The sequence below is a fragment of the Rhamphochromis longiceps genome, linkage group LG6, assembly GCF_057381845.1.
Source record: "Rhamphochromis longiceps isolate RC_006_pf linkage group LG6, R_longiceps_female_GT1.1, whole genome shotgun sequence".
Lineage (NCBI taxonomy): Eukaryota > Metazoa > Chordata > Actinopteri > Cichliformes > Cichlidae > Rhamphochromis > Rhamphochromis longiceps.
Genome location: NC_140562.1, coordinates 12,839,462 through 12,911,312, shown reverse-complemented (window position 1 = coordinate 12,911,312; position 71,851 = coordinate 12,839,462). Strand labels below are relative to the sequence as shown.

General features: G+C 41.0%; 4 protein-coding genes and 2 pseudogenes across 5 annotated transcripts; 3 read left to right on the top strand and 3 right to left on the bottom strand.

The window, feature by feature from the left end:
- Positions 1 to 8,898: 8,898 nt before the first annotated feature.
- On the bottom strand, positions 8,899 to 11,544 carry LOC146667590 (histone H1 pseudogene; annotated as a pseudogene).
- A 10,261-nt stretch (positions 11,545 to 21,805) lies between these two features.
- On the top strand, positions 21,806 to 29,030 carry LOC146667589 (thrombin-like enzyme halystase). The gene is made up of 7 exons (XM_085408785.1): positions 21,806 to 21,845; positions 23,369 to 23,552; positions 23,728 to 23,973; positions 25,854 to 25,915; positions 26,184 to 26,323; positions 26,417 to 26,479; positions 28,998 to 29,030. Exons 1-7 carry the CDS (start codon positions 21,806 to 21,808, stop codon positions 29,028 to 29,030), a joined length of 768 nt encoding a protein of 255 aa, XP_085264911.1.
- A 10,070-nt stretch (positions 29,031 to 39,100) lies between these two features.
- LOC146667588 (thrombin-like enzyme cerastocytin) lies at positions 39,101 to 41,169 on the top strand. The gene is made up of 5 exons (XM_085408483.1): positions 39,101 to 39,145; positions 39,496 to 39,997; positions 40,355 to 40,416; positions 40,681 to 40,823; positions 40,905 to 41,169. Exons 2-5 carry the CDS (start codon positions 39,825 to 39,827, stop codon positions 41,058 to 41,060), a joined length of 534 nt encoding a protein of 177 aa, XP_085264609.1. The 5' UTR covers positions 39,101 to 39,145; positions 39,496 to 39,824; the 3' UTR covers positions 41,061 to 41,169.
- A 5,560-nt stretch (positions 41,170 to 46,729) lies between these two features.
- Positions 46,730 to 48,960, bottom strand: LOC146667587 (ras-related C3 botulinum toxin substrate 2-like; annotated as a pseudogene). The gene is made up of 6 exons (XR_014912022.1): positions 48,951 to 48,960; positions 48,758 to 48,867; positions 48,564 to 48,626; positions 48,006 to 48,165; positions 47,566 to 47,699; positions 46,730 to 46,912 (listed from the first exon to the last, which is right to left on the bottom strand). The product of XR_014912022.1 is annotated as a ras-related C3 botulinum toxin substrate 2-like (transcript).
- Positions 48,961 to 59,804: 10,844 nt separating this feature from the next.
- Positions 59,805 to 65,864, bottom strand: LOC146667586 (uncharacterized). The gene is made up of 2 exons (XM_085408611.1): positions 65,813 to 65,864; positions 59,805 to 60,943 (listed from the first exon to the last, which is right to left on the bottom strand). Exons 1-2 carry the CDS (start codon positions 65,862 to 65,864, stop codon positions 59,805 to 59,807), a joined length of 1,191 nt encoding a protein of 396 aa, XP_085264737.1.
- Positions 65,865 to 68,867: 3,003 nt separating this feature from the next.
- LOC146667585 (uncharacterized) lies at positions 68,868 to 69,948 on the top strand. Its single transcript, XM_085408482.1, has 2 exons — positions 68,868 to 69,257; positions 69,466 to 69,948. Exons 1-2 carry the CDS (start codon positions 68,912 to 68,914, stop codon positions 69,924 to 69,926), a joined length of 807 nt encoding a protein of 268 aa, XP_085264608.1. The 5' UTR covers positions 68,868 to 68,911; the 3' UTR covers positions 69,927 to 69,948.
- The last annotated feature ends 1,903 nt before the right edge of the window (positions 69,949 to 71,851 follow it).

Genomic DNA, 71,851 nt, shown 5'->3' with positions numbered 1-71,851 from the left:
GAGCACAAATCTTCATCTGTAAAAAAACAACTAAAGATGTCAGATAATTGTAGTAAGATAAGATAACCTTTATTAGTCCCACACGTGGGAAGTTAAATGTACCAATTTCCACTTAGAAGCAGCGGAGAAGAAGCCACAAATGTGATGGAAAGACCGATGTAATGCCTCTATCACCCCTGTCCTTGCCGACCTGCATTGGCTTCCCGTTAAGTATCGCATTCAATTCAAAATCCTGCTGCTCACCTTCCGAATTATTAACGATATAGCTCCAAGCTACCTCATTGAGCTCCTTAGACATACACCCCTACGGTGTAATTTTACATGTAGTTGTTTTTTTACTGTGTAATAATATTCAGCATTGCTATCAATACATTATTCAAATAATGCTTCTCTGTGCAAAATGGGATTAAAAACATAAACTGTGGGATAGTGTTATTCCGTGATTTGAACCGGGGGAACAAATCGTGGCAGGATCAGCCTGATATTTTTTGTATCGCACTCTAACTTTACTGTATAAAGAGCTAACATCTCCAAAATGTCAGGAGTAGTTAGTCATTACAAGTGTTTGTGAACTAAAAATCAAGAATGTGGGACACTGTTTGTCCGTGATTTGAACAGCCCAGCGCTGCTCCCGACGAAGGGAAAACCAATTCTGCAGGGGAGACCTACCTCAGCACTTGTGCAGGTGAAACCAAAGGGAAGATATGCTTCACCATATTTTCTCATCTTTGGCTTAGAATAAAGTTGGTTTGGAAACATATTCAGCGATGCTTCATCTCCTGCTTTGCGTTTGTGTAGGCGCCCCGTGCTAGCAGTGTCCAAGGATTTTGTTTTTTTCCCTTTGTGGCGGGGCGTGGCCTGCGGTGCCGTGCAGAGGAGGCGGACGCACCTGCACGGCATCCGCAATCACGCCCCGCCGAATTAAATATTGTACTGGGTCCTGTGGTTGGGTTGTTGGTGTTACGTTGAGCTGGAAGCGGGAGAGCTGCAGCTCTGAGTGCGAATGTACAGCAACCGTGTAGGGATTAATAAAAGCAGCAAAATGCCACTGGGTCTGCCGTGGTCGTTTACAGTGGTGCCGAAACCCAGGACGGGAGGCACGGCAGATCCAGGAGTGGGCCAGCAGAGGGAGGAGCTGGCGAGAATGGTGGCCGAGCTGGCGGCCACGCAGCAGGAGCAGGCGGCGGTGTGGCGCCGCAGGCAGGAAGAGCTGCAGGACCAGACCGAACGCCACCTGCAGAGGATGGAGAATCTGGCGGCGCTGATCCGGTCCTGCCCGACACCACCGCCACCCCCACCGGCGCTTCCCAAAGGCGCTGGAGTGGAGGAGATCCAGTCCGTGCAGGCGCCCGTGCCGGCCCCCGGGTTGCGACCAACTAGCACGCAGCCTGCCACAGCGCCTGTCCCCACACCTCGCGTGGGAGCCGCTGGGGCTCTGCAGGGCCCGGTGCCCGTTCCTGCGCCCCGGAAGAAGGCGGCGGAGCGGGCAGCGGTGGAGGCGGCGCCCGAGGAGCCGCTCCAGCCGGGAGAGACAGCGGCGATGGCGGCACCCGAGGAGCCGCTCCAGCCGGGAGAGACAGCGGCGATGGCGGCGCCCGAGGAGCCGCTCCAGCCGGGAGAGACAACAGTGGAGGCGGCGCCCGAGGAGCCGCTCCAGCCGGTAGAGGGAGCGCCGGAGGCGCAGCGAGGGGAGCTGCTCCCACCGGGAGGGGCGGAGAAGCCGCGGGATAAGTCGGTGGTGCCCGTGCTAGGGGAGTCCGCGCCACCGAAGCCCGAGGTTAGCGGGGTGAGCAGAGCGGCCTCACCTCCACCAGAGGCCGGTGCCTGCCGGACATCTGCCCAGCCGCCTGCGAGCTGGGGCGCACGACCGTACCAACAGCGCTGCGTCCACCTGCCACGCGGCCGACCTCCGGACCAGCTTCGCCGACGCTGCTGGGTTCGCAGGCGGCCACCTGAACTCACAACTCCCCGTCGCTTGGCCAGGGCCCGGGGGCGCCGACGGTCCGGGCTGATCCCCTCTCCCGCTCGCGGTGGGGGGGAGTACGTTCGGCCGGATGGTTCCCCGGCCTCAGTCGGGCGATGGGGGTATGTGGCGGGGCGTGGCCTGCGGTGCCGTGCAGAGGAGGCGGACGCACCTGCACGGCATCCGCAATCACGCCCCGCCGAATTAAATATTGTACTGGGTCCTGTGGTTGGGTTGTTGGTGTTACGTTGAGCTGGAAGCGGGAGAGCTGCAGCTCTGAGTGCGAATGTACAGCAACCGTGTAGGGATTAATAAAAGCAGCAAAATGCCACTGGGTCTGCCGTGGTCGTTTACACCCTTTTTCATACCCCCCCCCCCCCGCAGCCTGCAATGGCTCTGCACCCCCCCACACACACACACTTTGGGAAGCTCTGGCCTAGCCCCATCTTATCTCTCTGAGCTGCTGCAGCCTTATACACCCACCCGCTCTCTCAGGTCAGCTGATCAGCTGCTCCTAAATGCATCTGACTGAGCGTAAACTTAGAGGAGATCGTGCTTTTGCTGTAGCAGCTCCGAAACTGTGGAACGATCTGCCTTTAGAGATAAGACAGGCCCCTTCTCTGCCTGTTTTTAAATCACTCCTGAAAACCCATCTATTCACCCTGGCCTTTCACTCCTTGTGAGATGTTGGTTTTTAGTTTTAGTTTTACTTCAGTTGTTTTAGTTGATTCAATGCTGTTTTATCTTGTTTTTAAATATAGGGCTGTTTTAATTTTTATGTATTATGTTTTATTTTTTACTGTTTTGTTTTATTCCATTGTTCTTAACTTATTTACTGTACAGCACTTTCATCCTGTGCCGGGTATTTTAAAGTGCTTTATAAATAAAGACAGATTGGATTGGACCGAAATAAGAAACAAACTTATTTGATGCTCAGGATGTGGCCCCATTATCACACTGTAATTAATTAAGTAATGCTGAATTCTCTCGCAGCTGCTCTATTCCCATGTTGTTGCAGTATATTAATGACTTACCTCATTTTGTGGATGGATTATCTCAGTTATTCTCCTGACTGAAGTTTGATCTGTTTACAGCATCCTGCCATGCGATTGCATTTGTCCCTGACCACCAGAAACCCTCATGCTAACTTTTACAGCTTCACTGTTTCTATGCTAACAAAGCTGTGTCGCTAGCAATCATGTAGCACATCATTATATACCAGCTAGTCAGACTTCAGTAACCCTACAAACGTCACTGCTGTTTAGTGTTCTGTCTTCATTTCCCATATGGAAAAGAAATAGGAAAAACTTATAAAAGACTTGCATCAGATTTGGCCTACTTTATATAGTGAGTCATATAAGGCTTATATGATTAACTCATGAAAGTGGCCACTTTCTCATTACTTTCATATATTGTTTTAGTAAGTATCCAAAACATACCAGTTTCATTTGTAGAATTTTTCAAGGGATCTTATATCTATTTTCACTCTTGTGTGCTTTTCATACAAGTTTCACACAAGACAGATACAAAATTTATAAGATTTATACATATATTTTCCATATGGGTTATGTTGGAAGTGATAGCAGAGCTGTACGTTTTATTTTTTTCAGAAATCTCTCAGTCAGAACATGGTATATCATGTTTAGGTAGAAACTAGCACGCTAACTTCCTGCTAACTTCTAACTCCGTTAAATTTCATAAATTCTGTTTTCATGGATGCCTGAATGTTAAACTTAATTGTTACACCTAAGCAGCAACACAGATCATTTAATAAAGATATTAAAGCTATTGCTATTGCAGAAGCTTGGTATTGAATCTGCCCTGGGCCATTTTGTTTACAGCGAGCTTGAGAACATGTGCTGTTTGACTTGCAGATTGAAGAAGGTGATATCAGGGGAGGAAGGATACCAAGAACTAAAGTACAGACACATTACGCAGAAGTAAGAAGACGTTTTTAGAAAGAGGAAATATTCTGCAGTTATTCAGAGGTCATTTACATAAAATGGACAGATGTCTAGTTTACCACTAAAAGAATGTCAGAACAGAGGAAAGAGGAGCTGATGTCTGAAGATATCCAGAGGAGAATAAATACATCAGGAAAAATGCCATGGAGTTTGTTATGATGACATGACATTTTAAAACTTTGTATGACCTTTATTGACATATTGACAATACTCACCACACCTGTAAGAATCACTGTTTTTTTTAGTTATGATGCTTTTGTCCATTTGTGACCAATAAATGATCATGTAGATCTTGACAATCTCAGTGGAAGCAAAGAAAATTTTAATGCATTGTAAACATCAGCCCACTCTACATCCCTACAAGGTTTTATCAGAATTCAATCAAAACTTTTCCAGCTATCGTGTTTATAGGCAGAATGACACAGATGCTATGCTACCAAAAACATCACCTCATTGGCAGAGGTTATAGAGGGCATGATGTCAGCTTGATATAAGCGATCATTACATGATTACATTACATGTTTCTTCATCTTCATCATCTTCTTCACCAAATCACTCAGAGTCGTAAACATTTCACACAGCAGACATTTTGATTTTTTCAGCTCTTGCTGAAATCCCTCACCTAAAAGACTAGACGGGCATGGACTGTAACAGGAAGGTAGCAGCAGACAAAACCACCCTTTAACCTTCAATGACTCAGTTGTTGTAGCTTATTAAATAAGGAAGGCACAACAAAACAGTAAACAGCTTTAATCAATAAACAGATTTACTGAATGATGAGAATCCACACTGAATTACTGAAACCAACGGTTTCTCAAAACAGCAGGATTTACTGCTAACATCATCATCTCATTAAGAGCATCCTTTAACTTAAAGATCCAGTTTCATTTTTAATGTACCTGCAGTCATCTTGAAGTTATATAGAAAATTTCTTCCAAAAAATGAAAAATAAATCTATAGTTTTCTACAATGAATCACTAGCTAGTTAGCAAGCACTGTTACTGTTAGCTAAAATGGTCGTTCGCTCTGTTTTTTGCCGCTGCTCCTAATGAGTAACAAGGTATTTGTGTGTCACAGTGAATCACAATAACCTTTGTTTTATTTCAATGAAGATGTTTTACAGAGAATGTGCTGTTTTGACTCTTCATCCTGACTTGCAGATCGAACAAACAGATTTCACATGAAGAAAAAGAAGAACAAAGAACAAAGAGTCACTCTCACAGAAGAAGTTGGCATTGAGCAGATGTTTGTTCTCATTGCAGAAGATTTTGCTGAGTCATCACCCAAATGTACTCAAATATTTACACATGCCAACAAATAATGAGAAATGCAATAAAAGGTTGTCAGTAAGTTCACCAATTGTATTGATAACTTCCACTGCCATGTTATAACTAAACCAGAGTGGACACTAGTATAGATCACCTGGTTCAGCATGTGATCCATATGCTGTAAAGCTATTGCTATTGCAGAAGCTTGGTATTGAATCTGCCCTGGGCCATTTTGTTTACAGCGAGCTTGAGAACATGTGCTGTTTGACTTGCAGATTGAAGAAGGTGATATCAGGGGAGGAAGAATACCAAGAACTAAAGTACAGACACATTACGCAGAAGTAAGAAGACTGTTAGGTTTGTAGCATAAACCTATTCGCTGGAACGTTAAGACAATATAATTACACTGCAAGCAAGACACAAGTAGGCAAAGTTCTTCATGTTACTCGTGCACGGGAGAGAACCGGACAACCGCTTGACTCCAGTTGGTCTCGTCCGTCCTCCTGTAACACTGCCCTTTTATTGAGGTTACATGAATATGCATAGGTTCATTAACATACGACGTCTACATACACAAAGAGTACCGTGTGTGTGTGTGTGTGTGTGTGTGTGTGTGTGTGTGTGTGTGTGTGTGTGTGTGTGTGTGTGTGGACTGCTGATCAAAGGGTCAAACATCCTTGGTCAGGAAGAGGGTAGCCTCCCCCTCACCCTAGATGGTTCATCCTAGATAACACGGTGAGGAAGTCCTGCAGTTCATCTAAACAAAGAGCACTTAGACTAGAACAGACGCAACTACGTTAATCCTACCATAAAACAATAAGACACGGTATGACCTCTCATGCTCCCAAAGTGCTGTCTAATACACACAAAGTTTGCAGACTATCAAGGATCAAAACCTCTACCAATCTACAACTAATTACAAAACTCTAAGCATATATAAGTAAATATTTCTAAGCATAAATGACAATCAACAATACAAATCTAACATTTCCCCCCTTTTTGACCTTTATGCTTAAAAAGTTCCCAGGTATGAATACCTCATGTCTGACAGTTTCAATGCAAACATTTTTATACTCAGCATATGTCAAATCACCCTAAATTACTGAAAAGGTACACAGTTTAATAAATGTATTAGCAGTTACCCCATTCATTGAGCTCATCTCATGGCAAACTACATCTTACGAGCAACCAAAGAAATTGTTAATTTAATAGTGAAACTAAAAAAGTAACATTTTCAAAAACATCTCAGCTTGGTGGTGCTTCCTCCGGGTGTGCACATCACATGTCTCTCTGCAGAGTGGTTTAAGCTCTGCAGGGCGTCATGAATGTCTCTTCCAGTTGTTTCCATCACTGTCCATAGGACCAGAGTCCAAATGTATGTAGAATAGACATTCAAACATACCAGTTGGTTTTGTTGTTCGTCAACATGGGTCTCAACTATTTCCAAGCTGCAGACCTCTCAGCACTCTAGTTTTATGGCCTCTTACCAGCCCCCATCACCTGACTTCAGACCTTCGTCTTGTGAGGGGGATATTTATGACTCCTTAATTGTCCACGCTCTGCAGAGAAACACCTCTGTGGAAAGGGTGCAGGGTTCAGTTGTCTTACTGCTGTTATGATCCCAGCAGCCTTCAGAGTGTCATCGTATGCACAGTATAGTGGCACAGCATTAGGTGATGTTCATAGGAAACTGCTGTCATCACCACCATAGCTTCTGGTTCCTGTGCTTTCATAGAATCATGATGTCATCCCCGAACTCCTTCTGCGCTGTCGATGGAGCTTGGCACGCTCCCCTCATCCCACGAGTTTTCATGTTCCAACGCTGCTGAAGGTTTAAGGCAGAGCACGTCGTACACCTTAGTTGTCTTCCTCAGCGTCAATATTGAATCTTTCATTTTATTTAAAATCTTGCTGTGGGAAGTCTCCTCTTGATTCCCTGGAAGCTTAGTAGCACAGCTCTCTGTGTGATGTCTGCTGTGCTGAAGATGATCTCTGATCCTCCTGAAGCCTCTCTCCTGGCCTCAGCTCCCATCTTGTGGACGATCCTCTCCTCTATTTTGCAGGCAGTTTCATGGTCCTTGCTGTGGCTCCAAGGTCTGATCTCATGATGGGCCCCAACCAGCTTGATCTTTGACCTCAACCACTGCCTGGCTGTCAGCTATGCCTGGAATGGTTCACGCTTCTCACTGGGCCTCTGAAGATTTCTCAGGAGATTACTGCTGCACCTGTATTCCCTTGCTAAGAAGAAAAACTTCTATTTGGAGAGCATGTCAACAATCATCAAACCACATTCTTTAGTTCAGTGAACTTCACTTATAGGCCATCAAAGCCTCATCTGAACATGGATGCACCACTTGCATAGGTTTAATATTTGTAAATAAAACGGCTAATCACACAAATCACTGCAACAATAATAGTAAACATTGTTTAATGTTAATCCTTGCACTCCACCTCTTGACGCATGGACATTCCCATGCGTCAACTCACCAAACCTGGATCCCTGTCTTAAAGAAAAAGATTAGCTAGATCATGTCCCAGGCAACATCAGGGCATCTCCTCTGGAGTAGCTCCGTAACCCTGCAATAAAAGATGTTAGCGTGTGTTGCATATTAAGTTTGCTTAACACCTGGCTCTCCCAGGAGCCTGCATACACACCATCATGGCCTGGAAAACAAAATCTGGAAGTAAAATCAAACTTCATACCTGTAAACAATTGTATCATAAGAGTAATAAGCATTCAACATCAGCAAGACAAGTGTCATGTGCAGGTTTTCTCAAATCAGTAACTACAACTATTACCCTAATTCACCTCAGACATGGATTATCCCATGTACTCTGTTAACATTAATGTAATCAGTGACTTCTCTTAAGCAAAGTCACTCCACTCATATATTATTATTATTATGGGTTCAAAAGTGGCCAGCAAATGAGCCCATAATAAACTATTCCATAAATACCGTAATCTCTTATTTGTTTTACCCATGTCACTTGTCCGCTTCAGCTGAATCTACTACAGCATTCTCAAAGAAACAAACATTAGCAATACACATTGACTGTGGTCAGACGGAGGTCAGACACAGGTCAACGGATTCTAGAGGTGCCATAAAACACCATTAAGTTAACACTCGCTGTGGAAACAGTAACACTGGTCCCATCACAGTATGTCTCAAACTATATTAATTTCTCCATCAACATATGCCTGTAACTACAGTTTTCTTCACACATAAACCCAGAAATCTCGTAGTAGAGAAACATTAGCCAGTATTCCTATAAATCACATGATCAAACACATGAAGAACCATAATGCTGTAAAAACGAAAATGCAAATGTTAGCGCTTGCGCAGGCGTATGCATACTTTGTCACAGATATCTCTGTGAGCACACAAGCTAGTGAATGACACACACATAGTAAATTCACAGACACAGAAAATGGCATTTAAAATGTTAAATCATCACGCAACCTCAAGTGTTGCTGTCATCTTTCTGCTCCTGTAAAGGGAAGCACACACAGACTCATCTGCACCCCTGCCAGGCGGGGGTCAACTTCACACAGTCGTGTTACATCAGTAAAGTCTTGTCAGCTTTTGTCAGCTTTTACCAGTCAGTCAGTTTGTTTTCCTTTCACTCACTCATTCATGCATTCATTCTTTCTTTCTTTGCTGATAGTGGAACCTATCGTCGCATTTAGTTTCCACTCTCAGCAAAATGACGTCATTTCAAAAAGAAAAAGAAGAACTTTAGTTTGGATTACATCGCTGAATCCTTTTGGACTGGGACTGTCATTTAATAATTGTCCCAAATAAGTGGCTTTCTCCAGAGTCCATTTAAATGTGGAGAACTCACTTGGCACAATTTTCTCGACGACGTGTAGCGCTTTTAATTCCTGACGTGCAGATCTGCTTAAAGAACAGAGATTATCAAACAAAACTTTCAGTGCACTGTGAAAGTATCAAAATAAAAAGGCCTTGTTAAGTCATGACACAAGCTCCTCATCTCAGGAGGGTAAATCATACCATTAGCATGGTTTATCATACCATCATACTAATCGGCAGGCTCAACTTCACAACAAAAGAAAAATCATCAGCTAGATTCACTCCAAATCAACCATCAGCTGCACAACACACAACATAATCCTAATGTCTTATTAGCTATGAGTTTAATTACCAGGTCTGTGCTCTTCACTCATTTAGGCCACAGATCTATTTTATTCAATTTTCCTTTTCCCTTCATCATAAAACATGTGACATGCTGTCATGCACTTCACAAAACAGTCTGTTCTGACGTATTCAGAGTTGTGTATCTAAATACAGGATTCACTCGCACATCAAAGCAGGAAACTCAGTGTTTTAGAGTCTCTACTCAACACACAACAACTCCAACACATCTCATTCACTCATACTAGAATTCAGTCACCTTTCATTAATCTAAAACCAATCAACTAATTTGCATATCAGCTATTAACCCACCAAGTTGACAGGACGACAGAAAAGCATGTTCAAAATAGTATCACAAAAGACAATTTCCCTCATACAGTAAATTACATGTGCTGCCTCAATCAAGCAGGAAGCTTCTCCCAATTTACCATTTTAACACTAAATTTATTGTCTGATCACTGGTTGGTCAAACCAGGATCTTTTTTCCCACAAAAGTTAAACTGTTGTCCTGCAACCTGGAGAGTCAATTTTTTGCATTGGATAAATTCAGTATTTAATAACAAGTGTCTGCTAAATTGACACTATTTTAACACTGATGAAAGATAACAAGCTAATTTTCATTGCATGGGTTTGTGTTATTAGGCAGGTCTAATGCATGTCTGTGGAGCTGCATCTCCAGTAGAGCATGTTCTTAAAGCTGCCTTTCCTACACATTTCTCTGCTATTATTTAATCATTTCTTAACTAATGTGCTATGAGTCTTCATGAGTCATTTTGTGTTTGGAATTGTTAGTAGGGTTAATGCATGTTCTGCTTGTGTGTGTGTGATTTTGTATATGTTTCTATTTTCGCAATGTTTCAGACTCCGTCTCAATTTTCCAACTTAAGCAGTCAGTTTTCTTTTCCCCAGGTTTGCTAACCCAAATTTTGATTTCCCACATTAAATAATTCCTATGTGTTCTCACCTAGTCTTCTCACTCTGTTGTCCTCTCACTCTTTTGTCCTCTCCCTCTTCAACAGTCCCGGCAGTTCTCCTTCAGCTTTGTCCTGTCTAGTAGCTGAAGTGCTGCTGCTGCCTTCTTGGGCGACTTCTTAGCAGCTGCTGCCGGTTTCTTGGCTTTGGCCGCGGCGGGCTTCTTGGCTTTGCTCTCAGTAGCCTTGTTCATCTTGAAGGATCCGGAGGTCCTGGTGCCCTTGGTCTGCACCAGAGTGCCCTTCGCCACCAGGCTCTTGATGGCGGTCTTGACACGGGCCTTGTTCTTGTCCACATCGTAGCCTCCGGCAGCCAGAGCCTTCTTGAGAGCGGCCACAGACAGGCCGTTGCGCTCCTTGGAAGCGGCCACGGCTTTCACAATCAGCTCGCCCACGCTGAGGCCGACCTTCTTGGGCTTGGAAGTCATCGTCTTCTTCTTCTTGGCCTGAACCTCGGCGCAGGGCGCAGGGCGTGTTTATGATGGAGCCTTTCCCACCACAGCGCTGGCACGTTGAACGCATCATGAAGGGTCCATTTCTTTCATGTCGCTAGCCGCATGTGGCTTGCCCGAGTCACTCAGTCCTTTTTGAGCATTTCAACATGCTGCCGCCGCAGACCCTGGCCTCAGATCCAGCAAGTTTAGCGCGCTGATCTCCAAAAAAGTCCCGAAGGCCAGAAAGACGTCAAATAAGTGTCTCGTGCTGAGAACTCAAACAAAAACTCCTCTTCACGCTGCCATCTTGCTCGCCCCTCCGTGAAATTCAACCAATCAGACAGGAAGATGGGTTTGCTTTCTTCTTCTGCTGCTGTTTATCCACATTGCTGCTGCTTTGCTGGGACTTTTTGTGCTCAGGACTTGCTGCTGTCTCTTTATCATGTTATTGCTTTGGAGCTGCATTCCTTATCTTCAGGGAGGAGTGAGCTCGCTTGTGAGGTTGAGAAACACATGGCACTGTAAATAAGTCAGCCAGAAACTTGGCCTGCATGTTTCCAATGATGTTAAACTATAACTTTCTTCCGACTGTTGCATGTGGAAAATTGATACAGGTCTGCTTTTCACCTGAAAGTGACAAACTAAAACATGTTCATTATTATCATCACTGCTTAATCAACACACATCTCTCTCTCTCTCTCTCTGTCTGTGTTTGTGTGAACAATCCTTTCTTAAAAGCAGAAAATGACATTGTAGTTGTTTTTCGGCTGATCAACACAAAACCTTTTTTCCTATGATTATTTTTCATCTACAATATAAATTCTCTCTCTTTTTCACTCTTCTTTTTTTTTTTTTTTTAAATAGCTGGTGACCTGCAAAATCACCGCTCTCACTCACAATCAGAGGCAATCACTTTTGCACAGTGCACAAAAACACTGTGATGTCAGACACATTCACACTCACTTTGTCATCTGCAAAAATAAATCACATGGCTGATGATATGTGCCATGGTGATCCATAAATATGATCACCAGTTTATTTAACTATTTTTCAACCCAACAAAACAAATAATCAAAAACATGATGCTGATGTTATGAACACTCTACACACAAGTCAAGATGCAGGAAAACTGCTCACGGAAACGCTGCACACTCCCTGTTTCCCCCTCTTTGAGTAGTTCCCAGACAGCTCTTGATCTGATAACGTGTAGCTTGCTCATCAGCTCAGAAAAAAAAACTGCAACGCAACATCACACAGTAGTTGCTCTGCCCACAGCGGCAAAGTCTTACACTTTCATATTCAACTCAGCTTCTCCATCATGTACTTTTAGATGTTTCATACAGGGTTGAGCATATTAGTTGTTTTCACAGATGTGCTCTATATCTCAACAATGGCTCATAATAAGACGACAGTCTTCCACACAGGTCAAGTGCCTCTATGCACTTCATTAGTTTAAATATTTATCTATATCACTTCACCTCACATGTCATCGTACTGAATTTAAGCAACCACAAGCTTAATGTAGATTACTTTTAACAACTATCCACCTAAATTAAATCTATGGTCTGGCACACAGGCTGTTGTCGATCAGGGCAAGCTAAAGAATAAACATTGTGTCAGCAAGGGGTGGGGGGAAAGCCATTCACCAGAGCATATCTTAAGTGCTGCTGATGTGGGCTGGCCTTCTCCACAGCTCTCCAAGGCTGGTGTGTTTTCTGAAAACTTCTAACATTTGAATCTCTTCCATTTATAAGCCTGCGATTAACCGCACGGCTCAGGTCCGCGTGACCGCGCTCGCGTGAACCCGCGCAGCTGTGGAGCCGTCGCTCCCTCTCTTTTTTACATAAATACTTTGTGCTGCCAGGAGCAAAGTCCAGCACAAACGTCTGTCTCCCTCCGACTCACTCTTGGTTGCTTAGAAACCCATGATAACAACAACAGTCGGTGTCACAGACCACATGTTCTGCTCCGCACACACTCACACACAACAACAACAACAACGACGACAATGACAACAACACAAAATAGGCCTACTGTCCAGCACAATCTGGACCCCGCGGAACTTCTCAACACCCCACTGAGCGGTGGAGAACTCACTACAGTACCCCACACAGCGGTCTGTATTTCGCCCCACTAAGACGGCGAACCAAAAAAAGTTCGAACTGCGCAACTCTGCGACTTAATGCTTCTGTACAAAAAACCCCACTGAGCGGCCTTGTACATCGCCCCACTTAGACGGCGAATTTTAGCCCCACTGAGCGGCCACGGACAACGCCCCACTGAGCGGCGAAGACGTACAGTTATAGAGTTGGACTCTAAACTTACTCGGTGTTGCTTAGCGTGTAATATCAGCCTCGAATCCCGCCAATCGCCATTCATCGAGGAGAAAAGACATACAGCGAATCCACAGGAACTTCCTGGCTGACGTCAGTCTTTCAGCGTGTCCCTCCTCCCCTCGGTGAACGCGATTCCAGGGCTCTGGCATCGAAGGACCAATTAATGTTAGGTTTGTAGCATAAACCTATTCGCTGGAACGTTAAGACAATATAATTACACTGCAAGCAAGACACAAGTAGGCAAAGTTCTTCATGTTACTCGTGCACGGGAGAGAACCGGACAACCGCTTGACTCCAGTTGGTCTCGTCCGTCCTCCTGTAACACTGCCCTTTTATTGAGGTTACATGAATATGCATAGGTTCATTAACATACGACGTCTACATACACAAAGAGTACCGTGTGTGTGTGTGTGTGTGTGTGTGTGTGTGTGTGTGTGTGTGTGTGTGTGTGTGTGTGGACTGCTGATCAAAGGGTCAAACATCCTTGGTCAGGAAGAGGGTAGCCTCCCCCTCACCCTAGATGGTTCATCCTAGATAACACGGTGAGGAAGTCCTGCAGTTCATCTAAACAAAGAGCACTTAGACTAGAACAGACGCAACTACGTTAATCCTACCATAAAACAATAAGACACGGTATGACCTCTCATGCTCCCAAAGTGCTGTCTAATACACACAAAGTTTGCAGACTATCAAGGATCAAAACCTCTACCAATCTACAACTAATTACAAAACTCTAAGCATATATAAGTAAATATTTCTAAGCATAAATGACAATCAACAATACAAATCTAACAAAGACGTTTTTAGAAAGAGGAAATATTCTGCAGTTATTCAGAGGTCATTTACATCAAATGGACAGATGTCTAGTTTACCACTAAAAGAATGTCAGAACAGAGGAAAGAGGAGCTGATGTCTGAAGATATCCAGAGGAGAATAAATACATCAGGAAATTTGTTAAAGGAGTTTGTTAAAATGACGGTGAGCTGTAGGAACGTGTTCCCAATCTTTTGCTACTCCTCAGCCTCGTGTTTTCAGTAAAACCAAACAGCAACAATCAGAGGCTGACTTAGCCTCCCATGAAACCAAACTATGAGAACTTTGAGAGGACGACGGTTCACCAATGTGAGGCAGCAACGTTTTTCAGAGACTGTTCCATGTGAAGTCCAGCTGTGGACATAAAACGAAATGACTGATTGAGCGTTATTAGTTTAAGCTCCAACATATGCTAGCAGGGACAACAAGAAAACCACAGTTGTTGTTATGGGCACCAAAAGCACACAGCATGCAGCTAACATGCAGCTAGTGCACATGGTGTTTGTCAGCAGCAGAGCTCTCGTACAGAACTCGTTTGTTCCACTGTTACTTTTAATAAAAAGAAAAGACGCACTAAGCCAGAGGTTGCAAACAGAATATAATGGCTAATGTGCCTGGTTGGTCATTAAACAGGACATATCACACTTGTTGTTTCTGTAAACTGATTGTTTATTATGAATGTTTATTTTTTTCATTTACTTGCTAATTTCTTTATTTATCCAAACAATGTAAGAACACACATTTTGCCATGGTTCTGGGTCATTTTCACCCAGCTTTCTGAGTTTCTATTCTCTGTTTAGTTCCCTGTTTATTGGGTTTGCTTGTGTCTCTGTCCTCTACGTCCCTCTCTGTGTGTTCTTGTGGATTTCCTTGTGTCTTGCTTTCCATCTTCTGTTCCCGTGTTCCCCTCAGTGGGTTTCATCCATGTTTCTCCAGCTCGTCCTGTCTCTTTCATCCTCTCTCTCTCGTGTCCCCTCGCTCCCTCTCGTCTGCCTCTCCTCCACTCCTGTGTCAAGCTCGTGTGTCAGTCTTGCGTTCCATTGTCTCCTGTTTTATTTTGACAGTCTTGCGTCCCATATTCAGTGTGTCCAGTTTGCTTCCTCCTCCTTCCCATTACGCTCATTTATCCCAGCTGTGTTTCCTTTTCCCTCATCACCCTCGTGTGTATTTGTGTGTAGCTATCATTCAGTGATTGTCAGGTCATCTCTTATGTTCACGCCATGTCTCCAGGTTTCCTCGTATCCACACCTTTATCACTCTTTATCAGCCCAAAAAAACGGCTCACCTTCTGATCGAACTCACTCACACCTCAGTGTCTGCATTTGGGTCGTCCTCCTCTCACCACGTGACACATTTACAGAAGCAGCTGGTGTGATTATTAGCTATGTGCACACCATAAATCTTGTTTTTGTATATCACAAAAGGTCTAAACTCATCTATGTTTCAGGAAAGTTTCAGCAAAACAATATTTCAATATCACAAAATCCATCAATTTTAGGAGTATTTCAAGAACTTTTGGTGGTGTGCATGTTTCCTGAGGGGAAAAAAAAGTTTTTCTAATCGACTGAATGTGTGCCCATGTTAGAGTGAAGATGTGTCGGAAGGAGGGTCACTCTTTCAAGGGTGCCAGTGTTCACATTTTGGACAGAGAAGGCAGATAGTTTGAAAAAAGGAGTGAAACAAGCCTTTTTTGTCCACTGTGAATGACCATCTTAGAACAGAGGAGGTGGCCTAAAACACCAGCTGTCTGCCACTTATAATCCAGTTTTGAGATCCCTACCCAGGCACCTTAACACCCACTCACATCTTGTCTCAGTTGACCTCAGCAAGTCACATGATAGGGTGAGGCAAGGTCTCATAATGGTTTCACCCAAAACCTCTCTGCTGATAATGAACCACACCCTTTTTCACATCTTAAAATCTGGGACTCTCCACCATTTGTGTCATACGGCCCGAAGGCCACCTTGAGAAGTGCAGACACCAATGCAGGAACAGCGATCAGATTCACAAATCCTTACTGAACACACTATTTACAACACTAAGAATGTGTGGGAAATGAATGGGGTGAGGTAGACTGAACACTGGGACTGAAGAGAAGTAACGGACTTGTCACGGAGCTGGAGCAGAGAATGGCTAGAAAGCAGGGAAAACAGGATTAGTGGTGGAGTCCCAGAGTCTGGGACATGTTTGAGAGTAAGAGGTTGCTTCTTTGCAGTGGAGGATGTTCTCCGGCTAGAGGAGGGAATCGCAAACAGAGTGAGTAGCTGGCTGTGCAGTGAGTTTGTCTGTCCTGAGGCTGAGAACTTCCAGAGCTGACTGGAGAGCAGGAGGGCAGGCAGCTGAGGTGAAGAGAATCCTAAATTCAGACAGCGAGGCTAGACGGTTGATGTGGTGTTGTGCTGGAGGCAGCAGACTACTGTCGGGGCGAGTGGTAAAACCAGGACTGTGAACACAAGGAGATGAGTTAAGACAAATGCACATGAACCCAAAGAAAACACCTGAGGTATGTGGCCTGATACCACCATTAGTAGCTGACAGACTCTCAAAGGAGAGAAGACAACACCTGGGTTTATATGCAGCCTACTGATTGCAGCTGATGAGACACAGGTGAAACAGATTCTCCTGGGATCTGCCTCCAGGTGCATCCTGGGAAAACACAGCCAGCCTTGAAGGCACACCCACCACTCACTCAGATCATGACAATTTGGTCTAGAACTGAAGAAGTTTCTCGGATGAGACGTGAGATGTCCTAAGAAAATTCCAGTTGCTTTTCTTTCCAAGCTCCTTGGACTTCTAAAGACTTCAACTTTATTTATTTAGTCCAGCCAACATGTTGAGTGCCCCATTTTCTTTCCTAATGTCCTGTGGGTTTAGAAATATTTCCTGTGTGCAACATTTAGAGTTTGGCACATTTATATTTGTGTCTGATAACAACAGCAGACTCTGCCTTGCAGCTAATGTGCAGCACAGCTGATTCTTTCTAGAGTTTTTATTTATTTATTTGTTTCATTTTTTATTGGAGTCCCCTTCAGTCACAGTCTTGCTGTGAAACATTAACACATAAATGAATGTGCATTTAAAAATAAAATACATATTATTTATGTATTTATCTATTATGTATTTATTTAATATTTATGGGAAAAGTAGTTTATAATGTAATACTGTAATTTACCTGCACCTTCCATACTTTACACTTTCACTCTGACAGATCTACTGCCTGGAGCGAGGCCTGTGATCCCAGAGGAGCTATGAAGGAAACAGAGTTTAGGAGCTGGAGATGTTCCAGCAGTGATCATGGGTAACACGCGGTGTTTGTACAATAATATGAACACACTTGGTTAGCTGATTGATTTGTTTGTTTTTAGTTGCAGTAATTTATAAACTATTGTAATTAAATTGACCTATTTGATATCTTACATCTACTTTATTTATAACCTGTTTTCATGGTAAATTTGTTTTGCTCTTTTATCATTTTTATGAATGGAGTTACTGTGAGTATAATATGGCTTTTTTGACAAGAATGTGTGTAAGAAATAAAAATTTGTAATGTAATGTTAATTAAATCATTTAAATGATTATGTAAATTAACATCATGACATACAAACACCCCAAAACATGGTGATAGCAACTTTATTTATACCCAAGCATCAGACAGAGAAAGGCAAAAGGGAATGCAATCATTTAAGTATGTATGAAGTTGAACTGTGTGTGATGCTGCTTATCCATCTATACAGGGACAGCTCCTAACCACCCAGTTTATTTATTTGGTTGGTTGGTTGGATGGATGGATGGATGGATGGATGGATAAGTTTCAGTCAGACAGTTTCTGATCAGTCTGTTGGAGGAGGGATGATGTCAGGACAGAGATGAGCTAGAATGAAAACAGGGGGAAGAGGAGGGGAAACATGCTATTTTGTACACTGTTGTAGACACTATTGAAAACAGTGTCCTGTCTTGTTCTGTTGCCTTGACCTCACACACGTGTGGCTCCATAAAAGTGTTTTCAGTGAGTAAAGTTATAAAAAGAAATTGTGAATGAATCCCACACACATAGAGACTGTTGAGGAAGTGATCCTGAGCTGCTGCTGTGAGGGTTTTTTTTGTTTTGTTTTGGGTTTTTTTGTATTGTTTTTATTTTTTGGGAGAAATGTGCTGCTGGATCCTGTTCTTGATCCCAAGCAGATAACATTTCATATTCAATGTGTTGTACGCACAGGTGGCATATAAATCTCCCTAATCCCAACCTAATTCTAGCAAAAATTAAGTACTCTTAATATTTTAAAAAGAAGGCGAGTGACGGAAGAGAAGGCGTGTGACAGGTAAGTGACGGAAGTGACGGGAGAAGGTAAGCGAATTATGCGGTAGGTGACGTCAGACGCCGGAGATTTGGCGGAAAAAAGTAAATGGTAGCATAGAATTTAAAAAATGCTTTAAAACTTCAAGTAATCCAAATACACTAATCAATTGTCATTTAACTAACCACATTTGTCCAACTATCTCCAACACCCTGGAGGACAATGAGGAGAGTTTAGACGCTCTCCAAGATTTCATCGACCGGTGCTTCCACAACCTACTCTCAGAAAAATGATGATGTCTTCATGGTGTTTTGAATGAATAGAAATGTGACACATGAGAAAGCGTGTCTTTGACTGTTCCTGTATAACTTATTTTCAGACTAGTTGACAAATTATACTCCGGTCATTTGATGTTACCAAGATAGATGTTCTTTTGTAATATAATAAATTTTATTTGTACATTACATTTATCCACCATCATACATTAAGCCAAGAAGAGGTCATTATACTAACAAGTGGTTCATCAACGCTGGGCACGTGGTTAAAGTTTGTAATCCAGCCAGGGTGTAAATATCACTCAGCAGCCAGTCGTAGGGCTGAAGCAGGTAGCATCAACACATAAATCTACCCAGCTTAAATCACGACCACCTCTGACCGAAAAGCTGTAGATTTTTCTTGTTTGCACAAATTAATTCAGATTCACATTAATTCATTTCACAGCTCCAACAAAATGAGGAAGAGGAGGGAGAAAAACAATTAGATTGAATTACAATTGGGTGGAAGTCGAGGACAAGGAGAAGGAAACAGGAAAGTCGTCTGCATAGAGGAAAACTGTAATAGCAGGCTTGTACAAAGTGAGGCTTTGTGCTCACATTTGCTGCAAACACTCGTTTTACCCTGTTTTGATGCAGAATTCAGTTGAAATCAGGCAAGAACTGGACTTGTTTTTTATAATGAACTTTTGCTTAACTATGTAATATCAGTTTGCTACTTCAGTATAACATCACCGTCACTCTTAATGCCTTAATTTGAATGTTTCCAAGAAAAAAGGTTAAAAATATTTAACCAACTGAAAAACCTACAGGCAGACGTTGTTTTATTATAAGAGACTCACTGGCCTGTCACAGGTTTGAATGAACTTAAAACACCTGAGTTTCCTAATGTGTTTTCAGCCTGTTATCATTCTAGACAAAGAGGAGTAGCAATTTTAATACAGAAAAATATTAATTTCACAACATTCGACACAGTTATAGATCCAGAGGGCAGATCCACAATCTTTAAACTATCTATACTTAATCAAAAGCTATGTATTGTAAGTTTATATGGTCCAAAGGTTGATGACCCCTCATTCTTCCACAGATTTTTTAGTGCACTTTCTGAACACCTAGATTGCACACTTGTTCTTGGGGGCGACCTCAAACTGGGGTTAAATGAAGAAATCGATAGGCTCAATACAGCAGGAACTCAGTGCAATTGGCAATCCACAAATATAATCAAACAGTATATAAGCAACCTTGGTCTTTTCGATGCATGGCATTCCCTTCACCCCAACAGTAAGGAATATACTTTCTTTTCACATGTCCATCACTCCTACTCTCGCCTGGATTATCTCCTAGTCAGCAGCTCACTGCTGAGTGACATTTCAGACACTGAGATTCACCCTATACAGGGCTCGCAAAATTCCCTTCTACTGCAACGAGCCGGTCTGCTTGCCTCCACCCCAGAGAGAAGGGTTACATCTCCTGGGTCTAGGTACGGTTTGCCCCTCTGGGGGCAGGGTACCGGGACCTGGGATATAGAGTATGTTTGTGGAGTGTGAATGTGTGTACATTTGTGTCTGTCTCCACGTCAGGTGAGCACCGAGTATTTGTTTGTGTATATGGGGGTGGAAAGGCACGTTTGTGTCTGCGTGCGCCTGTTCATCTGTGTCTATATGTCAGGTTGGGTCTTAGACTCCACCCGTCTGGGAACATCTCAGGCTCTCCGAGGTATAGAGACTTATCTCCCCTCACCACACTCCCTGCCGGTGACTGATGCCCTCAGACATTGGTGTGTTGGTGGCTCTTGGTGTCTGGGGCTGGGTGCTCATATATGTACCGCCTCACTCTTGGTGGCCGATTGGTGGGGTCTGGCGCCTGTGGCCCGGCTGGGCCCCTTCCGGGGTGTGGGTTGCCCTCAGGCCTCTGGCCTCTGGGCCTGAGGCTTGGTCCTCTCTGGCACAGCCGGCTGCCGGCAGAGCCTGCAGGCACATCACTGCAACCCCCTCTGGCCTCTGCTCTGTGGCTGCTGGGTGACCTCTCGTTTGGGCCGTGACTTCTCAGAATAGAACCAAGGGGGGAGCAGATATAAAGAAAAGAGGAGGGTGCCTAGAACTGAGCCCTGTGGTACACCACACAAGAGAGCAGCGGAGGATGACACATGGTCACAGAGACTGACACAAAAAGTTTGCCCCACCAAGTAGGACATGAACCACTCCAGCGCAGTTCCTAATGCCCACCCAGTGCTCCAAACAACAGAGTAAAATGGCATGATCCAGTGTATCAAACGTAGTTGTCAAATCTAAAAGCACAAGAACAACATAGTTCCCAGCGTCAGTAGCTAAAAATATGTCATTAAAGCTTATTCAGTGCTATGAAAGGGTTTAAAACAAGATTGAAAAACCTCTAAAACATTTTGCTTTCCCTGGAAGGTCATTCATTGGCTGTAAACTATCTTTTTAAGAATTTTGGAAAGAAAAGGTTTGGAGATGGGCCTGTAATTTGCTAGAGTCATTGGATCAAGAGCAGGTTTTTTAATCAGGGGTTTGACTACAGCATGTTTAAATTTTTCCAGGGACTATACCTGACATCAAACTGTGGTTTACCAGCTCGAGAACCAAAGGTCCAACTGTAGGTAACACCGCTTTTAAGACTCGAGGAGGGACAGCATCATTTGGAGACCCTGCAGGCTTAGAACGACCAACAGTCTCCTTTAAAGAGGACAGAGTGGCTCAAACCTGTCAAAGACAGCAGAGCAGGGGTCATGAGCACAAGGACAGATTTGGGCCCTGGTGGAGGAGACCTTCTCACTACAAAAGTGTAAAAAATTTTCACAGGCTTCAGACGAGGGCTCCATACAGTCAGTACGTGGTGCACAAAGAACAGGATTAGTGGTTTTAAATAAAACACGCAGCTTGTGGCAGTTTGACAGAATAATGTCAGATACGCCCAGCTCGACAGCACTCACGTGTGACAGCTCGGGTCGTGTCGTTCAGCCAGGGCTCAGATTTAGTTTTAGGGTGCCTGGTTTTTAATGGAGCCACGATGTCCAAAGCAGTCTGGCAGGTGGAATGAAACCATGAGCTTAGTTTCCCAGTCTGGCTGTATAAAAACTCCAGGTTAATTACCTTCTTTTTTCCGGGAAGAAAAGCAAGGTAATTAACGAGGAGCAACACATTAATTTTTTTAAAAAACAAGACATATTCAATATTTGCATGAAGAACGTTCCAGCCAATGGAGTGTTGTTGATAAAGTTCTTCTCTGTGATTGGTGACTCCATGACCACCAGTACAGTGAGAAGAGGTTTAAAAAGTCCCAGCACAGCATTCACTGCAAGCTGAATGACAGCAATGGCTCATCTGAAGTTCCTCCTTCTCCTTTTGTGGGTTGGTGAGTCAACAACAGCACTTATTTCGTATGTGTGTGTGTTTGTTTTTAAAAAACTGTTCCTCGGGTAATCAGATATCTGCGTTAACCAAGTTTTGCTGTCATGGTTCCAGGTTTCTGTGAGTTTTTTGTTTGTTTTTTTAATTATTAGAGATTTTTTTTCATTCAGGAGACTTTTTACAGCTTTTCTTTTAAAAGCTCGTTGTCTGGTCCCAGTGCTGCTATCAGGGACTCTGAGCTGTGTGAAAGAAATAGCACGTTGTGCCTCACCACCGTAGTATTGCAAACCATGCCAATCCTTAAAGTATAACACTGCACAGACATGGATCATTACTCTGCTTAGATGAGTAGATTTATTGATAATGACTGATATGAAATGTAAGAGATGTGAAAGCCTTTTTTTTACATTTAAATGTTTTTAATGATAACTTTATTAGATGTTTTGTTTTGTGTTTATTTTTTGTGGGGTTTTGTGGGGATTTTTCTTTTGGTTTTGTTTGGTTGTTTGTTTTTTTACGTACCTCACACCAAATACGAATATAAAGAAATATGTGTGAACTTTTCAAATTTAAATCTAAATTCAAATTCTCATCTATATGGTGGTGCAAAAGAATGTTTTACTGCTTAAACAATTTAATTTAATTATTGACAAATATCACTTAAGTAATCCCTTTAATATCAATTTTCAAACATTGTCTAGCAATGTGAAATACATCTCTGTCTTGAGACCTAGTGGAACTCAAATGGGTTTTAATCTGTTTTAAATGAAAGGTCTCCCCACCTGCAACAGTCACAGTGTGCAAAATGCTGCTTCTTCAGATATCAGTGGCTCAGTGTCTGGAGTGTAGGTATGAGTAGATTGGACTGAGGCAGCTAAGCCTGAGCCAGAGGTTTAATGTCTTTATCCTGGCAGCAGGTCAGGGTAAGTGATTTAGTATTTATATGTACAAACCGGACGCCAGCATCGATTACACGGTGGCTACAAAAAGAACAAAATATTTTCTGCTAGAAGTAGAAAGAAGTGAGCTAACTAATACTGGGAAAGTCAAACTTTATTTTATTTGGGCTTTGCTACGAGTTTAATTTCCACCTGTCTCTCTTTTCTTTTTTGAAACCCAGAATTCACTTTTAACCAGAGTTGGCAAAAGTACAGACATTCTGTACTTAAATAGAAATACAAATACTACTTTTAAAAAAATACTGCAGTATAAGTTGAAGTACTGATTCAACTCTTTACTCAAGTAAAAGTAGAAAGGTACCGGCTCTGAAATGTACTCATGTAAAAAGTATCTTTTTCTATGTGCAAAGCTAAACGAACTGTATGTAATAACATAACATCAGTTGATGGGAATACAAAATTTAGGCTAACTTTTTTTCATTCTAATTATACTTAGCTTGAATCTGAAGAGTAGGGAGTAAAAGTAAAAAGTAGTCAGAAAAAAAGAACTACTTAGGTAAAGTACCTCAAAATTGTACATAAGTAAAGTAAAAAAAACAACAATTTATTGTACTGTACTGTATTTCAGGTGTCACAGTAAGCACCGTGGTGGATTTGCGCAAGAGAACCTATGGTGGTCACGACTGTCAAAATGAGCGTCACTATCACGTGAAAGTTATTTCACAAAAGGATGGAATAAAGGGCTACTGTGGCGGCTCACTGATCCATCCACGGTGGGTTTTGACTGCAGCTCACTGCCAGGAGAGAGGATGGTGAGAAATCTACAGTTTTTACATAAAGAAAATTCATTAACAAATTGTCCTGCAATGTGTCTTAAAATACTGAAGCAAAAATAATTACCAATAATTTTTCATAGCAACAATAAGATAATAACAACATTCATCATTCTCATATTTTAATAGTACAGTCACTATTTCTCTTGTGCAGGACTCTGAGTGAGATTGTTGGAGTTCATCCAGGTCCAGGACAGGTCCAGAAAGTGGCAAAGAAAATGCCCTATAAACAAGGCATCTTTGACACACTGAAGACAGCTTTCTTCAGTTTCTTTAAGACAAACATATGGAAGACAAATATCTTTAATAGAAAGCATGACATCATGCTACTGGAACTTTCTGAGCCACTGACTGGGATTCAGCCTGTAGCCTTACCTGACTGTAACAACCCTCCTAAAATGTGAGTTTTCATGAAATTACTGTGTATTCATCCTTGAGATGCTGATATAAGATGTTTCAGGTTCTTATGTTAATGTTTTGATTTTTTTCTACCCAATGATTACCTGTGCCAGATGACTGTTTTTTTTATTTGTTTTTTAATTAAATGTCACAATTTCATATTGGTAATTCTTTAACTTTGTATTGCAGTAGTCAGAATTCCACATACTGTTTTTAACCCAATCACACAACTTCAATAACATTTCTGTATTTTTAGCATATTATTATGAAGTACTGGGTTGGCAGCCTTTTCAGAATTTAGTCTCCCTCTTCTGGGCGACTGGCTTCAGAGTGGTGGACAGTGAAGCACGGTTAATCTGTTAGTGATGCACACTGAGCCTAATTTCTAAGTTTTCAGTGTTTCAGGTGGCTCTCTTGTTACCTGGTAAGATCACCATGGAAATATGCTCCTGTTGAGATTATGTTCAGAGTTTTTGTGTAAAATGAACAGGAAGCATCAAATTTTCATTAGTTATTTAATTTATAGTATGCTTTAAACATGACATAGATTGTCTGCTGAACTAATAAGTTTTATATAAGCAACTTGTTAAGACATACATTACTAACACCATCAGTTTAGGAGCAAACAGGTTTGGTTTGAATCTGCTCTGCTTCACACTGCTGGAAATACAGCTAATAGAACACAGATTAGAAAATGTATCAGTTACATTTGTAAACTATTTATCAGCTGTTCAATCTATAAAATTTCAATTTGATCTGGAGCCAAAATAAAGTGACTTCCTGACCTTCTTTATTAAGCTATGGGCATTGAAAACAGTGAGTGACCTGTTTTAAATGTACGCCGTTTAAAGTTTCAGATCTCCAATTTGTGGCTGTCATGTTAGATTAAAAACAGCAGCACCGATAGCACAGTGATGATCAAATCATAATGTTTCTGCAACTTTTCTTTGATTTGCAACACCAGTGTTGTATTTTGCTGTTATATATTTTTATATTATTTATAGCACACACACACACACAACCATCTCTAGGGTATACAGAAAGTGGCATGAAAAAGTATAATATCCACTGAGTCGCAGTTTTCTGGATGAAAATGCTTCGTCGGTGCCAGATATCAGAATGGCCAGCCTGCTTTGAGTTGATGGGAAGGCAACATCTTGAACACTTAAAATAAAATCGCAGGAAGGTTAAGAGCCTCTGTAACCACATGTATCTTTGTTTTGTTTTTTTTAAACACCATCTAATATGCTTAACACAACTTAACACATTAGACATAAAGACATAACTCAAAGCAACATCGTAGCAAGATCTGCAACATCTCTTCAACTTTTATTTTGAGTGTATTTTTACATTTTGAGTAGATGTTTGCTGGGTTTCTGCTGACGTCAACCCATTTTTGCGATCATACTAATTTGCCCTGTCTAACTAATGCTGACAGTCTATGGCTGAGAGGATTGCGCCTAATTCATGGATTCTGCATTGCTTGAGAACTGTTTGCTCATCAAGATGACCAAATCCCAAGACTGTAAAAAAACAGCTCTCAATTTGTTCATTCTTGTGTTATAAGCAGACCTTGACTAAAAAATAGTATCTAGTATCTTGTAGCCCATACAAATGGAGCCAAGCCATGAGGCAGTAGCAGGTAAATGACAGTGTGTTGTTAATGCAGCAGAAAGTGTCAGAATTTTCCTTGTGAATCAAACATGTTTATAAGCTTCTTAGTAAAGCTGTGTGGAAGCGACTTGATGACCAGAAAAAAAACATAGTATAGATCATTTTGAGAATAAAGTTGAAATTTTGAGATTTATTAATTTATTTGATGTTTAAAACACATGGATGGACCTGAAAGTAATTGATTATTATTTATTGGTCTGTTTCTAGAGGAGACGTCGTTCAGGTTGCAGGACTTGGTGGGTATAGGGTAAATGCGACAGGCCACACACGTAAGAAAGTTTTTTGATGAATTATTTCACAGTTTATGCTAGACTTTATTTTGGTTTCTGTGTCTGTTTTACAGTTACATTCACGTTTTATTTGACTACTGTAATATAAACAAAGATTTTATATTTTATAGTAGATATACTGTATGCCAGGTTCCTTGTTTAAAAATCATTTGGAAACATCCAGAAAAAAGACAAAACATCAATTTCCTCAAGATTTTAGTTTTTGAAAGGTTATGAATGACTTTTGTTCTTTGGCTTTTTTCTCCAGTCCCTGGCCAACCACCTCATCTCCAGTGTGCAAACATGCATGTTGCTGACTGTGAGCCTACCAGATACTCTCAGTGTACTGCATATGTGCCATATAACAACAGGCTGTGTCTGGAAGAACCTAATGTAGATACACGTAAGGTAAGTTGACTGCTAACATCACTGTATATCATCTCTGTATGTTTTAGATCTTTTGGAAGAAACTTGAACACAAACTATATTTTTCTCTCTCAGGGTGATTCTGGTGGTGGAGTGATTTACAACAACATGATTTATGGTGTAATCAGTGGCAGTGGTGTACGTGTCTGTACTGAACCAGCTGTTACTGTGAATGTTTGTTCTTACATGAAATGGATAAACCAGACAATTTATCCAAAAAGTAATGGAAAATAACTGAATGAAAATAACATCCAGAATAAACAATCATCTCTACATGAAACTTGTGTGCTGTGTGTTGTTTCTGCTCTAGAATATCTTCATGTTAACTGCAAATTGTGAACCTTTTTGTTTGGTCTAAATTATTGTGTTAGATTTGCAGCTTGTGTGTGTTTGAATGTGGTGTCAGGTGTGTAGCAGCTCATGCTGTTGTTCAGAAACTCTCAGACTCACACTGTGAAGATGTAGAAAGGCTTTCTGATCAGACATGCCACCAACCAGCTGCAGGGCCTGAACATGATAAACTTCATAAATCTGAGTTGATTGTTGAGGCTGAAAATGTTTACGTGGAGGCTGTTGGCTCATTGGTGGCAGATAAACTTTTCTTTTAATCACTTCACTATACAGGGCATTAAAATAAATACAGTAACTATCAAAATACGTTTTGTTGATAAAATGCATTTTTTGAAACTGTCCATTGTTTTGTCCCAACTCTAATCACACAACCCCCACCCCCAAAACAGAACATAAATAAAATAAAATTATAGTACATATGAACATATGTATTTTATATCTCATAATACATTGTTTCCATCTTATCTTCAGTCCTGCATTTTTATACTTCTAAGACCAAAGTGAAAACTAATCTTTTAATATTCACAAAGCTCATGGACACTATTACTCAAACCAGATGTCGCTGTTACACAAAACTATTTCACTCTAATGCTTCTCGCGTAAACACTGTCATAACTATTCTCATAACCAATAAACTGAGAATGTGTTTCACCTCATCAAAGCTCTATAACATATAGTTTTTAAAAAAATATTTATATTGCTTATTGTCACTGGAGGTTTTTATTTTTAGACCTGTAGAACATTAAAAGAAAATTAATATGAGAATAGATTTCAGGATTTCATCATGATTCATTTTCCATATTAGGCAGCACGTTCAAATTTCCTGTGAAGTAGTGAAAACATTTCAAAGTAGATATCATTAAATGCTAATTAAAACAACGTCTTTTAAATTGCATCAATATTTTCCTACTGAGCAGTAAAAGCACACAGAGCTCTTTTAACGTGAAGCAGCAAAGTGATGTTTAAATATTGTTTATTATTACAATAAGAGACTAAATTAACTCGTTTTGAACTCCTCAGTTTTCTCTTCCAATGCTGCTGTTTGTTTCCTCCTCCACTTGTATTTTTCTTAACGTCAGGGAATGTGCATAGCGCCCTCTGCTGTGTGTTTGAGAGCACTGCACTGCATGGTCATTAAATTAAACTGCCCGGAGGTATAACATGAGCAAAGGAAGCTCATGAAGTGAAGACGTTTCTTGGATAAGAAGTTAAACATCATCCAGAACCTTAAAGAAGTAAAGTCGCTTTCTTTCCAGGCTCCTTAGACAACCATGACCTGGATGACTGAGAACCTACAAACACACATGAGCAGCAGTTTATTTAATGTGGAGGTGAGCAGTGCACAAACCAACAACCAACAAGTTTTATTGAACCCTACTTCAGCCAATCAGCTGTCTGTGTGTGTGTGTGTGTGTGTGTGTGTGTGTGTGTGTGTGTGTGTGTGTGTGTGTGTGTGTGTGTGTGTGTGATTATATTGTATGATATTTTAATCGTGCTCTGTTACAATGTTACTGTTTTGGTTGTGCTGCATGAAAGACGTTGAGTGTGTATTAGGGAAGGTTAGTTACCGGAGCTGGAGATGAGTTATTCAGGCAAACTCTCGACAGCATTAACTGTCCTGTTAATGTAAAACCTTAATAAACCACGGTGAAGCAAAATGTCTTGTGCTTAAGACTCTTTTTTTTTTTTGGTCCCGTTTGGATCTTTAGCCATCAGAATTGTTGTCTTAAGGCCAAGAAAGATGCCAAGCGGATCTATTTTACCGAGTGGATCATCATGGCCTTGCCATATTGGTCCATTTGATTGACCTTTATTATAATTATGTATTTATTTTATTTTATTTTCGGTTGCTACAAACGGGACAGACATGACTGAGGGATAGGACAGGGAGAAAGAATGAAAGAAAGAGAGGGAGAGAAAGAAAAACAGAGGGGAGAAGAGACGGTGAGAAAGGGGGGAAGAAAGAAAAACAAACAAAACACCTGGATCACCTGTATGGAGAGAAAAAAAAACAGAAGAGAAAACAAACAAAACACAAAAAATGATAAATACAGCACCATCACAATAAACTAGCTAGCAGTAGATAACAGTAGATACTAAATATTAAACGCTATTGTGCAGCACGCAAGATAGACAGCGCACAATGTGCTTTGAGGCAGCAGCCAAGAAAGGTGTAGTCCGCTCAGATGTAGTGTTGCTGTGTGCTGTTCTAAAGTGCATGCTTTACTAGCTGACTCTACTTTTCCAAGCGATATTTAGAATAGATAACACTCTAATCGAATTTTTAAGTTGTTCCATTCTCCAGGAGAGCATGGTCCTGCTTCCTATCAGAGAGTAGCACGGCTCCTCCCGAAAACCCTGTGCTTAAGACGCTACATGAAAGTTACAGTGAAAATTAGAGTATATATGTTCAGTGCAGATAGGCATATAGTGTATATAGTTAGATAGTTATACATATCATACAAAAATCCACCACAAACTATTAACTATTTTTCTTCCTCACTCCCTTTCCTCTTCATCCACTTGCTCTCTCAACCAAACCTGTTTTATTCTCTCTTCATTCATTTTCCTCAGTGAGGAAATGAAAGATGATATCTTCTAGAAGTATTGAACAGACTGTTAGTGAACACAGGCTTGTAATTGTTACTTTTTATTGGCATTAATCACAACAGAGAACAGAGTAAACTTCAGACTAGTTGCGATCAGGTTCTAAACCTGCAACATAAAGTAGAGGCCAACACAGCAGTTTACAACAATAAGAGTTTCAGTTCAAGAAAATAACTGAAGATAAAATCTTGGGGATGAAGCACCAAACAGACTTGAACTGCCTTTAGTGACTTTTTACTTGATACATGACCTGAAATATTGATTTTTATATCTCAAACATGATTTCACATCGTCATCGACTTGTCTGAACTTTTCTCAGCTGACCTGATCCAAAACACTGAAAACATCATAAGTTCATAAATTCAAACAATGTTTTGGAGTATAACTAACAAAATAGTAAGAGTGCTTTAAAAAAGTGCTGAACTTTTTAGCTCACAATGTCACACAACATCATTGGTCAAAATGATTTATTCTTATGATCCTAAACAGAACAATCAGAGATAAAAAGACAAATGGATACACCACTACGAAAAGTCAATAAGAAATTCAACATCAATATTTAACCAGTTCATTTAACCCTTTAAAACCGGTCAGAGCGGGCACGCTCCGTTTTGCGTAACTATTTTAAAATCCTGGTAGCACTGCAACCACGTGAGCTAGCGTGGTAGCGTGGTAGCGCAATAATTGTTTTTGCATATGAAACCGGAGGAGTTGTACTTACATCTTATGGCATCAGCTTGTCCTAGGTCACAGTTTCCTTCCACATAAAGCTTTGCAAAAACTGCATAAAAAGCACTTGCAGCAAAAAAACCCATAATATTCCAGAAACAGGCTTTGCCGATCCGATCAGCTGTTCATAACACTTCCTACGTCCATCAGCACAAACTATCGCATGTCCGTCATGTCCTGCCCGAAACCGGAAGTGACGTCATTGTCGCGGAAATGTAGTTTTTTTTTACCACCAAGGCCTCATGAGCCTATACTGGTGTTTTTAAAAGTTATGTTTGACTTTATGACTTTCTGTGTCGTTTCTGGGAGGCTTAGGACTCATATTGCACTGCTGGAAATAGTTTATTTTGATGCATATGCTGCTTTTTTGCAAATTTGCACTATAATATTTATTTTCGTTTTTCCTGCAGTGTATAGAAATTGGTGTATTTCAAAAATAAAACTATGAAGACACTCAAAATAAATTTCCTGTGGTGGGAAACTTGTTTGTGCAACTTTTTTGTATTTACAGTTTTGAGGGATAAGCCTCTTAAATTTCTCTAACTAGAAATATATGTTAAAAAACAAAAACGATTTTCAATTTTTTTGTAGTTTATTGCAATTTTTTGCAATTTATGTAATTACTATGCACTTAATGCATGCATATTATTAACATTTAGGCTGTAATGGTTGTATTGATGTATAGCAACTTGAAATGCTCCCAAAAATGGCACTACAACATGTAAAAATATAATATAAGCTCTGGCAGACTTGGTTCTGTGGTAGGTCTTAAAGGGTTAAACACTTCATTCTGCCCAGACTGAAGGGGACACTTAGGCTACGTTCACACTGCAGGTCTTAATGCTCAATTCCGATTTTTTGATCAAATCCAATTTTTTTGTCTGCGTGTTCACACTACAAATAAAATGCGACAGCAAACGCGCTCTAGTGTGAATGCTAAAAGCGGCCCGCATGCGCAAAAGAAGACGTCACACACAACGCACTCTGGTTATACCCTGAGCAAACAATATTGTTTGACTGATGGCCGTTAATATAAAGACTTCCGACTTTACGTTTCCCAATTTTTGCTTTAAGTTATTTTGTTATTTACATAATAATGTAGATAACCTAATAATTATCCTTATTGCTGTTTTAGAGGAGCGGTGCTTCAAAGGATAGTTGCAGATTTCTGTCAGAATCTACAGATTATACAGTACAAATAAAATGTTCACGTTTCTCCAACGTTGTCTTCCCAACAGTTTCACTAACATCTACACTGGATGGCCAGGAAGCGTTCGCAATGTCTTATCGGGCGCTTCTCCGACGCTGATAATTGGCGTCTGTCTTGTGTCAGTGACGTAAAAGACGGATTTAATGCGAAATGACCATTCACACAGCAGTCGCTTTCTGAAACATCGGATATGTATCGGATTCAGTACCACATACGAAAGTGACCCAGATCGGATTTGAAAATATCGGATTTGTGCCGTTCACACTGTCATACCATGATCGGATATGGGTCGCATAGGGTCAAAAAAATCGGATTTGATGCGCTTTCGCCTGCAGTGTGAACGTAGCCTTATTTCCTGTCTGCTAATTTTCACCAGTCCAGCTGAGGGAGACATTGTTGAACAATATGACTGAGGACACATCATCACTGTAACATCAGCACATTCAGTTTGTGTTAAAGCTTGTTTTTCCTGAAGAAACATGCACACCATCTTTCAAGTATTATGGCATCGGAAAAGATCACAAAATCTTGAGATGCTCCAAAAAGATGCAGACAAAAACACAACAATGTTTGTCATATTCTCTAAGGTCTCCCAGGCTTGAAATGGATTCTTGTATAACAGCATTTTAGTGCAAATATGGTTAAATGAACAGATATTGTGATAAAGCTTAGAAATAGAAAATGGTGCTAAATAATGCAAAGTTTAATGAGAAACACAAACTGTAAACTAATAATGGAAGCTGTGATTCATCCCAGAGTGTGACAGAGAGCAGAGACACTCTACATATTAGAAAACACAGAATTTGACCATCTGGAATGCAGGTGACAAAAAAAGGCATCAAAACTTGAAGGCTGGTGTCCTGAAATAACATAATACTAATACTACTAAAACTACTACTACTAATAATAATACATTTTATTTAAGAAAGCGCCTTTCAAAACACTCAAGGACACTGCACACAAGCAATAACAACAACAAACATAACAATTTACAAAATAATAACAACAAGTTATTAGAAAAGTTAAGTAAAAAATAAAAAAATTAAAGTAGCGGGATGGAAAAATTGATGTGGAACAGGCTAATGTGAATAGGTGAGTTTTGAGTCTGGACTTAAAAAGAGGGAGGGAAGTGATGTCATTAGCAAGACTATAGAACTTGACTGCACGCTGAGGTGTTCAGGTCAGGTTCAATACCAGGGGTGGGCAACTCCAGGCCTCGAGGGCCGGTGTCCCTGCAGGTTTTAGATGTGTCCTCGAACCAACACAGCTGATTTAAATGGCTAAATTAGCTCCTCAACATGTCCTGTAGTTCTCCAGAGGCCTGGTAATGAACTAATCATGTGATTCAGGTGTGTTGACCCAAGGTGAGATCTAAAACCCACAGGACACCGGCCCTCGAGGCCTGGAATTGCCCACCCCTGTTCTATACAGTCTTGCTAATGACCTTCTAATTGTATTCAGATGTGTTGCAGCAGGGGCACATGTAAAAGTTTCAGAACACCGGCCCTCGAGGATTCGAGTTGGACACCCCTGATCTAGATCCACTGAGTAAACACAGCACTGCAAACACAGAAATTTCAAATACAAGATACTTTTACTCAAATGTTTGACTCTCACTTCTCCTCCACCTTGTGCTGTTTAGTCTTAAATGTCTGACTGTGCTGAGAATATGTGTCAGCTATAGTCAGTGTTTTACATGAAGTTTATGATGTGGTGATGAGGAAAAAGGTGGATCTATCTCTAAGTTCGATCTCTTAGGAATAACTCAAGTGCTTTGAATATATTATATGATTTGAAAACAAATAATTGACATTAGAGCCCAGGGCCCTGTTTCAGGAAGCCGGTTTAGTGGAAAAACTGAGTAAGTATACCCTGAGTTAACGAAAACTCTGGGTTTTCGGTTTCACAAAGCGAGTTCAGCTGCAGCCTGAGTGAGTCACTATGACGACACACTCCGTGAAGCTAACCTGCCCCCTAGCAGGTTTACTACAACTAACCCTGACTGTCTCCGCCCCTTTGTCGGAAACCTGACAGTAGGAAGTGTCGGACATGGCGTGCCACTTCCTTGAAGAGCCAGTAGATGTTGAAGCCCAAATTCTCCGCAGAGCTCTCCGCCGGGAGAGAGTGATCAGAGCGCGTTTGGACATTTTATCATTTCCTGATGATTTTCTGTGCGAACGTTACCGTTTCTCAGCACAATCTATAATTTATTTGGATAACATCCTCAGGCCATATATTACGCATGTGACACATCGCGGACATGCTCTCAGTTCATTGCATATTATTTGTATTGCACTTCGGTTTCTTGCAAACGGGAGCTTTCTGTATAATATTGGTGACGCTGAGCACGTTTCCAAGGCTACCGTCTGTCGGGCAGTCAGGAATGTTACAGTTGCACTGAAACGTCTCCTGTACTCGTCTGTGGTGTTCCCCGGTCATAGACCCACAAGATTTATCAAAGAGGGATGCCACAAAATTGCAGGTATCAGGATGACCAAAACTTAATGTATGATGTGGTGATACTTGGACTACTACTTAAATTGCACATTTATTTTCAGGGTTCCCAGGCCTGATTGGCTGTACAGATGGCACTCACATTCCAATCATTGCTCCTTCAGTAAATGAAGGAGACTATGTGAACAGGAAGTCTTTCCACAGCATTAATGTACAGGTACATAGTTCCCTGTAGCATGTCAAACTAACAAATTATTTCATTATAGTAATGGATGCTAATTTGTGTTCTCTGCACTGTGAAGATCATATGTGATGCTGCCAACATTATCACAAATGTGGAAGCCAAGTGGCCAGGCTCTGTCCATGACTCACAAATATTCCGTGAATGTACACTGAGCACAAAATTTGGACATGGTGAGTTGAGAATACTTTAAAATATATAAAGACCAATTGCTTCAGGGACATTTGAACTGAAGTGTACCCTTCTGTCTTAGGAGAGTTCACTGGCTACTTGCTTGGTGATAGGGGGTATCCATGTTTACCCTATTTGCTTACCCCTTACCCTGACCCTGAACCGGGCCCACAGCAGCGATATAATCTGGCTAATTGCAGGACAAGAGCCAGAATTGAAATGACTATCGGAATGCTTAAGGCCCGGTTCCAGTGCCTGCAAAGACTCAGGGTCACCCCAGAAAGGGCATGTGACATTATTGTGGCATGTGTGATTCTTCACAACATTGCCACAATTAGAGGAGAACACTGTCCTTCTGAACCAAACATCAGCAGTGATCCAAACCATGAACATCCTGACCCTCCCACGGACATACAAGATGGAAGCGCAGTCAGAGACACCATATGTCACAATCATTTCCTTTGACCCATCACCTCAACATGTTGAAAGAAGAATAAACAGATTTTTTGTTCAACTGGCTTTATTGGTCGCCTGTATTTCCTGTACACAAAGTATTAAAAGATGTAAACCTCATAAAGTGTCTCTGTTGCTTCCTCCTCTGTAACAGCTGTCAATGTTTCTTCATTATTTTCCTGTAGTAAAGAAATTAACAACATTGCTGTTCTACTGTAAACTCATATAATCTGTGGAGTATTACTCACAACTGCATGTTGGTCTGGCTCAACAGGAGGCTGCACCAGATGCAGTACACCATCACCATCAACTGATAGAATATGAGGTTTATACAGGTCACTTATAACTTACAAGGGACCAAATGGCAATTAACAAACATACCAATCACCTTACACTTCATTGTCATTATGCTCTCAAAGACAACCAAGACTGAGGGAAGGCAAAATCAGTAGGAAAATAACTTCACTACAAAATAATCCATTATGGTAAAGAGTTTATCAAATGAATGAGTAGCACTGCAAAGGTGACTGTGAAGAAAGGATGTATGCACATCATGTATTATTTTGAATTTACCCCCTATGTAGGCACTTGTGTCTTGCGGGGTTATTGACTCAGAGGATGTCCCCGCAGAGATGCCTTCGGCCACAGGGCGCCCACTGTTTTGGCTGAGGGCCAACTGCTCAGCCTCTGTGAGTGGTGGTGGTGGAGGACCCCCACCTGTTTTTCGGGCCTCCGCTTTTTTTCTGTTGGCTATAACGGGCCACATTTGAGCATACAGAGTAAGCAAATATGTACTTGTAATGTGCTCAGATAATTTCAATAAGTGCTTACAGAAAGAAAATTAATGTAGCCTCTAACTGCAATTGATTTACATGGGACAAACTGACCAAGCACTATGGCTCATAATACAATTACACCTTACCTGTTTGGACTATATTTTTATATTTCATTTTTACTTGCTGCCAGGCACGTTTGGGGCCTGTTGGGTTGCACCTGCGCTCACATCACATCACAAAATAAAATGTATAAAATAACAAATAAAATAACATATGATAAAATAACGTGTTAAATGGGTGGAAATCCCTAGATCAATGTTTAGATTAACACTCACGCATTGACTCTGTCGGCTATGTTTTGCCATGCATGCTCACTTTCTTTTGCAGCTGAGGCTGTGTTACTTTTTTCCGCGGAATTTGCATGTTATCGGCATATGCTGCCATCAGAATTTCGGCCTCAAGCGCTGTGAAATACATTGACCGCGCCTTCTTTCCCTCCGTCTCCATGGTGACTCGCTTAATCTGTGCTCCGCTTATCAGGGCTTTATGTATCCTCGTCCGCGCGCTTCACTTGGGGTTAAAGCAACTCCGCGTTGACTGAACTAATTGTTATCAGCCTTTCTGAAACGGAATATTCCGAGTTGGACAGTTCGGGGTTACTCAACCGTGAGTGTCGTTTTTCACTCTGAGTTTTCCAAACCGGCTTCCTGAAACAGGGCCCAGGTTTCCTGTCCACCATCACATTAGCTGAGTAGTTGGAAAATCTGTGGGGAACAGAGAAGATCAGCCATCAGTCAGTCAGAAGTTTCTGTTTTTTGAAGAAAAAAAAATCAGTTGATTTCGACTACAGACACTCCATCACACTAATGCAGGGACCCATTATGAGACATCAGTCCTCTGAGATCTGAGAGGAGACGGTTTGTATCAAGTAAACCAAACTGACAACTGACCACAGAGCATATAATTAAACTCATTTTGTTGCTCTGTTGGGCATTTATAAAGAGACCATGCCTGGTAAGATAACACAACATTTATACAGCACTGCCCCTGTGTGGTCACACTGAAACACAACAGCTTCTCATTTTCTTTACTAATCACTGCTGAAAGTGTAATTTTAATCATCCCTTCACCAAAAACAAAACAGTAAGATAAAAATAATGAAACTAATCAAATGAATTAACTCTTGATGATCTTATTATTAGTTTCTATTATCCACCTACTTTCTTACTGCCTCATCTCACATCCACCCTCTCTACTCAGCATCCTCCAGTTTTTATTTGTCTGTCCTTCCAGAACAATCAGTCAATATAATCTGTCATCACCAATAAAATCCTGAAAGTTTATATAAGAAGAACTTACAAAATACCTTTGTAGTATTTTGCAAGACAATCCAGGGATCAGAGTCAAGCTTTTAAAAATGGGTTAAATAAAATTATGTGGCCACATGTTTGTAGTCAAAGTAAATCATTGTGTTTGTGTGCAAAATCCCAGTCATAAAAAGAGCAGCTTATAATAACGTGTTTAAAACTAAAATAATGTAAATTTAATCAAACACAGATTGAGGGAGTATAAGTTAACACAATGCCAGTGTCACGGTCCTCAGTGGCTGACCGTGTGGAGAGCGTTTGGAGGACCCAGGTGTGGACACAGATGAGCAGACAAAATTAACTTCAAACAAAAGGCGAGCCTTTATTTGAGGCTGGAGTACATGAACTAAACTAAACGAGAGCTGAAGAGGACAACAACTAAACAGGAACCTAAACTGGAAAGAAACTAAGAACAGTGAGACTATAAACAAGACTGTGCCAGAACATGAAGGAACTATGAAATATATGAATAAGCAACATGAGTCATGACCTGCACAGAGACGTGGAACCTGACATGAAATAGTGGGTGGAACACAGACGACGCAACACAGACTGAATGAAACACAGAGACTGAATACATATAAGGGATGATCAAGGGAAGTGGCCACACATGGGAGCACAGCTGACACACATGAACCTGAAGACCGGACAGGAGAAGTGAAACTAAATACACTGACATTGGACACAGACTTTCAAAGTAAAACAGGAGACATGGAGATTAGACATGACGTGAACTTAACATAATCACACAGACATGATGCATGACAGGTAGACGCACGAACCAGGGAGACTGAGTACAGGAGGAGATGACATAAACAACTAAGAAACAAAGGACTAAACAGCAACCTAGAAATTAACTAGATGAACTAAACTAGGGCACAAATGAATACCAAAGATATAAAAAAAAAACCTCAAACACTGGGTCACATGACCCAGGACCATGACAGCCAGCTTGCTTCTGTTTGATAAGCCAATGGCAGGAGAAGACATTTTACTAACAGAGATAAACATAAGCACATGCTAACCATCTGCAGCCTGACTGGAAGTAAAACAGCTCCTGCAAACCCAAAACTTGCCACTGTTTTACCTTTTTATATAAGTGGCACAAAAATGTAAAGAGACTAAATTTAACTTCACTTGTAAACTGTTGTTTTTGTTAGTCTGTGAGCTTTGAGTGCAGAAACAGTGAGTATCCTCAAACCACAAAACACATACTGTGCACACTTTTTTCTTTCTGCTGCATTAATAAACGTGCTTGACATGAATTCTCCTGGTATCATGTCTTGACCACAGCTCTGACTTACAGCTGGAATTGAGTGCCAACTTCGCAGTAGCTCCAGTAGTGATTGCAAAATGCATGGACGTGTCTTCTCTTTCAAAATATTGTATATAGTCAGGGCTGGACTGGCCATCGGGCATACCGGGCATTTGCCCGGTGGGCCGCTCGTGATTTTTCGTTTTTATGGGCCGATGGGGTTTTATTTCTTTTCTTTTTTAACGATATAAATAAATGGTGGTGGATTGGCCAGTTGGTCATGATCGACTCTGGGCTTGACCAGTTACAGCAGAGGAGGTCGAACTTTAAAGTTGAGGTGAAAAGGAACGCGATTTCATAACTACTTCAGCTAGAAAGATGCTAATTCAATCATGAAACTGATCAATGATCAGCTGATCAGCTTTTCTCTCTGCGCCAGAAAGAGGGAACCAGCAGATGTCGCGCTAAACAACAGCAGCACGTTTAAGCTGAATAAGAAATACCAACAAAAACTTAGAAAGTAGCAGCTGCCCACTGAAAGAGGCACAGAGAAAGGTTTTAAGGCTGTTACCACAACTGATATGTGTTGCTTCTTGAAAATGTTGCTTCTCATAAGCAAGTATTGAACTGAACAGGAAATTCTAAGGCCCCGAGTTTTGTGCTCAGTGAGCCAGACGTAGTTGTTCAGCAGTATCACTTATTAAAATACAGGAAAGTGCAATACAAAATACAAACAAAAAAGAAAATAAACACATTGTTAAATTAAGTCAGTCAATATCTTGCTAATTGAAGAACAGATGTTTTATAGTTTTTCCTTTATGCTACTCTTAGAAAAAGATATACACACACCCTAAAAAGTTGTGTGTGTATAAATTAACTTAAACTTTGAAATTATTCTGTTAAAAAACAACTTATTTTAACAAATGCAGTATCATTTCCTGGAGTATGTGGATGACAAAGACTACAAATAATGAGGACACTTTTTTGTTAAGATGAAGAGATGTTCAACATTTGCATGAAAACTGTCCTAACGAACCAATGGGGTTTTGTTGATAACATTAGGCTCTTTGATTGGTGGATCCATCACTAACTAAAAAATGAGGCTTAAAAGGGTCCCAGCACAGCATTCACTGCAAGCTGAATGACAGCAATGGCTCATCTGAAGTTCCTCCTTCTCCTCCTGTGGGTTGGTAAGTGAACTACTGCACTCACTTCCTGTGCTTGTTTGAACTTTGTCTGTTTGAACTTTGTCTGTTTGAACTGTTCCTTAGGTTATGACACATCTATGTTAATAAAGGCTTGTTTTGCTTGTTTTGTGTTAATATCATGTATGTCCTTCTAATTCTTTGTTTCTCCTTTGATATCAGTTTTGTACATTTGTCAGAATTTCCCAGTATCAGGAACACTCGCTCATACAATATGTTTGAATTTCATCAGTTATTTATGATAAATCTTTTTAGCCAAACAACTGGCTGAGAAAGATAATGTTGTTCAGACAGTGAACCAACTATTTGTAAGTAAATTACTGGGCTTATTTCAGGTGTCACAGAGAGCGCAGTCCTGGATTTACACAAAAGAATCTTCAACGGTTATGACTGTGAAAACACCAAGCATCTGTACCATGTGAAAATAACTGCAACCAAAGGAACAGCTGTTTCTCGATGTGGAGGCTCTCTGATCCACAGAGAGTGGGTTCTAACTGCAGCTCACTGTTGGATAGATCAACCTGGATGGTGAGAAAATGAGAATTTCACTTAAAACTTAAGATTAGACAGAATCGAAAAGGCCAGAGGCAAAAATCATTACTGATATTTGTTCTTTATTTTCATAATAAAGACTTTGTTATAACCATTTCCATTGTTTAGGACTATGTCTGCATATGTAGGAATTCATCCAGGTCCAGGAAGTATGGTTACAATTAAGGATCACCAAATCTTTGACGACCAAACAGGAAAACATGACATCATGCTACTGAAAATCTCACCGGCATCGATCAGGACTGACCTTGTTCAGTTACCTGATTGTTCCATTCCTCCGAACATGTGAGTTCCAACACAAGCATGATAGGTTTTCTTTTTAAACTGTTGTTGTAACCTGAATTATTTAGATTTTCTTACATGCTTAAAGCAAATCTGCAAGTATGCTTTAGAATGAGAATAAGACTCTTTACTTTAGGAGATGCATTCATGACCCAGAGTAAAGGACAATAAAATATGAGAGTGGCATAAAATTCAGAGAATAATCAGAAATTTAATGTTTAATTTTTGAATCCTCAAAGTTAATTTAGCTTTAGTCATAGTGAACTGGAAATACTCAGCCTGTGGACTCCAATCATATGAATTTATCTTGTACTCACAACACATGGATGGACTAATTAATTATTATTCTTTAATTTGTAGAGGAAATGAAATTAAAATTGCAGGCCTTGGTGGTTATCTAGTAGATCTACAGAACATCGCACGTAAGACCTATTTTATTTTATTTTTTCATTTTTCTAGCTTACTTTAGAATTTGATTTTGGCTTGTGAACCTTTTTAATTTTACAACTGTGATGACATGCAGTATTTATTTGATTTTATGGTGGATATACTCTCAGTTTCCCTCCTTTTTAAATGCTGCTCAGCTTCACACATTTTGTTCCAGAAATGAGTGAAAGCGTGTTTCTGATCTGATTTCATTGCATGAAACACTGAGTAGCTTTTGTTCTTTTCCTCTTTTTTTTTAGTCCCTGATGAACCGCCTCATCTCAGGTGTGCAAAGATGCATGTTGTTAACTGTGAGCTTAATCTCACTCCATGTAATTCACCATTATTATGGCCAAATGGAAACACGATGTGTTATGAAGAAGCTGGAGTGGACACATGTCCGGTGAGCTGCCATGCTGCTAACGTTTACTCTCCATTATCAGATGTTTTAAAATAAACCTATGGATTATATTTTCTTTCTCAGGGTGATTCTGGTGGTGGAGTGTTATTCAACAACATGATTTATGGTGTTCATGTTGGAAGTGAGGAATGTGTCTGTAGCGGATCAGCTGTTTCTCTGAAGGTCTGCTCTTACATTGGTTGGATAAAAAACTTCATTACACCAAATAATGGAAAATAATTCAATTAAATAAGATTTCAAGAAAAAAAATTAAACAATCAGCTCTACAAGAAATATGTGTGGTGTGATTTGTTTCTATCCCAGAACTACTTTTTCTCAGAAATGTAAATTTATGTGTATAAAACCACACACCTTATGTGTGGTGTGAATATAGTTTCAGATAGTAGATCATTTTGTTCTTCAGAAACTGTGAAATTGACACTGTGAAGATGGAAACCGGGTTCGTGACATGCCATCAATCAGCTGCAGGACACCTAATGATGAAACACCACTTCATAAGTCAGAATAACATTTTGGAAAGGATGGACTGGACGGAAAGGAAAATTCGGAGGTCATCAAGAGTCACCTCTAAGTCCTCCAGCGCATCATCTGTGAGCGGACAAGAAACTGCTGCTAAAATCGCTGCAGCTCAAGCAACATTGAAAATCATACATGAACAACAGTGTCAGCAAGCAGAGCTTCTGCAGCTGGAAGCTGAAAATAAAAGACAGATTGCAGAATAAACAGCTGAGGCCTGTAGATGATGTTTAAGGATGGAGGAAGAAGAAGCACAGTTGCAAGCAAAACTTGAGGTTGAAAATGCTGCCAGGCGAAAGGTTTTGGAAGAGAAGTGCAAGGAACTGGAGTGATTGGAAGCACTCAAACAGTTAAGGCTGCTAAGGCATCCATGCAAGTGTAAAAGCAAGAGCAAGATGAAGATTCAGGAGAAGAAATTAAGCAGTTACTACTTGCATGAAAATCTGAAAGGGAAAAGGAAGGAGACTCAAGTCATCACACAAGTCACATATGTAACTCACATATGTGACAGATGTTCACCACAACAAGCTATTATACAGCCACAGCATGACGGTAGCATTGCAGCACTTGCCATAGCAGATTCTATTAGTGCTAGTCATCTTCCTATGCCAAAGCCAACTACATTCAGTTGTGACCCACCAAAGTATAAGAACTGGAAAGCTGCCTTTCAAACTTTGATCAAAAGAAAAAAACACACCAGCCTCTGAGAAAATCTACTATTTGTGCAAGTACGTTAGTGGACCAGCTAAGAAGGCTGTTGAAAACTATTTCCTGTTAGGCACTGAGGCTGCTTATAAAGCACCATGGGAAGTTTTAGATGAGAGATTTGAAAACTCTTTTCTTATTGTCAAAGCCTTTAGAGATAAACTTAGTGCATGGCCTAGAATTGGCTCCAAGGACAGTTTAGAACTTAAGTGTTTGTAGACTTCCAGCGTAGCTGTGAAGCTGCTGAAAGCCAGATTAAGGGTCTACAGGTCCTTAATGACTATAATGAGAATCAAAAAAATCCTCTCTAAGCTTCATGATGGGCTGACTTCAAGGTGGAACAGAAAGGTCTCGATGATAGAAGAGAAGACTTCCAAGCTTAGCCAGTTTGTGCAGTTTCTCATAAGGGAGGCCAGGATTGCATGTAATGTTGTGATTTCACTCCATGCCTTGAAACAGTGTGATGGAGAAGGCCAAAGCACAGTGGCCGGGGTGGGTATCTTGCTGTCTGTGCGTTGGAGTTTTTCCCAATGGGAGAGAGGAACAGGTCCTGTGCTTTTGGTTCAAGAAACGGGTCCTGACAGTTGTCTGTGTGCCGAATGACAGTTCAGAGTACCCGGCTGTCTTGGAGTCCCTGAGTGGGCTGCTTGAGGTTGCTCCACCTGGGGCCTCTTATATCTTATTGAGAAACTTGGGTGCTCATGTGGGCAATGACATGAGCACCCAAATAAGGGCTATGGTTACCGTGATCATTTACAAATATCTCTAAATCACAGAAAATACTAAAAACTCTTAAATTTTTTATTGCATAAAAGTGATTTTTGAGTAGAAATAAAAAGATGGTTTTTGCACTAGGATTTGTAGTGGTCTGAAACTTACACAGACTGCAATTTTCCTCATTATGACACAATGCCAAATCTTACACTTCAAAACCCTTCGTTTAGGCTGACTGGCATCTGACTATTTAGACCTGTTTTCTCTTGTATTTCCCTGCCTAAGGTTTCTGACCGAAAAGAAGAATCCTGATACAAGCCGCAAGCAAACATGTATATGAATCTACAGCCTGCAGAAAAGAGTGATGCATGCATGCAGTACAGTAACATTCAAAAACACATGGACTGCTCAGGATTAACTGACTAAAACCACAATGCCAGTTGCTGGGATAGATTGTAAAAAAGTACTCTGGATTCACCCCAGTGTCATCTCCCTGGTTTCAGTATGATGGCTAAAAATGATTTGTAGATGGATGGATAGATATCTCTTCACTGATGTCAACATCATAGACTCAGATGATAAATGGTAAATGATCTGATTGGTATATAGTGCTTTTCTACTCTCCAAGAGCACTCAAAGCGCTTTATATAACATGCCCCATTCACATATTCATACAAGCACTTTCTCCTATTCTGAAGTGCATTGTATTTAACATTCACACACACATTCATGCTTCAATTGATACATCGAAGAGCAACTTGGGGTTAGGATCTGGGTCAATAATGAAGAAAATTATGTTGTCCTTCGCATGATTAAAAAAAACCTCTGATCATTCTGGCAAAACCTCACAAAATAACTAAAGTTGTATCTTTGCTGAAAGCCACACATCTTCATGATCGCAAAGAAACAGTAAACATGATAAGCATTTATGAGCTTTCAGCACACAACAAAACTGCAAATACAGTGGACATATAGATCATGTGGACAACTGCTGCTGTTTGCAAGAACTGGAGGACACTTTGAAATAACTGTAAATTTGTTACCTGATCAAATTTTTTTAGCTATACATATTTCAAAAAATTAAAAAAACATAAAACTTATTAACAAATCATATAAAAAAAAACATTTCATTCACAAAGAGATGAATTTCATTCCTTTGTGTGTGTGTGTGTGTGTGTGTGTGTGTGTGTGTGTGTGTGTGTGTGTGTGTGTGTGTGTGTGTGTGTGTGTGATATGATGTAAGTGCTCTATGTGATTTGATTTTTATTAAGCTATTTCCAAGGTCACAAACAGAATTTTAGGCTTGCAGACTAATGTTAAAGTTTAACTTTTTCTAACTGCAAGTATGCTTGTATACCATCTGTAGGAGGGACAATGGGTTGACCCTGCTATAATTTTCTTGAGCAACTGTGTGTTCAGAGGCCCAGGCTGACTGGCTGCCTATGCACCATCCCATTAGTTAAGTAGTTGTGAGGCATTGTGGGGATCAGAGAAGGACAGTTATCAATCAATCATTTCACAGAATTACTTGATTTGTAAACACAGTAGGGTTCTGAGACATTGTGGTAAATGGCCTTCTTCCGATATTGCACTTTTCTATTCAAAGCACTCTATACAAGATAAGCAATTTCTTTCTGTGCTTAAGTGCTTCCTATCTAACATCCTAACAACATAGCTAGGATGATTGGGATGGGTATAAAAAAACAGAACTAAGTTAACCGCAATCTGCAATCTACTGACATCCAGTGGTGAAAATTTTACACACCATAACATCAGTGAACTCAGGAACACCGCATGCAGAACACCGTTCCAGAAACATATTTTTGAGGTCAGACACTGATGATGGATGAGCTTAAAGTCTCTGCTCTAATTCATCCCAAAGGTGTTCTGACGGGCAGAGGTCAGGACTCAGGGTGGAGCCCAACTCCACAAAAACAACCCCACGTCATGAGCCCCGCTCCACCAAACTTTACACTTTGCACAATGCAGTCAAACAAGTACGATTTTCCTGCTAACTGCCAAAAGCAGACTCATCTATCAGATTGCGACATGGAGAAGCGTGAGCCCGGGGTAACAAGCACTGAGTTATCTAAGAACTGTCTTCTGTTCACAAAAGGAATCTACACTTCCAACTGCAAACATGTCTTGAACACACACACACACGTACACCAACATATACTTTTATGGTATTACATAGATGTGCTTGTCTGTCAAATTAAACTGTTATATTCAAATGGGCTCAATCTCAAAAAATGTTATTGTTTGACAGTAGTTTATCTATATTGCCTCTTTCATATCAGATTTTGTATGTTAACTGAATTTTTTTGTGTCCTTTCTTAAACCGATGGTGATTTGCTAATAGGGTCATTTTGTCTCAACTCAAACAATTTTTAGAATTTTTCCTGGTCCTTCCAACCATGAAATTAAATCAGGATCTGTCATCAGGGAAATGTACCACAAAAAATTCTAGGTATGGTCTAGTTAAATTATATTATTTAAAAAAAACGTATTTAAGGTCCCATATTTGAGCAAACACCAAAAAGAATTTGAAAAGTACTCTACATGTTTTATTTTGTCCATTCGTCCATTGTCTTCTGTGTATCCTTAATAGGGTCATAACTATAAACCATTCAGAAAAAATGACCAAATGTTTTGCAGTGTGGCGGTCCACGTCCATGTTGATTTCTTGTCTATGGAATTAATTTCTGTTACTGTCAGTCTCCTGAAAATTACAATACCACTACAATACAATACTAACTGGCAAGAGAAAATATTTTGTGAATGAAACATAATTCATGTTCATTATTATTGTTATTATTATTATTATTATAACAATAATAATAATAATTATTATTATTATTACATGAATGCCTATACTTTCATTGATATTTGGAAAGTAGTAAAATATTTTTTACTACTACTGTATAGTTAAGAGTTTAATGATAATGTATTATCATATATTATTGCTTATTTATTTTTACAGTATCCACTAGAACAGCGGCATATGGAGCCTCTTGCAGAAAGGCAGAGAGGTGACAGTCATCATCCTGGCAAACTAACCACAAAATATCAAAGTTAACCTAATAATTCAAGAGGAAAATATTCCACATCAGTTTTATATGGACTAACATTACTGTTCTGTTATGAGTTTAAGATTGAGCTTCTTTTAAATGCTTTATATTCAGTTTAATCTTCAGTCGCACTGGGGATTAATAAAGTAAACAATCTCTCTGTATGCCTGTGTAGCTATCTATATTATAAGACATTAAACTGTATTAATTAAATAACAAATAAAATCACAGCTGAAGACTTGAGCACCATGTGACATGATTAACTGTTCGCAGGATTACTAAAATGATTGAAACATGAAGGTGTTTTGGCAAAAAAGCTGGTCAAACATTAAACTGCAAAACTGAAAGTGCTGTTTGAGTCTGAACATTTTCAACCCACCACCAGAAAAAGATGCTGTTCTCCACAATATGTAAATAAGGATAGAGTATAGGCGATATCAGCTGCTGGATCAAAATGAGAATTTTATATCCCCCATAGTTGAGTATAGGCATTCACTCCAAAAGGTCACATGTTGTGGAGAAATAATGTGAATCTTTTGTACATTCAAATGTTTTATTTTTATTTTAATAGCACAACAAATAATACATTTGTTAATAAATCTTATTCAGACACAAGTTTGCTTGTTGCTTGCTTCCTCACAAACGACCATTTCTGCTCCTTACATTCATCACCCTGAAAACAGCACAGTGAACAAATCATACTGAAACACTGTGTTTATTTCAGTTACAAAAGTTATTTTTACTTTAGGTTTCATGAAACACATATATATTGTTGGCAGTACTTTAGATGAAGGCAGCATGCTGCTCTCAGACTTACACTTAAACTCAAAGGGTCTATAATCTCTAAACATATATATGCTACAAAGAAATCCTGTCTGGGCAGCGTCTGGATTTGGACTGAAGAGCTCGTTGGCATTTCTAAAACAATAGCAAACCTGCACACCATACATTGTTTGGTTTTTTGTTTTGTTTAAAGTTGTAGATATACATTAGAGACATGGCAGATTTGCATATATTCTTCAGGGTCTGCAGTCCTTTTCTCTTCTTCTGTGCTCCTGTGAGAATCTAAAACAAAGGTCACATAAATCATGGGGTTAAATTGATGCCTGTGGGACAAAATTACTCCAACAATATTCAGGACAAATTTATTTTTCCTCTGCAAAAAAATGAAATTGAGTACAAAGCATGTGAAACTTTTCTGTCTTGTGTTGTGTTCATTTATGTCTTTTCTTTTCTCTTTAATGTTTCTGTCCATTATATGTGCAAGAACAAACTTCTGAATCACCTCTTAGTGATAAGTGTCTACAGTTTCCTTTCTCGTTTGGCTCTGGATGAAGGCAGTCGCACTTTTCTCCTCTCCCTCTTCCTTCTCTTTCCTGCTTGGCTTCTCAATGTCCTTGTTTAATCTCGTCTACTTTTCTACTTTTGCCCTGGAAGACTCTCACGGTCTGTTACAACCTAAAAGAGGAATTATGGATTTGAACAACTGGTCTGATTGCAACTGAGTCCAATTTCACTGCAGATGTAAACATTGCATGTGACAAATAAAAGGCTTGATTGAATAGCTTCAGACTTATGTTCAAAGAAAAGAAAAGAAGCCCTCAAACCTCTACTCTACTTTATGTGTTCATTTAATGAGCGAGTTCACTTTGTTTCTCTCTTCTCTCAAACGTCTAATCTCTCTTCCTCCTCTTCCTCTGTGTTTTATTCAGTCGTACCGTTTACAGCAGCGAGCAGGGCTTCTTCTTGACCTTGGCGGGCTGAGGGCAGAGGACGGCACGAATGGCCTCATCAAACACAGTCTTCAGACCACGCTGGGTCAAGGCTGAGCACTCCAGGTATTTGACTGCATCTATACATGCGAAGACACATATATGTTAATAAAAGAAGAGAAAGAACTACAAAGACAAAGTAAGAGAAGAAAGGTTTGCTGGTAGTGGAGAAGAATAAGTTCAACTTTCAAAGAACACTATAGTCAACTACAGCTACTATACTTTTACTGTGATGCCAGGAAATGAGGGGAATAACAAAAATTTGCAGAGGCAGTCAGGCTACAAAGTTCTCTAGCATCTTCATCTGCTAGTTTCATATCTTCACTGGTGAGGAGAGCTTCAAATCTTAAAGTGCTTTTCAAGCAAATAAAGTAAGAGTGACTGACCTATCTCCTTAGCCAGAGCTAGGCCCTGTGGATAGGTGATAGGCGCCAGCTTCTTGTCCTTCAGTTTCTCAATGGTATCCTTTTCATCCCTCAGATCCAGCTTAGTGCCAACCAGGATGATGGGCGTGGAGGGGCAGTGGTGACGGACCTCAGGGTACCACTGGCAGAATACAGAGTAAAGGAAAACTAAATAAGAGGCAAGAAAGGGGAACACGCAAAATCAAGGAACGTGTTAGAGGCAAAAAACAGAATCAAAGGTGGAGGGAGATGAAGCTCTGATGCCAGGTGTTACAGAAAGGTGGATGAAGGCATGAAAAACAAATGATATGCTGTAGCTATTAAAGATGAGAGAAATACATCATCCAACTTTCACCCACAGCATCAATCATTCATTCACATCAATTATTAGACCTGTTTAGGCTTTTTCTCCATTTTGTAATCCAAGTACCTATTTTTTTTCTCTATAATAAATTACTGCTTTTGTTCCGTTTGTTCTTTTTTACATTTTGTTCCTCGGCAGCTGAGAGACAGGCCTCATAAAAAACAGCCAAAACTCACCTTAGCTCTGACGTTCTCATAGGATGCCGGGCTAACCAGGGAGAAGCAGATTAGGAAAACATCCTGGATGGAGAGACAAGGAGACAAAGAATTAGAATAGCTGCTGCAGTTTTAATTAGCTGACATGTTATACAAGTTCTGTCTCTGTAACTTTATGTCCATTAGTTACTGTGTGTGCCTGTGTGAGTCTGTACCGTCTGTGGCTAGGACAGTGGGCGGAGCCTGTCATAATCTTCCTGTCCAGCTGTTTCCCAGAGGCCCAGGTTGACCGGCTTGCTGTCCACCATCACAATATTTGTCGAATCTGTGGGGAGAGTAGAGAAGGTCAGCGATCAGCCAACAAGTCATAGGCAACCTTTCATTTCATTGGTTATTCATTCATTCAACAATCTTTCATTGTTTAACCAGTGAAACTCCTGTAATGGAGAAAAAAACAGGACCATACTTGAAATACCACTGTTCACAAAAACATTAACAACAACATTACTTTGGTTAGTTTGACACAAAAGCCATCCTAACCATGTCTAGTAAGAGAGAATAATACATAATAAGGCAGGGCTGCCCCCGTGTGGTCTCATAGTAGAATAACAGTTTAATTTCTCATTTTTAAAAACTTGAGAAATTTCATCCAAAATGTATTCAGGCTCAAATGAAACTGATAACACAAATGTTTGCAGACACAGATGTTTTTTTTACAGAAAGAAAGAGACTAGTGTACCAGATTAATCCTGTTTTATGGCCTGTCCGAGGTCTACCCCGCCCTTTGCCTAATGACAGCTGGGATGGGCTTCAGCCTCCTTAATGACCCAGTAGTTAAAAAGATGGATGGATTTCCTGAAATAGAAAAGTCACTGAAATAACGTTAACTGTCAAACATAGAACAACTATGACAAACAGTCAACACTATCTGAGATCCTGCTGGTGGTTAGGGAGGATATACGTGATTCTGTTTGTTGTTTAAACATATTTATAGAGTTAAGAGTTCAGATTGCTGGAAGAACAACATTCACGCAGTCTGATTGCTGTTTTTCTCCCAAAATGTAGAAACACCTGCTAACCATGGCACACTCTGCTTTTCCATTAGGTCTGTGCAAATACTACTTAAGTACACTCATCCTCCTGTGCCATTAGTGATATTAACAGAGTGTATTTTTTGACATATATAATATAGTTAGTATAGTTATTATACTAGCCGTAGCTGCCCCGCTTATTTTAGACATTCACAATAAAAAAGTAAGCGATAATATTTCAATATCAAACGTCATAATTAAGGTCAACATCTAAATAATGCTGTGTACAGACTCACACAGGTGTTAAATTACAGCATAAACTTACCTTAGACCTTCCTCCGTCATTCTCCTCCTAATTGTGCTCGGAGACACAGAAAACATATCGGCAATTACCCCGATGGTTATCCCGGACAGCACTAAAGTCCTGAGTGCTGCAGCCGGGATTTCAAGACGTGGACGACCAACATTTGAAGACTGTTCTTCCTCGGCGTATTCCAAACGAACACGGTGCTGAATTGATCTTAAACTTTCGACAATGCTGTCATCGATGCTAACATCTTGAAGAGCAATTATCATCCCAAGCATTTCAGAAACATCATCTAAACGACTCAAAACAGTATCTACAGGTAAATGATCCCTCTCTATCTGATCTGCTAAAATGAGCAGAATTGACTGAAGTTCACACCAGTCCGCCATCCTCCCTGACCTTTGACCTAGCACGTTTTTGCTACCTGTGGCAGCCGTCCGCGGAGCAGGTATCCAGGAAAACTAGTCGATAGTAAACGATCAGCCAATAGGCGCAAAAGTCAAGCCCACTTGTTGTGTGCCCACCTTATTACTAAATTAGGCAGAGCACTCTGAATTGAATCAGGACATAAAGCACGGTCTTTATGTTGCTTTATTGAACACTGTCCATCTTACAACTAGCCACTTAACGGGGCTTCCTTCGGACAACCACATCCGGTTCAAAGGTCATCACATTAAGACATAGCCATATCAATACATGACATCCCCCTTTTCCTTAGATTCAAACTTTAGTTGTAATAACTTTGATGTCTTTTTTTCCCCCAACATTGAACATTCTTCTTGTCTTACTTTCTAACAATTATATAATCTAAATGTCTCACCACACATGTACCTTTCTTTTTTCAATATATACATGTCGAAATACACATATGAACTTGAAACTTGCCAAATGTAAGTTACCTCTTCACCTTAACATATTATAGTTCATTTCACCACAAAATCACGAAACCTCTCGGGTATCTTTTTAGCCCTCTGTGATCTACTTGGTCTCTCTGGCCCCTGGGAGCCCTCTTGTGGTGTTGGAGTGAAGGTGTCAGTCTTTGTGGGTGTTTCACCTTCCTCCCTTTCAGGTATTGTGTCATAGTGTCCTTCTCTGGTCTCATTTGTCTCGTATTTCTTCACATGTGTGGTATTCCGGTGATAGCGAGCTCCTGTTGGTGATTCAATAATGACTTGGTTTCCAGTTCTGCTTACAACTTTGTGTGGTGTTGTGTTGAATGGTGTTGTAAACTTGTCCACTTTGTCTTGTTGAACCAGCACTGTGTCTTCCTATTTTTATTTATTTTTTATTTTTATTTTATTTATTTTTATTTTTATTTTTATTTTTATTTTTATTTTATTTTTCTGAAATTACACACGTTAGCAACCGTAACGTGTGTAATTCCAGAAAAATAACAATCTCACCTGTCCTAAGGTTATTTTTCTCACCTCCTATCACTTCCTGTTCCAACACATGGTTGTGTTTTTGTGTAGCTTATCTGGATAGCCGAAATAACTAAAAACTTATAGATAACTTCTTATTTCATAGTTTAATCTTCACTTTTTTCATCCGAAGCACACTCTCTTGTATTCACTCCCTGTATTTTTAGGAATTCGCTACCTTAGCTTAGCTAAGCCAAATAACACACACCAATTAGTTAAACTACATGAATGTCTCAAAGCCATAAAGACCTGGATGACCTCTAATTTCTGCTTTTAAATTCAGATAAAACTGAGGTTATTGTACTCGGCCCTTAAAATCTTAGAAATATGGTATCTAACCAGATTCTTACCTTGGCCTCCAATAACGCTGTGAGGAACCTTGGAGTGAATTTTGACGAGGACATGTCCTTCATTGCACATATTAAACAACTATGTAAGACTGCTTTCCTCGATTTGAGCAACATCTCTAAAATTAGAAATATCCTGTCTCAGAGTGAAGCTACAGTTATTACTTCCAGGTTGGACTACTGTAATTCATTATTATCAGGATGTCCTAAAAACTCCCTGAAAAGCCTTGTAGTACCATATCACCCTATTAGAGCACTTCACTCTCACACTGCAGGCTTACTTGTTGTTCCTAGAGTATTTAGAAGTAGAATACGAGGGACAGCCTTCAATTTTCAGGCCCCTCTTCTGTGGAACCAGCTTCCTGTTTGGACAGACACTATCTCTACTTTTAAGATTAGGCTTAAAACTTTCCAAAATATATAATTAGGGCTGGACCAGGTGACCCTGAATCCTCCCTTAGTTATGCTGCAATGCGGTGGGCTGCTGGGGGATTCCCATGGTGCACTGAGTATTTCTTCTTCAGTCACCTTTCTCACTCACTATGTGTTAACAGACCTCTCTGCACTGAATCATACTTGTTATTAATCTGTCTCTCTTCCACAGCATGTCTTTATCCTGTCTTCCTTCTCTCACCCCAACCGGTCCCAGCAGATGGCCCCGCCCCTCCCTGAGCCTGGTTCTGCTGGAGGTTTCTTCCTGTTAAAAGGGAGTTTTTCCTTCCCACTGTCGCCAAAGTGTTTGCTCAACTGAAAGGCAGTTGTTAGAGGGTGAATGGCAGGAACACTGTGTCTGCTGCCTCTTCTCTTGCCTCTGTGTATCAGTGAGTATTCAACAACAGTTTCTATATTTAACTGCAGGTTCTTACTGCATAATTCTGTCTGTATAATATGAAAATGATTCAATGCATCGAGTTATGCCAAACCTCACAGAAACTGTGCATGGTGGGTATTCTGAATTGCTGCTCGGCACATATATGCAGACCACAGTCAGAGCCTTACCCTCTGCAGCTTGAAGTCACACAGAGGTAACCCACTCGCTCTCTGTCAGCACTCAGTCGCAGACTCGTGACCGAGGTTTTTTTTTTCTTTTGTTTTGCTCTTCTACTCTTAAGAGCTCCATTAGCCACACAGAGGGCACAATATGTTCTGCATTGCTTCTCAAAGTTAGCATTGGTTAGTGATCATGAGCTGTTTTAGGTTTATAAATCATTGGTTTACACCATATTCCTCTGAATTAATGTCACAAATTGACAAACTGACAGTGAGATACAGTGAAGCATGTAGAAAATGTAATTCAAATCAGAGCACGAGCAGAACAAGAGCATGAAGCTGAGATCAAACTTCATTTGCTTCCATCTATAAGGTGCAGGTCACTGAGGTCTTCTGACAGAAACCTGCTGGTGGTTCCTCGTTCTAGGCTGAAAACCAAAAGAGACTAAGTGTGTCTTCAAGGCTGTTGGCTGATAATCTATGGAATGCACTAATATTACATTTGATCTCTGCGGTCTGAATATTTGAAAGAGCAGCTCTACTTATTTGTACAGGCTTAATTTTAGGTAGTGGATATTATTATTGTCTTTTAATGTTTGTATTTATTTTTATTGATTATTATTGTGAAGCACTTTCTCTATAGAAATATTTTACCTTCATTTCCCTTCTGTCACTTTATGAAAGCCAAAAGCAAAAAGACGATAAGTAACTTTGCATAAATGTGTGGAGCTTTGCAGCTTTGCAGTTCATAAAGCTTCATAATGACACTATGTGACTATGCAGTGTCCAATATTCAAACTGAAATGCAGTCATTAGAGAGTGAATGGCAGCAACACTATGTGTGGTGCCTCTTCTCTTTTCTCTGTGTATCAGCGAGTGTTCAGCTACAGTATCTATATTTAATGGCTCTGGTGTTCACTGCGTGGTTCTGCCTTACTTCTGAGAGCAGATATTTTACAGGTACAAAGAAAAACTGGCAGTGACCTGGTGGGGCGGGGGATTCCTCTTTCAGGTGTGACGGCGAACACAGAGGTCGCTCTGCAAAAGAGAGTCATTGGAGGTGATGAATGTGAGCGACAGTATCATGTACAGCTCAGAGCAGTTTATCCACATGGACCTTCCAGCTTGTGTGGAGGCTCTTTGATCAGCGACCGCTGGATTCTGCAGCTCACCGTCTGAAGCCAGGAGGGTGAGGAGATCAGAGCAGCAACTAAAACTTGTTTTTGCTATTCAGTAAAAAGTAAAATACATTCAGACAAGATGAGAAATAGAATATGGTGACCATCAGTAATCATGTTTTATGTTTGCTGTGCACATGCAGGACCATGTTTGCAAATCTAAGTGTGCATCAAGGGGGTCCGAACAAGAAGTGCAGATAACAGCAGAAGCTGAGATCTATACAGACAAAGACACCAGCACAGGCAGAGTTCATGACATCATGCTGCTGCAGCTACTAGCAGCTCTGATATCCAACCTATAAAACTACCTGACTGTGATGAACCTCCTAAAAGGCGAGTTGTGGATGTTTCTGCTTCAGGTTCATGTGTTCTGACAGATACTGACACGTCGTGCTAACTTCAGTTTTAGATTCAAATGATACATTTATGTTCCTGTGGCTCAAAGTTTCTTGCTTTGAAGTTTTTTTTCTTAAAGTTTCTTCTTGACCTGAGCTCTGTGCTGTGAAGTGAGTTCAGCATATGTAGAATATATTTCCTTTATCTTATCCCAACAGTGGGAATCAGGATAAGTACTCACAGGAAGCTGCTTATCAATTGAAAGCCCTGGTTATCAAGTTAACCAGGGCTTTCAATCCTAACGGATGTGGATAAACTATACTGGCAATGCAGGTTTTAAAAAGGAAGATAAAACTGTAATATTAGAAAAATATGAAGGGTTTAAATGCATAATACAGACTGAAGGTAACAGCTGCTGCAGAAAAATCAGTGTTGTGTGTGTGTGTGTGTGTGTGTGTGTGTGTGTGTGTGTGTGTGTGTGTGTGTGTGTGTGTGTGTGTGTGTGTGTGTGTGTGTGTGTGTAAAATTGCTGTAGGGTAGCTTAGTAGTAAAAGCACTATATGAATGTGCAAGCACTTCAGATGCTTTGTTCAATAAGACTGGATGAAATCTATATCAATAAAGTCTAGCCCATTTGGAGACAAGCAAGAAAGACAGCAAAAATCCTGACTGACATCACGGCCTATCATTACACAGGAGAATCTGATGGATGGATAATTAAGTATTTCATTTAATTAATGTTTGAAAGACAGTTTCAGCTTTTATTCTGTCAGCTGCAAACTTTCTGCTGTTTATTAGTTTAAGAGAAAATAAAACTTAATATAACAACAGAATTTAAACATAGGCTGCAAACTGAAAAATGTCTATGAAAAAATGCTATTGAAGAATTTTAGCCCCTCCCACTGACCATGTAGTACAGTAGGAGGGTCTAAAGTTGAAAGTTTCAAGGGATCTTCCAGGAATGGTGATGCTGCTTTTCTGGACAAATGATCTCTAAACTTGAACTTAACCAGAGGGATATAGTACAAAGAAAATTCAACAAGGCTTGGCTTACTTTGTGTTAGCTGGCTTGAGAAAACGTAAAACACCAGTCAGTGTCACGCCGCCGGGTATATCAACTTCTCTTTTAAGCTGTGCTTTCTGCTTCATGCTCCGTGCCCACGCATGTAACAAGGGCTGCTACAAGGCCCTTTAAAACAGGAAGTAGCATGTGCTGCAGTGAGTTTGAATGGTGTCCCAATGCGCTGAGCAAGCACAGTGCAAGATATATGTCGAGTGAGTTTGCATGATCCCTCAGCTCACAGCTGCATTTATTAAACATTCAAAATACAGAAAGATTTTATAAACCTGGGAAACTGTATTTCTGTCTTGCAGGGAGACTCTGGTGGAGGAGTGGTTCATAATGGCAGGATTTATGGGATCTCTTCTTTTGTGGGAGATCCAGACTTTGTATGCAGAGCACCGGCTGCCTTCATGGACCTCTGTGATCCTGAGTATGCAGATTGGATCAGGAAAACTATCAACCCATAAAAAGCTGTGAGGTGTGGATAACTGTAAACAAGCTGAAATAAATAATCTTTTAGAGTTTAGCTTTGGTTTCTTTTATTCTCTTTGATATAAGCAGTAGAGGATTTCAGAATTTCTGTGTTATTTGCCAAAAGACGTTTTTTCAGCTGCACCCACACACAGTTTCTTTAGATAACTTCAACTGCAGAAAGTAAAAACTCAGCATTAAGTTTCAAATGCAGTTTTAAAGATAATGATAATATGGAGTCCCTGAAGAAAACACCCGTCAATAGAAAAAGCTGCAAAATCCTGCAAAATGTAACAGAAGTTGAATAAAACACAACGGAAATAGAAAAAAATAAATGCAACAAGGCTGAAAAACTGAACAAACAAACAAAAAACAAACACAAATTAAAACAGAAATAATAACAACGATATAAAAAAAATAAAATAAAGTAGAAAAAAAACATTCTCATCCTAAAACTTGGTGACAAAGTGGAACATGGTAAGGAAACACTCACTTAAGTGCTGTCATTACTCAAAGGTTCCTGATAATCATGCATGAAGTGATTTCTGGAGGGGAATGAAACTTAACTGAACTGCTCCCTGTGACATTTTGACCTGTCAAACGCAGGCGTAACTCCTGTTATTCATTGTTGTATTGCAGGTCTGCTGTGCACGACGTCTGTGAATCTGAGTAATTTGGTACAGATGAAGGAATAAGACTGCTCAGATGCTTTGGGTGTCACGTAATGATCCCTCAGGTTTGGGTGTCTTTGGTGCCCTTTGATTTCAATCTACCTGCACATTGAACAGAAATCCTGCCATGACAGAACACACTAATGCCTTTTCAAGGGAGAACCGATCCTAATCTGAGCTGTCAGCCCCAAGTTCTCTGCAGTCATCAAATCAAGCATAATCTGGTTTGAACAGGCTCCCTGCCTCACTGCAAAAGCCTTTTTACCAGCTGCTGTTTGACAAATTGCAAAGCCTCTGAAGAGACTTTAGAAACGGGGAAAAAGGATACGAAGAAAAAGCTGAACAAAAAGCTATCCATGCACTGTTTAACATTTCACTTGGAGTTTATTGACTGTATTCTATCTGTGGATTGCATTATAGCTTCTCTGAGAGCTTTGCTCCCTGAAGATTTTATGATCTGTGAACGCTGAGTCTCTCTTGTGGCTGTAAACCAGTCTGCTCAGCATGGCAGAGTTTCTCTCCATTTTTTTGAATCACCTTTGCTCAGTTGTGCTCCTAACTGATCTCCTGAGTTTGGCTGTATTCCTGGACTTTGCCCTTTAGTTACTCTTCAGTCTCTTTGACACACAGGCTGCCAAATTTGAAATAACATTTTTAGTTTTGGAAAAAGAAGAGCGTGTCTAGCAAATTCTTGCACATCCTTGTTCTTAAATAGCACTTTTCTACTCAAGCACTCAAAGTACTTTATACACCTCATTCACCCATTCATACAAGCACTTTTCTGTACCTAAGTTCTTTCTATCTAACATTCATACTCTGATGGACACATGAAAGAGCAGTTTGGGGTTCAGTATCGTGTCCAAGGATACTTTGAGATACAGATCAGATCAGGCAGCGATCGAACCTCCAACCTTCTGATCGGTACTAATTGGACGTTTGCTGCTGCACATGTAGCATCACAGCTTAGAAGATGGTGGTGTGGAAATGTGTTTCCCATTAACAATTGACTAAGAAACTCTTAGTCAAGGGTTAACGTCACTAATGTCAGTATTTTCACTGACTCTAAAAAGGCACTGATCTTCATTAGATTAGATCAACATTGTGCCTTAAACCTGAGCTGTACAGGAAAATAGATTTCTGATACACATGTACATAAACAAATAAAGAGAGATGTTTCCCACCTGCTGAGAAGACAACAAATGCATAACCTGATTACCACCATTAATCTCACATCCACTGATTTCTGGCACCTATAAGTGAGATTGATTTCACTGTCCTGCTGTCTTGGCCTTTAGGAGAACACAGTGAGACAGATGAAGCTTGCACCAGATGGTGGAAACACAATGATCGTGGTCTTAGACACAGCATCCACACTCTGTACATGATAGTGTGTGTGTGGTGCTGTTTGCAGGAACTTGATGAGGCTTTGCTTAAGTGGAAATCCACTGATGTTCAAGCCCCAGGGAAGTGGGCGGGGGGATAGGACCTCTGGGGCCCTCTTCCTGATGGAGCCCTACCTGACTCCTTTCACTGCTAAAGCAAGAATGGTGCCACAGCTCATTGAAACAATACTTCATTTCATCAGAATCATCAAATGATTGTGTTAAAAACAACCGCCCAGTGTACTTGCATGGCAAACATCGTGATTAGATATTCAAGAAGAGCCTCTTAAAGATGAAGGTCTGTGTCTCTTGACCTAAACACATAATCCAGTTAAATCTGATTTATGTTCATTAATGCCCCTCACACTGTAACTTAAAGTAATAAATCGGTCACTGATTAATTACAGAAGTACGTCTGTGAGCATAAAGATGTAAGCCTTGGACCATCAGGATAAAATGTGGTTGGGAAACTTAACAAGCTTTGATAAAACTTCATCAGTAGCTCAAGCAAGACCTCAAAACCTTCGATCACCACGGGTGGTTAGCAGACTGTGGTTGTACCATGCAGCCTAACAACATGCAGTAAATTGCAGGTTAAAGCAGTCTGCTTACACATTGTTAAACGAGGGAAGGGAACTAATGTGGCCATCACATTACCCTTTTGTCCCATTTCATCCCAGGACTTGATTCAATTGCTGCTCACTTTCTACAGTACTTAAAACTGATCAGTAGGACCTGAAACTGCAAACATTCAAACATTCAGGCCAACAATCAGTTGGTGAACATATTAATCTACTACAATTAGCAAAAATGAATAAATAAACAGAAGAAAGTTGGAGTGATATCAGAGTCATGCAAGTTTTTGACCAGCAGGTTAAACTCATGCAAATTAGCTTCATCCAGGCTCATGAAAACACTTTCCTGCTTATAAACAGCAGATCATTTGTGTCAGTGTCAGGATGGTTTATATTTGAGCTTTTAGTTCACACAGAACAATTTTTATTAATTGTTTTTAGCGATTACGAAAGTCTGTGAATCCCCAAATTGTTCAGTTGTTCTCTTTGCTCCCCATGAGGTCACTTTCACCATGTGACAAAAACAACACCCCACTCTACACACTCGGGCCACCAGCAACTTTCTAAATCCTCAATAAAAAGCTGACAGGTTGCAATGATGTTCCAAATAACTTATTAAGAAAACAACTAAATACACAGAAAATGTTATGAAAATTGGTTTATTTTATATCTCATAGTTTTAAATGATGCAATAAAAATATGTACAAAACATCACAAACTGTAATATTTTACAAATGCTTACGTCCTGCTGATGCAATGGAGACATCTTCCAGTGACAGTCTTCATCAGTGTGAGTGTGAGGAGGATCCTAAACCCACCGACACAGAAGTGCATGTTCACAACTCCCTCTGTGCAGGCGGGGTCAGGACCCTCCTCACCCTGGGTGAGGAGGGTTGGTGCTGTGGCCAGTCAGATATGAAGTGCTGAGAGTGGATCTTTGGTCCTCTGTGCAGCTCTGTCCACTCTCAGCTGCCCTGCAAAGCAATAACACAAGAAAGACGTCATTTTAACACAAAACAGCATTTTCATTGTTGGTAGCTGCAGTATGTTGTTAAAAAACTATTTTAAACCCAACGTATACACATGAAAAATATAAATAAAGCTAAACCTATAGTGCTGCTGACATAGGATGATGATTTATACCAACTATTGGAAGAATTTTGTCTTCAATACAGTTTGTTGTCAATGTGAGGTGATAACTTACATAGTTGGAACACAGCACCACTCTCCCGTTTTTCACTTGGTCATCCATCCTTCTCATCAGGTTGGTCGGGGTAAGGCTGTCTTCTGGGTGGGGTGTTTGCTCCATCTTGGACGTAACTGGAAGTAATAACAACTAAAAAACTACCTTTAATTCACAATGTAATATTAATATTAATGTCACATATCAAGAAAAAAAGAAATACATTTCACATGTGCGAGTCACATGTTCATATATCTGTAAAAACAAAAACACAAAGGCAAAGTTTAAAAACACGTTCTAACATAAACTAATCAGAGTCACTGTCATCCATGGAAAGGTTAAAAGGCCTCTCCCAGAAACGTCTGACTCCAAAACTACCTGAGGATGTTGAAGGGGCATCAAACTGGTCACTCACCTTGCACCTCTTTGCACTTACCTCTTCGGTGCAGATGTCTTCTCTGCTTCTCTTTTCTGAGGAAGGAGCAGCAGAGAGATCAGCTGAGGAAGCAGATGACAGAGCAGCTGAGAAAGGAGCAGCAGAGGGAGCGGCTGAGGAAGGAGCGGCAGAGGGAGCGGCTGAGGAAGGAGCAGCAGAGGGAGCAGCTGAGGAAGGAGCAGCAGAGGGAGCAGCTGAGGAAGGAGCAGCAGAGGGAGCAGCTGAGGAAGAAGCAGCAGAGGAAGCAGCTGAGGAGGGAGCAGCAGAGAGAGCAGCTGAGGAAGGAGCAGCAGGGGGAGCAGCTGAGGAAGAAGCAGCAGGGGGAGCAGCTGAGGAAGAAGCAGCAGGGGGAGCAGCTGAGGAAGAAGCAGCAGGGGGAGGAGCAGCTGGGGGAGGAGCAGCTGGCGGATCACCAACCTGGGCAACAACTCGAGGGAAGAATGGGGCATTGGCCTGGCCGAAAGGCGGCATGGGGATGGGGGCAGCACCTGGAGCAATAGGACGTTGCCAATCGTGCCAAAACGGCTCTGGAGGGTGCTCCCGGATGAGAGGGGAATCATCTCTCTCATCCATGGTGTCATACCCAGAGTCATCGCTAAGCCAATCCCCCCACTCTTCTGAGTCGCTCCAGTCAGATGAATTGTCAGTCTGTTCACTCACCTCTTCATCGTCTATAGGTAGGTAGGGGGGGTACTCACCATACTCACCTTGCTGTTCACCGTCATCAGCATCTGGTGCTTCATGAGAAGAGGGTGAGGGTGAGAAAGGGATAAAATACCTACCATACTCACCTTGCTGTTCACTGTCATCAGCATCTGGTGCTTCGTGAGATAAGGGTGAGGATGAGAGAGGGATAAAATACTCACCATACTCACCTTCGCTGATACGCTGGGTATCAGTGTCCTGAGCTTCACCAGAAGAGGTGGTGCTCTGGAGACTGTCATCCAGGATCCTGATGACTTCAGGAAGGCCTTCTTCTGCAGGGCGTTCAACCACATAGTCAAGACGCCCTGTGAGGAAACAATTTTTAAAATAACATTAGGAATGTAATAGACACCCAGTGTTAAAGCAACAGACCTACATCTGTTAGTTTGAGCAGAGGATGAGAGAAAAGCATTTTATGTCAGACTGAATGACACTTCTACTTGTTCAATCTTTAAGTCAAGTTTTTTAATAGAAGACCACCAAACCTCCACCAAGGCAGCTCACTCTGTGTACTTTTAAGGTGACACTATATATGTCACTGTATTTTGTGTACATTCAATTTGTTTTATTTGTTCTTTGTAAGCCTTTATGCAAACACTATGTTGGAATAGGTAATGGATAATAGGTATTGATTTGTAAATAGCCGGACATGAGTAACTTATTATATAAATATACTACAGTACATTTATAACTAACCATGCAGCTCATTCTCCTGTTTTATTTACAATTCACGATGTCACACATTTTGAAAAAAGCTCATAGGTTAAATATGTGGATGCAAACCATAATGTAACATTTAGACCACATGTACCAATTGCATGTCCTATATATATATATATATATATATATATATATATATATATATATATATAGAGCAGCTGGATAGCGTAGTGGTTAGACTACACGCCTTTGGAACAGAGGATCGCAAGTTCGATTCCTGCCTGGGGCGTCTGTATCCAGTAAGGGTCCTAAGGCTAGACCCCCTATGCTAAGCAAGCCTACCGCAGACATGAGCGAGACAGATAAATATGAAGGCATGCCGGCTCGGACGTCGCCCGGATCAACAAGGTCCGCGTCAGGTGTTGAGGAACCAGGGCACCCTGACGAAAAGTGGGCTACTGGAACAAGAAGGCATCGGTGGGCAAGAGACGAAAACAGGGCGTTGTTGGAATGCTACTACGCAAGTAACCCTGGCGGAAGGGGCTACATGAATAGGCTGAGGGACCTATGGATTCTTCGATACCCAACATCCACAATGACGGCGAAACAACTAGTAGCTCAGTGTTCCAACATTCGAAAGAAGGGACTGCTCTCACAGCTAGAGATTGACATGGTACAACACAAATGCTACGGCAAGGAGGAGTCAGGACGCCAGGTCAGGGGGGCGATATCATCACCCCCACCCGAGATTGGGTACATAGCCCCAAGTGCGATAGGAGAAGGATCGTTAAGTGCGAGAGGAACTGACCTGAAAGATAGGATCATGGCCAAGCTTGAAACCTGGATCCCCCGTAGCCGGTTACCAAGATTACGTGAAGTACCCTCAGAAGGTCTGCTAGATGATGTTAATGCAGCACTACGGACGATACCTACAACCACGATTACCGACACTAACAAGCTGATCTACAATACGGCAGCAGTGATCAGTGAGATGCTTGGCTACAAGTTGAACAGCCACAAGGGGCAGTACCCTCCATGGAGAAGGAGGCTAGAGGGCAAGATCAAAGTAGCACGGAGGGAGGTTAGCCAACTAACGGAGTTGCAGAAAGGTGCGACAAAGAAGGTGCATAAGAAATACAGCAAGCTGTCCATACCTGAGGCCTTAGAAACTGCCAAGCAGAGACTCACAGCCTTGGCCAGCCGCTTGAGAAGGTACACCAGAGAGATAGAAGGCAGGAGAATAAACCAGCTGTTCTCCACAGAACCAGCAAAGGTGTACTCTCAGTGGCAAGGGAACAATAAGAGAACAGCACCACCAAGGCTGGAGACCGAGCAATACTGGAAGAGCATATGGGAGAAGGACGCAACCCATAACGGCAATGCTCAGTGGCTAGTGGATCTGAGGGCAGACCACAGCAACCTCCCCGAACAGGATCCAGTAACCATCACAGTGGCAGATATCCAAGAAAGGGTCTCCAGTATGAAGAGTTGGACAGCACCAGGGCCCGACATGGTTCACGCCTACTGGCTAAAGAAGCTGACTGCACTCCACGAGCGTCTAGCAGCACAAATGAACCAGCTGCTAGTTAACGAGAGACACCCGGAATGGCTAACCGAAGGTCGGACGGTCCTGATCCCCAAGGACCCCAAGAAGGGACCGGTCCCCTCCAACTACCGACCAATAACCTGCCTCAGTACTACATGGAAGCTCCTGTCAGGCATCATATCGGCTAAGATGAACAGGCACATGGGTCAATACATGAGCGGGACACAGAAAGGAATTGGCAAGAATACCAGAGGCGCAAAACACCAGCTACTGGTAGACAGAACAGTCAGCCGAGACTGCAAGACCAGACTGACCAACCTGTGCACTGCCTGGATTGATTACAAGAAGGCCTATGACTCAATGCCCCACAGCTGGATACTGGAATGCCTAGAATTGTACAAGATCAATGGGACCCTAAGAGCCTTCATCAGGAACTCAATGGGGATGTGGCGTACAACACTAGAGGCCAACTCCAAGCCCATAGCACAAGTCACCATCAAGTGCGGGATCTACCAAGGAGATGCTCTGTCCCCACTGCTGTTCTGCATAGGCCTGAACCCCCTCAGTGAGATCATTAACAAGACTGGCTACGGATACCGACTACGGAACGGAGCAGTTGTCAGCCACCTCCTGTACATGGATGACATCAAGCTGTATGCCAAGAGTGAACGAGACATCGATTCACTGATCCACACTACCAGGCTATACAGCAATGACATTGGAATGTCGTTCGGACTGGAGAAGTGTAGTCGGATGGTAACAAAGAGAGGGAAGGTAGTCAGAACTGAGGGGATTGAACTACCAGAAGGCAACATTGCAGACATAGAGGACAGTTACAAGTACCTGGGGATCCCGCAGGCGAATGGGAACCATGAAGAGGCCGCTAGAAAAGCTGCAACCACCAAGTACCTGCAGAGGGTCAGGCAAGTCCTGAGGAGTCAGCTGAACGGTAAGAACAAGATCCGGGCCATCAACACCTATGCCCTGCCCGTGATCAGGTACCCTGCTGGGGTAATAGGCTGGCCAAAGGAGGAGATAGAAGCCACTGACATAAAGACAAGAAAGCTCCTTACCATGCATGGAGGGTTTCACCCCAAGTCCAGCACCCTGAGGCTGTACGCTAAGCGGAAGGAAGGGGGCCGGGGACTGGTGAGTGTCAGCACCACAGTCCAGGATGAGACAACGAACATCCAAGAATACATTGGGAAGATGGCCCCAACTGACCGAGTGCTCAGTGAATACCTCAGGCAGCAGAAACCCAAGAAAGAGGAGGGAGACGAGGAACCATCATGGAAGGACAGGCCCCTGCACGGTATGTACCACCGGCAGATAGAGGGGGTGGCTGATATCCAGAAATCCTACCAGTGGCTGGACAAAGCTGGACTGAAAGACAGCACAGAGGCACTAATCATGGCAGCACAAGAACAAGCTCTGAGCACAAGATCCATAGAGGCTGGGGTCTATCACACCAGGCAAGACCCCAGGTGCAGGCTGTGTAAAGATGCCCCAGAGACAATCCAGCACATAACAGCAGGGTGCAAGATGCTAGCAGGCAAGGCATACATGGAACGCCATAACCAAGTGGCCGGCATAGTGTACAGGAACATCTGTGCCGAGTATAACCTGGAAGTCCCGAGGTCAAAATGGGAGATGCCCCCAAGGGTGGTGGAGAATGACCGAGCTAAGATCCTGTGGGACTTCCAGATACAGACGGACAAAATGGTGGTGGCTAACCAACCGGACATAGTGGTGGTAGATAAACAGAAGAAGACGGCCGTAGTGATCGATGTAGCGGTTCCGAATGACAGCAATATCAGGAAGAAGGAACACGAGAAGCTGGAGAAATACCAAGGGCTCAGAGAAGAGCTCGAGAGGATGTGGAGGGTGAAGGTAACGGTGGTCCCCGTGGTAATCGGAGCACTAGGTGCGGTGACTCCCAAGCTAGGCGAGTGGCTCCAGCAGATCCCGGGAACAACATCGGAGATCTCTGTCCAGAAGAGCGCAGTCCTGGGAACAGCTAAGATACTGCGCAGGACCCTCAAGCTCCCAGGCCTCTGGTAGAGGACCCGAGCTTGAAGGATAAACCGCCCGCAGGGGCGTGCTGGGTGTTTTTATATTTATATATATATATATATATATATATATATATATATATATATATTTGTTTGTTTGTTTGTTTGTTTTTTAAATAAAAACAACCTCCTTGGCAAGAGTAAAAATTGCACACACAAAGCTCTGCAGGTATGTCTGAAAATGATGGTCAAGTGAAAAACAAACAAACAGAAACTCTTAACCCAGAATCCACATTTTTAGAAATGTGCACAAAGACTGTATCTGCCATAAGGACAGGTACATCTAATCTGTGGTAAACATGCTATCACTGTGTAAATATCCCTGTGTACAATATCTCTCTCTGCTATCTAATAAGGTTAAAAGCATTACCATAACAGAAGATAGGTCTTAATGCCATTATTACTACTGTTTTCATATTCTTTTGATATTATTTTATTTGCATTTTTTTATCTTTGTGTTTTGCAGCAGAGAAAAAATATAGTTTATGTCAATAAAGCCTTTGATCCGGAGAAGAAAAGGATGTCAGGAGGGGACCTGGATCTGTGTGTTTACGCCTGCGTGTTCTGAGGCCATGACATCTTGAAGATGCCGTTACCACAGAAACTGATTTTTGGGCATTTTACAAATTTTAGTCCATTAAGCTATTTTTAACCATTTCATTTTAAAGAAAAGTGTCAAATTTGAAGCCTTCAAGTCAAAGTAACACCTTTTTTTCATATTCATACACCAGTCGTTAATAATTTCTACACCTCTCCCGGAAAATTTAAAACATACAAACAATTTACGGGAAACAGACTTGAAATACACATATTTGATCACGTTAAAACTTGATATTCACACTGGAACTTGTTAAATTATTACAGTAATTTACATTTAAAGAAATTTTCACACTTACCTGCAGCGAAGTCCAGGTGACAGTCGGGGAGTCCGGGTCCACGGCGAGCCATCTTCAAACTTGAAAAACAAAAACAAGTACAAACGATGAAGTACTTGTTCTGCTCTCAAGTTATATCCGCTTTTAGTGAAATAGTTTGCAAAACTTAGCTTTCCACAGGCTGAGGTTGGAGCAGGTCGAAACAAGTCCACGAGCAAGTGTAAACAGACGTTTGGAACCTTGTGCAGCATTTATATACCCTCGGAGGCCATGGTTACGGTTGTCAACGTGTACACGTGCACGGGATAGAACTATCCGGTTGTCCAGTCTGACGTCACTAGCCGTGTCTGGGTCTAAACTCCGCTGCAGGTCCATATATCAAACGATCACTATGGCATTACTGAGAGTTGAAAAACTGTCTAAAGTCTTTCATCTTTAATAAAATGATCAGCGTTCTGCTCTACCAGGTGTAACAATTGAGTTTAACATCCAGGCATCCATGAAAACGGAATTTATGACATTTAACAGAGTTAGAAGTTAGCAGGGAGTTAGCTCGTTAGCTTCTATCTAAATACAATATAGCATGTCCTGACTGCGGGTTTTGGAAACAAATTAAAACGTACAGCTCTGCTATCACTTCCAGCATAAATGAAGACAGAAAACTAAACAGCAGTGACGTTTGTAGGGTTACTGAAGTTGGGCTAGCTGGTATATAATGATGTGCTACGTGACCGCTAGCGACACAGCTATGTTAGCATAATATAAACAAGCTAACTTTTTTCCACTCGATAAAAGTTAATGTGAGTGTTCTCGGTGGTCAGGAACAAATGTAATCGCATGGCAGGATGCTGTAAAAGGACCAAACTTCAGCCAGGAGGACAACTGAGATAATCCATCCACAATACGAGGTTAGTCATTCATATACTGCTGCATGGGCTGGGCTGTAGTTACATCCTAAGGTTTTAAAAACTGAGCTTAAATAAATGATTAGCGGTAATAAAAGCCGAGGGAGGTCAACAGTGATCACTGACTGTTTTAGGAGCTTTTTGAGATCAAATAGAAGAAAATACATAACATTAAACATGTTAACAATACAAAAGCCATATTAAACGCAGACTACTTTAGACCCGGAAGTACGATTCGTGTGTCATCACTGAACAGCTAAATTCGTAGGAATGTTTTAGCTTATTATTTGGATAACCACCGTCATTACAATAAATTAAATTTGTAGTCATTTAAAACTCACAGGCCTACAATCAGCTGGCCTATATAAAAAACAAAAACAAAACTTGAACACAGTGCTGAGCTGCATCTCAAATTAATCTTCCAGCTCTCAGCTGACATGTACCAGAGCCCAATTGATGGATCAGTTGATCAGGATCATTGGCCTGATATAGGTCTATCATAGTGACGTGGCTCTTAATCAGTAGGGTTATATATTTCCCGATATGATATATTTTTCAAAGAACATAATGTGGATTGTTTTTATTTGTTAGCTGTATGGGCAGCATTTTTGTGTATGTGATCCCTTTTCTTAAATTACATTTGCTATATACACATATTTTGCTCTCTTAGTATTTTTAGAACCTGACTAATACTGAAAACTTTAGGGTGATACTGATAAAAAGGAGTTAAAATTTTAGATACTGATACATTGGTCGATACTCTTTTTACAGATAGTATACAGATTACAGAACTTAGAATGTATACAGAAATTCATGTTTTTTGCAATGATCGTTCAAAATTGGTTTATAAATAAATACAGCAATATATCTGCAAGATTTGACCAAATTCACCACTCTTTTATACTATGCTAAACAATCAAAGATTAGCTCATGTCTAGTTGAATGATGTTTTAAAAATGTGTTTTCCTGTAGTGTTAATCACAGTGATGTTATGAAGTAATGTATGAACCTGACGTATGATAATATTTATCTCTACAGAGGAAACATCCATCGAAGATTGAGCAGTACAATATCACTGTGGCATCAACATCTCGTCAGCGAAAGACCACAGCCACACCAAACAAGCTCTCAGCAAATACACAAGCCAAGTTACCAGACCTGATGTTGAGAGCTGCAAACAAACATGTTCCACAAGCAACTGTTGACATGCTTGTCATCAATTTCATATGTGAGGGTCTACAGCCATTTGCAGTGGTAGAACAGCCATCTTTCAAAGAATTGGTTACCACATTACAACCTCAAGCCAAAGTCATCTCCAGACCCACTGTCTGTGCCAGAATCTGTGAAGCTGCTGATCACATGAAGATGACTTTGGTTGCAGCATTGGATAAAGTCAAATTTGTTGCTACCACTACTGATTGTTGGTCAGCTCATCAGAAAAGTTACCTTGGAGTCACATGCCATTGGATAGAGGAAGAGTCCCTGGAAAGAAGATCTGCAGCACCAGCATGCAAAAGATTGAGAGGGTCTCACACATTTGACATGCTTGCTGGTGCGCTTGATGATATCCATTGCCAATACAAGATTAGAGGCAAAGTTGTAAGAACCACAACTGATAGTGGATCCAACTTTGTCAAGGCCTTCCACATGTTTGGGGCACAAAATGATGCAGATGAAGCTGAAGATGAAGCAGACCCAGAAACTATTGACCTGACTGACCATATTGACTACCATGAGGCAAGTGCAATTCTTGATGAAGACTCTGGTTTGGAGTATCAACTCCCGCCTCATTAGCGATGTGCATGTCACCTGCTAAACCTTGTGGCAACATCTGATGCTGCCCTAGCAGAGAGCATGAATGAAACCTACAAGAGGCTCTCCCGTGCAAGCTTTGCAAAATACCAGGCCATTTGGAACAAAACTGGCCGGTCTCATTTGGCTAATGAAGTGGTAGAGGACAAGTGTGAACTACAGATCATTCGTCCCAATGCAACACAATGGAATTCAACCTACCTTGCCATTGAAAGGATAATACGCATCATTGATGAGAAGGGGGAAAATGCCATCAGGAGCATTTGTGAGGAGTTCAAGGTGAAAATGTGAGTAAACTTGGACACCTACCAATATGGTTGCAAATTTTGTGAATTTTCCTTAATGGATGGTTAAAAACGTGAGCAGACTCTTAATATTAAATCAGAAGATCCCTATTATAGTCATGGTGGGTTTTGTTGTTGTGTCTTACAGGTTGAGTCCTGCAGAAGTTGCATTCCTTAGGGAGTACTGTACCACCATGAAGCCACTGGTGAAAGCTTCAAACATTCTTCAGTCTGAGTCCACTTCCTTTATGGGATGGCTCCTGCCAGTAATCCAACAACTACTGTCCAAACTTAGCAGGCTGGAGACATCAAGCAAGACATGCGTGCCACTCATCAGAGCCCTGCAAAATGGCCTTCAAAAGCGTTTTGGAGCGATGATGGAGGATCCAGAGTTGGCTGCAGCTGCAGTCCTCTTACCCAAGTTCAAGACTTCCTGGACTGACAGAGCAGATGTAACAGAGGCTGGTAAGGATTCATGTGATCCCATTTTTGTGTATTTTTACATTTGAACACATGCTTAAGTGAGTATTTCACCTAATACATTGTAAGTTATTGATGGTCTGTCCTGAATACTAAACAATCCTTTTTGAGAATTTGCCGTTTTTAAATTTGTGTTCAGGAATAATCACTGAAATGTAAATAACAAAATTGTGTTATCTACTTGCAATTACAGCCTTGACATACATCAAACAACATCTTGAAACGACAGAGCATGAGAGTGAGGATCAGCAAAGAGAGTCATCTGATGAAGATGAATTCTTCTCCAGACCAATCTCCAGAAGGCTGCAAAGTGCAGTTGAGCTTGATGGTTACCTTGCTTGTGCCACAGACACCATGGAGCTGCTGCACTCCTTCTCAGGTATCAAAAACCTCTCTCTTAAACTGAACACAGCTCTGCCTGCTTCTGCTGCGTGTGAACGACTTTTTAGCTGTGCTGGTCTACTCTTCACAGCCAAACCAAGTCGGATTGCCTCTGTTAATTTAGAAAACCAGCTCTTGCTGAAACTGAACAAAAGGTTCAAGTGTGACAGAAATGCTAAGAGTTTAAGACACTCACCTGCCTGTTGTTCAGTGTATGGGGAAAAGTTTAAACGGTTCTACGCATGTTCAGAAACATATTTGTCATTGTTTTAACAAACAAAATTCCTTCTTTTATATCTACATTTATTTACAAAACAAGTTACCTTTCTATACATTGTTCATCTGAGAAATGTGCTTTGAACATAAATATTTATACTGGTGAATCGAGTTGAATGCCTGCTATTGACGACAGAATAAAACATCAGTCTGTTAAAAAGTAATTAATACTCTGAGTAGTTTTTGAGAAGAGTACTTTGTACTTTTACTCAAGTATTTTTTAACACCAGTACCTTTTACTTGTAATTGAGTACAATTTAAGCAGTGTAACAGTACTTGTACTTGAGTACAAATTTTGAGTACAGCAGGTGGATGAGGGAAAGGGGAGGAAGGAGGAGGAGAGACCCGCGGACCGGCCGCGCTTCGTATTGAAAAGGAACCCGATTTGTCCCGGACTTCAGCTTGAATGGAAAACAAATACATAAAGCTGGAGTTCTTCTGTGTCTTTACGTGGCCAGCTGCCTCTTCTTCTCCCATTCTCTCTCCCTCTCTCTCCTGTTGCTACTTAAATCATGAAACTGATCAATGATCAGCTGATCGCTTTTCTCTTGGAGATACTATATAGCTCATGCTTACGGAGCCCCTCTGATGACATCCTCCAAAAAATAAATAGATTGTGGTGACAAAATACTACTTCCTGCCCTCGAAATAGTATAAGTGCCCACGAAATACTTATTTGTGGCCACAAAATACTATTTCGAGGGCACGAAATAACGTGCGCACGAAATGCTAATTTGTGGGCACGAATTGGGTATAACGTGGCAACGAATTACGCATTTGTGGCAACAAATAGATGACGTGCGCACATCATATTGATACATTGGACAGCTGTGTAGAGACATAAGCATAAGAGTAGGCTAAACCTGTACAACATGGCCAGAGACAGTATGATTGAGTTTTATTTTTGTCATGGTCTGCGTGGCAGACCTTGGGTGTGTGGGGAAGGAGGACCCAAAATGCGTTTATTTACAGTGGAGTAAACAATACACAATAATAGGTCTAGGTCCCTCAGACCCAGATCCCTGACAATTTTAGGCTGGGAATGAGCTACACATGCATTTTGAAAAGCCTGGCACTGAAAGGAACCATTATTATGGAGAGACAGTTAAACAGGATATTAAGAGCCCAGTTGCATTGCAGACGTAAGTACGACCCGGACGTTGGGATAGATTCTATTGTCAACCAACTGCAAGGGCCTGGGAAGGATCACGGTTATTGGTCAAGTGTTTCGTGCTCACAAATAAGCATTTCGTGCGCACGTTATACCCATTTCGTGGCCACGAAGTAGTATTTTGTGGCCACAATTTATTTATTTTTTGGACCATGTCATCAGAGGGGCTCCGTACATGCTAATATCACATCTTCACATTTTTTTTTAGAGGTAACAATAACTTTGCATTCTCGCTACTCACCATGCTCTAAAACAGGTATATGTTAGCAATGACAACATTTAACAAATGTTTTTAAAATTCTAGCCGTGCTAATTAGCCTTAGGATTGGTTGAGGTCTGTGAAAGCCTTTGGAACAAAATCAGTCTTGTAAAGCTCACTATTTTCCAGCTGAGCCTATAGCACATTTGTTAAAGTCAGTCCGGATTGTACAGCTTCTAATCAGAAACAATTAAAGTTTGTTTCTTTTTTTCTGCTCATCAATCTTTTTCTGTAACCAGGATACCTGGAAAGTCTTAAATAACTCATGTTAAAATGTTGCAGTGCTGTAGAGTGGGGTCATGTTAACAATCCATTCAAACTTGTGGTCTTCAAGGTCAACTTTAAGATTTATTGGTTGAAAATTGACAAAAAGTTTTAGAACTTAGAAACTATCATTCCTACAACTGTGCTGTGTATATGTCACAACATATAGCAGGAACCTATAAAGGTAACTGACCTTTGACCTCTCCTCTAAGAAGGTACATGTAATGT

Coding starts and splice junctions, on each gene's coding strand:
- LOC146667588 (XM_085408483.1), top strand. CDS start 39,825: ATGTCTGCATATGTAGGAATTCATCCAGGTCCAGGAAGTATGGTTACA. Junction 40,417..40,680: donor AGATCTACAGAACATCGCAC/GTAAGACCTATT, acceptor CTTTTTTTTTAG/TCCCTGATGAACCGCCTCAT. Junction 40,824..40,904: donor CTGGAGTGGACACATGTCCG/GTGAGCTGCCAT, acceptor TTTCTTTCTCAG/GGTGATTCTGGTGGTGGAGT.
- LOC146667586 (XM_085408611.1), bottom strand. CDS start 65,864: ATGGCTCGCCGTGGACCCGGACTCCCCGACTGTCACCTGGACTTCGCT. Junction 60,944..65,812: donor TCACCTGGACTTCGCTGCAG/GTAAGTGTGAAA, acceptor GTTTCCTCACAG/GGCGTCTTGACTATGTGGTT.
- LOC146667589 (XM_085408785.1), top strand. CDS start 21,806: ATGGCTCATCTGAAGTTCCTCCTTCTCCTTTTGTGGGTTG. Junction 23,974..25,853: donor TGTAACAACCCTCCTAAAAT/GTGAGTTTTCAT, acceptor GTCTGTTTCTAG/AGGAGACGTCGTTCAGGTTG. Junction 25,916..26,183: donor AAATGCGACAGGCCACACAC/GTAAGAAAGTTT, acceptor TTTTTTCTCCAG/TCCCTGGCCAACCACCTCAT.
- LOC146667585 (XM_085408482.1), top strand. CDS start 68,912: ATGGTGGGTTTTGTTGTTGTGTCTTACAGGTTGAGTCCTGCAGAAGTT. Junction 69,258..69,465: donor AGCAGATGTAACAGAGGCTG/GTAAGGATTCAT, acceptor TTGCAATTACAG/CCTTGACATACATCAAACAA.